Source organism: Telopea speciosissima, unplaced genomic scaffold (assembly GCF_018873765.1).
Source record: "Telopea speciosissima isolate NSW1024214 ecotype Mountain lineage unplaced genomic scaffold, Tspe_v1 Tspe_v1.0100, whole genome shotgun sequence".
NCBI classification, from domain to species: Eukaryota; Viridiplantae; Streptophyta; class Magnoliopsida; order Proteales; family Proteaceae; genus Telopea; species Telopea speciosissima.
This window is the reverse complement of record NW_025317436.1, coordinates 547-72635: the sequence shown is the minus strand read 5'-3', so window position 1 is coordinate 72635 and position 72089 is coordinate 547. Positions and strand designations below refer to the sequence as shown.

Sequence of the window (72089 nt, the reverse complement as noted above, 5' to 3'; positions counted from 1 at the left end):
CTAAAAGATACCCGATTTGATATCTAACGACTTTGCCTCAGTTTACGTGCCTAAAAATGCCTAAGTCGATGTTTTAGGATTTCACCTCAATTTATGCACCAAAGATACCCGGTTTGGTATCTGATGGCTTTACATCGATTTGCATGCCGAAAGATGCCCGATTTGGTATCTGACTGCTTTGTCTTGATTTGCGTGCCTAAAATGCCTAAGTTAGTGTTTTAGGGTTTTGCCTCGATTTATGAGCCAAAAGACACCTGGTTTGGTATCAGATGGCTTCGCCTCGATTTATACGCTGAAAGATGTCAGGTTTGGTATCGAATGGCTTTGCTTAATTTTGCGTGCCTAAAATGCCTAAGCCGATGTTTTAGGATTTTACCTCGATTTGCATGCAAAAAATGCTCGGTTTGGTATCTGATGGCTTTATTTCGACTTACGCGCTAAAAGATACCTGGTTTGGTATCTGATGATTTTACCTCGATTTATGTGCCAAAAGATGCTTAAGTTGGTGTTTTAGGGCCTCTCCTCGATTTACATGCAGAAAGATACCCAGTTTTGTATCTGACAGCTTTACCTCGATTTGCATACCAAAAGATACCCGATTTGGTATCTGATGGCTTCGCCTCGATTTACATGCCAAAAGGTACTCAGTTTGGTATCCGACGGCTTTACCTCGATTTGCATGCCTAAAATGCCTAAGTTGGTGTTTTAGGGTTTCACCTAGATTTGTGCGCCAAAAGATGCTCAATTTGGTATCTGACGGCTTTATCTTGATTTACGTGCCTAAAAATGTTTAAGTCGATATTTTATGGTTTTGCCTCGATTTGTGCATCAAAAGATACCCGATTTGATATCCGACGGCTTTACCTCGATTTGTGCACCAAAAGATACCCGATTTGGTATTTGATAGCTTTGCCTCGATTTGTGCATCAATAGATACCCGGTTTGGTATCCAACAACTTTACCTCGATTTGCATGCCTAAAATGCCTAAGTTGGTGTTTTAGGGTTTTGCCTTGATTTGTGCGTCAAAAGATACCCGGTTTGGTATCCATTAGCTTTACCTCAATTTGCATGCCGGAAGATGCCCGGTTTGATATCATACGGCTTTGCTTAGTTTTGCAAGCTTAAAAATGCCTAAGTTGGTTTTGCCTCGATTTATGTGCCTAAAAATGCCTAAATTACGATATTAGGGCTTTGCCTCGGTTTATGAGCCTTAGGGGATCATGACAGTAATAAATTAATCCTACGATGGCATTAATCAACAGAAAAGATAGGGTAAGTGTGCTTACTGCCTGTGACTGCCCCTAGATGGCGCAGCAAATGTGGTGCGAAGTATCCCTCAGCGTCGTCCCTGATGGGAACTAGCCCGCCCGATCGTCCGCCTCTGTCGTGCCCAAAAGAGGACCGTGTGAAGACTGACGAGGATGTCTACAGAAGGCCATCTCACTCAGAACTAGCAAAGAAAGGCAAAAAGAACAAATAGTGGGTCCAAAAGGATAAAAGTTATCAAGAGAGCCCCCTATATATAGATAGGGGTGACCGGAGCCATGGCGCCGTGAGACCCACACGGCGCCGTGAAAAAAAATAAATTTTTGTGTAAAAAAAATAAACACACCCGTAGGCGCCCTTAGCCAGCATTTTAGGGTTTTGTCCCGACCAATATGTTTAAAATACTGAGCCAGCATTTTAGAATTTTGCCAATATGTTTAAAATGTTGAGCCAGCGTTTTAGGGTTCTATCCCAATCTATGTGTTTAAAATGCTAAGCCAGCATTTTAGAATTTCGCCAATATGTTTAAAAAGCCAGCATTTTAGGGTTCTATCCCGATCCATGTGTTTAAAATGCTAGGCCAGCATTTTAGAGTTTCACCAATGTGTTTGAAATGCTGAGCCAGCATTCTAGGGTTATGTCCCGATCTATGTGTATCAATCCATCGGTTGAGCGGTGCCATATCACCCTTAAAACTTGATTCTCGATTGAGCAGTGCTGTATTACCCTCAAAACTTGATTCTTAGTTGAACGGTGCCGCATCACCCTCAAATTTTAATTCTCGGACAAGCGGTGCCATATCACCTTCATGCATTCTCTATCTATTAAGTGGAGACATTTCCGCATTAACTTCTTGCTCGTCTAAATCTTTTTTTAACGAATGATTCCAACTCGTCTGAATCTTTTTCAACATTTAATGGATGATTCTTCAAAATTTAGCAAGAGAATCCTGACCGTCAGAGTCTTTGATTTCTGACCATTCGGGTCACCTGTCACTCTCAGGACCAGAAGGTCACTTGCCAGAAGAGTACAGAATGAAGACCGTTACCCTTAGACGTGTGACCGAATGGGTCACCCAATAAAGGAGTGCGAAATAACAGAATGAAGACCGTTACCCTTAGACGTGTGATCGGATGAGTCACCCGATAAAAGAGTATGGAATAACAGAATGAAGACCGGTACCCTTAGACGTGTGGCCGAATGGGTCACCTGATAAAAGAGTGCAGAATAACAGAATGAAGACTGTTACCCTTAGACGTGTGACCGAATGGGTCACCCGATAAAAGAGTGTAGAATAACAGAATGAAGACCGTTACCCTTAGATGTGTGACCGGATGAGTCACCCGATAAAAGAGTACGGAATAACAGAATGAAGACCGTTACCCTTAGAAGTGTGACCGGAAGGGTCACCCGATAAAAGAGCGCGGAATAACAGAACAAAGACCGTTACTCTTAGACGTGTGACCGGATGGGTCACTCGATAAAAGAGTGCGGAATGACAGAATAAAGACTGTTACCCTTAGACGTGTGACAGGATGGGTCAGCCGATAAAAGAGTGCGGAATGACAGAATGAAGATTGTTAATCTTAGACATGTGACCGGATGGGTCACCCGATAAAAGAGTGCGGAATGGAATTACTTTGAGTTACCGAGTGATCGGTGTTGTCATTTGACCCATGAAGATTTGGTTATTCCCGAATTTTTTATTTTGAGGTTTATTGAAAGATTTCATCGCGATTAACCGCCTGTTTGGCCACTCTGGTTGAGTGGTACCATATTACCCTCACATAATAAAGATTTGGTTTTTCCCAAGTTTTCTTTTGAGGTTTATCGAAGGATTTCATCTTGATTAACTGCCTGTTTTGGCAACTCTGCCGCCTTTGAGCAAAGCGTTAGCAGTACATGCTCTTGGTGACAAAATTAGTTGGTCTTTTGTCTTTAGCCTTCGGCTATTGGCACAACCCTCGGCCAAAGAGGGACAAACTGTCGACACTGAATTTTGTCACCCCCCTGGCGATGATGCCGATGGGACACGGACGATGGACATTGCATCCCTTTCCCTTTCCTAAGACCAAAAAGACAGAGCCCATGGGCCTAGACACATTCTAAACACCAAAAAAAGCCCATTTAGGCTAAAAAAAAGTGGAAAGAGGGGGACCATATTGTCCACGGCGCTGTGGACAGTGCCCCACGACCCTGTGGAGGCGTCCTACGGCAATAGGGTACGGAACCACGCCACCACGGAGAGCTACGACGTCAGTAGGATGACATCATCCACGGCGCCATGGAAAAGTCCTCTACGGCGCCATGAGTGCAGGACACCCCCTATAAATAAGAGGGTCCCCCTCCCCTCATTTGAAACAATTCCAAGCCTAGGGAGTCCCTCCCAATCTGATTTTTGCCCTCTTTCAGGCCTTTGTGAGCGAATTTTTAGCGGTGTTTCTAGTTGTGGGTAGATCCGTCGATTACCCACACATCCAAAGAGCGATCCCATCCCAGTCACGTCGTTATTCTGTCTGCTTATAGATAACAAAACTTTCTTCTTATAGCCGTTATTCTGTCTGCTTACAGATAACAGAACTTTCTTTTTTATTAGCCATTATTTTGTTCGTTTACAGATAACGAAAGACACATCCAGAGAGCCGTTACCTTGTTCAAAGAGCCGTGTTGGTCCAATCGCCTGTCTTCCCCTGAGCCAGGGGATCGTTAAGATCTGAGGTATACCCCTATGAAGGTATAATCATTGCACTTTTGTCATTACAATGTAGTCTTTTGTGTTTTCCCATTTTAATGTATATAGTGTAAATAGAATATACATTATGTAGTCATACGTTATGAAGAGAGAATATTCGCCCTTTCAGCATCTATAATAGAAAGACCAGTTTTTTCCGGGCAAGATGGGTGCCTAACACCTTCCCATGCTTGTAACCTGACCCCTTACCTGAATCTCTGACCAGACCAATGGAATCATGTAGCCCGTTTCCGTTCATAACGGATAGGGCTACACCCATCGGGTCCTAGGCCCTAACCCTACGTGGCGACTCCTCATTTTCTTTTTAATCTTTTATGAAGTATGACCCTTACCCCATGATAATGTATCAAAATGATACGCCCATAAATACCAGACTGATAGTCTATCGCCAATAAGGCTAAGGAAACCCCGTCACCGGGGACTGCGATACTTATAGGCAGGATTGTAGAAAATCATAGTTAAACATCACCAACGATATTAAACATGACCAGATATGTTAACAAAACATATGTGAGGTATTCTAAACACTAAAAATGTAATCCAGTATGACATGACAATAATTGCCAAAATGTCCTTGGAGGGCAAGATTGTAGAAAAATCATATTTAAACATCATCAATGATATTAAACATGACTAGATACATTGATAACATGTATATGAGATATTTCAAATATCTAAAGTGCAATCCAGCATGAAATGACCATAATTAATAAAATGTCCTTAGATGGCAAGATTGCAGAACACCATATTTAAACATGGGAAAATTACATGATTAGCTACTTTTGGGTTTTCATTTACAAAACTGTCCACCCTATGTTTGAATTAACAAAAATAGATAAAAACAAGTTTAGTTTTACAAACCTAGACAAAATAGTGACTCTCCTTCCTTCCTCGACAGTTCCCCTCTGAAAAAATCTCTTTTTTTTTCCTCTGTTACTTGGGGTAGCAGAGAATGGCAATGGTTGGGACAAGGGTAGGGTTGCAGGGAACGGAGGATGCCTGGGCGAGAAGGCAATGACAGGGGTAAAAATGTCTAAAAAAGTAAGTGTGGGACGGAGAGACACTGTTTTGTCCAGTTTTGTAAACCATAACTGTTTTTGTCTTTTTTTGTTAACTCAAACATAGGGTGGACAGTTTTGTAAATGAAAACCCAAAAGTAGCTAATCATGTAATTTTTCCTTTAAACATCACCAATGATATTAAACATGACTAGTTATGTTGATGACATGTATATGATATATTCCAAATATATATAGTACAATCCAGCATTAAATGACCATAATTACCAAAATGCCCCTAGAGGAAAAAATTATAAAAAAATGCATGGAAATGATTCCTTATATCCCAAAACATTTTTATTGTCAAAACATGTGTTACAATTATTAGGAGTCCTTCTGGGGTCCGAAACAAATTTTGGCTACAAAATGACCAAAATGACTCCAAGAGCAGAATGGTAAAAGGGTGCCTAAAAAGACACTCTTGGGGGGTTGCAAAGTTCCAAAGTGATATTGATCAATTTAAGATGGTCAGACATACTAAATAGTATTACTGGAATGGGATTTCGGGCCTGTAATTGATAAATTATCAAAATGCCCCTGAAGGGTATAAATGCAATGAGTGCGAATAAAATCATATTTGTGCATCACAATTGATTAAAAACATGATTAGAATGCATTAATATGCATGGAATAACGTTATGAGCCTAGTGGGGGATCGAACCTATTTTAGCAAAAGTCGATACCGTGATGATACGGAGATCAACAGGTCTTTTAAGAAAACGTGATGGCGTAAGGGCCGAAAAACTAAAATTCTAGAATGACCAGAATAAAGCAGTAAGATTCTATTAATGCCAGAGTCATTATTCTATAAAGCAATAATGACCGATGGTGGGTACAACCTCATGGCATCGATCAGATCATTAGTAAAATAAATGCACGCATACATCACTAAAACCCCAGAAAATTTAAATTTTGGAATGACCAGAATGAAGCAGTAAGATTCTATCAATGCCAGAGTCATTTATACTACAGAGCAATAATGACCAATGATTGGTACAACCACACGGGATCGATCAGATCATTAGTAAAATAACGCATACACACATCACTAAAACTCTGGAAAGCAATTAATGATTGAGGGTAGGTGTATACAAATGCCGTCAATCAGATTGTTAGCGAAAATAACGCACACACACATCACTAAAACTCTGAAAAGCAAATAATGACTGAAGGTGAACAAAGCCTCATGACATCCAGTCAGATCATTAGTAAAAGTAACACACGCATACATCACTAAAATGGCAGAAAGCAATTAATGTGAACAACCATAAAAAAAAATTACATCACATGTAAATAAACAACCATATCCTACTCAAAAAAATAATTTCAATCAAAAGAGAGTGAAGAAACACTTTCTTCACCCATCTTCTTCAAACCAATTACAATTAAAACACCTTTTAATTTGATAGTTACAGGTGATAGATGGATGTTATTATAAGATGGTTGATGACAACAAGTTTTCTAGATGATAATAGAAATGCTTATGGTTTATCCGTTTCAGTATTCTGGTGTCTCTGTTACAATTAAAACATCTTTTAATTTGATGTAATTACATAGTTACAGGTAATAGATGGATGTTATTATAAGATGGTTGATGGCAACAAGTTTTCCAAATGATAATATAAATGCCTATGGTTTATCCATTTCAATATTCTAGTGTCTTTGTTATTATTTGAAATAGATTTATAGCTTCCGCATCTACAAGTAATAGGAAAAAGAAAAAAGGAATTTTTTTTACTGTTATTTAATAGTCGGTTGTGAGGGTCTGCACCCATATCTTACTCGAATTTGGGATACAACATTTTATCACATCGTGTTGTTGTCCAATCAGTGTTTAGGATGCTCTATAATAGTTGATCAGTGGGGTAGTGACAATAATTTAATTTCATGCCTTGAGGTCCATTGTAAAATAAGTAGAGGGATCCACACGTAATGTTTTCTATCATTATGTGTTTTATAACTATTAGCAAACTAACGTGTACTTCTGTGCAATTAACTTAATTAGTTGATTGAGTATGACCAAATGTAGGCTGCTTTGGTGTACGACCCAACAACATGCACCACTTACACTAACAATCCTAAGGAAGAAAGGAATCAGACTAAGGCTATAGATAACCTTAATAGGCCCAAAGAGAATATACAACACATAGCTCACGATTTTGATTGCAGACACACACTCTCTCTCTCTCTCCAACTATTGGAGGTTGCCATTGTTCTAGGGAGGATTTCGTTGCATTCTTCTTCATCAAAGTGTTGAATGGAGATTGATTCCTACTTCTACAGATTCAGTATTCAAGTGTCGTGAACTGTTGGATGTGCTTCGCTTGTGCCACTACAGAGTTAAACCTTAACCCGTATCGTAATGGTTGATCTGAATACCCTATAGTGCATGGGGTTCAATCCATTATTTGGAATCAGAAAATTTTGATTTTGTGCCATTTCCGTCTACAATTATTGATCAGATCTAAATGTTGTCCTGAGTCGAATTAATCTCGCGTGGGATGAATCCCTTCCTAAGTCGCTCCTCCCATGGGTGAATGAAAACTGTTGGGCTCAGAATAGGAAGAAGAACATAGCTAGTAGAAGGGTTATAATTTATAATAGCCACGGAGGATTTGAGAATTTTTAGGCTGATAAAGCTACAACTAGTCCGCTCTCCTCTACAGGGATTTAGTAATTGGTATTAGGAAGCCGATACTGATCCAATACCGATCCAGGTCGATGGACAGCCTATATGATAATGACACGTGGTTTAGGGCATTAAAAAGATAATAAAAAATGATGAAAATCAGTATCGGTGTCGACCGATACCGATTCCTCAAAACCAAGGAGTTCTGATATCTGAAGCTCTATCTCTCTAAGAAGGGAGGGAGTCCTTCTAGCTGTAGTATAAATTATTTCCAAGTGTTGTGGTAGTCGGATTCTCTATCTATCATCCACGCTATTAATGGGTCGATCTAGCCTTCACCAAAAAAGCAAAAAAAAAAAAAAAAACGTCCTTCTAGTGATGACATAATTATTTTCATGTGTTGTGGAGGTCAGATTGATTATCTCAATAGGGAGGCTCCGGACCTCCGGTGAATGCTGAAATGCTAATCTTCAAGAATAATCTGAAAGGGTTTATCTGCCTTGCTCAGAACTTGCATTTCCCAATATTGCCATACATCGGCTAATAAAGTAGCTCACAAATTGATGAGGTCAGTTTCTCTCTTACAATTTGATGGCCGAGATGATTGATTGAAACATATATACTGTTGCGGCAAGAAATTGTCGAGCGGTCCTGCGAGTGTCGTCACCTGCAAGTGGACCAAGGGGTCAACAGAGAGAACCGGTGTGGTTCCGACCTGGGGCTCTCCGATGCCAAAGTTAGATCTCCTGAGCAAATAGATGAATAGTAATTATTCAATATGAGTTTTCATGTCCCCTATGGGGTTGTATACCTTGCCTTTTATAGTAGTGTATGGTGGTGTGGAGAGTCCCAGTTTGATGGCAATTGTGCCGTTGAGTGGATAGAGGCCCTGGGTAACGGGGCTCTATCCTGATTGGCCATCTCCCCGCGGGAGGGAGTGTCCTGGTGGTATCAAGATCCTTGTTGGATAGATACCCGCGGGTGGTGATAACGTTATTGGTGCTTGAATCCGCCTGGGTGACGTGACTTCTAAGCAGTGGCCTAGAGTCCTGGTGGTGACATGAGTCTGCAGTGACACGATTGGGTCATAGACGAGTGGCCCCGATGTCCGTGTACATCACGTTCGCGTCCACGATGCCGCACCTGGGTGCAGGCCCACCTGGGTGAGGCCGCGCCTGGGTGAGGCCGCGCCTGGATGCAGGCCGCCTGGGTGTAGGCCGCGCCCAGGTGGGACCCCCGATTTGTTCTCCTTGGCTCTGAGGCGGGTCACCCTGTGACACGTGGCGGCCGCTGATTGGTCCGTGAATCTTGGATGTATCATATACATATTTTTTCTATCTTCTATTTGTATCTCTTTAGATTCCTACAGAGATGCAAGAACGAGAAATCAGCCATAAAAGAGGGAATAAAGTTTTTCTTTCAACCGAATTTACAATACGAATTAATTGGAATCCCCCCTCCCCTCTTGCTTTCTCCTCCATGTGGCTAATTTGACAGCGGATTGAAAACCTCAAGCTAACCCTAGGGAAAAACCATGGCAAGATCATCCTTCCTTGAAAAGTTGGAGCCAGAAAATAAATCTTCTGTTGGTAATTAGTGTACGATCCAGTGGAAGCATAATAGGATCAATAGCTATCAATGGGAGATGTCATTTAATAAACAAGAACAACAGGGGGATCGATCGTTACCTAGAGTTTCACAGATGCTACACCTCCAACTAATGATAACCCTTTTTTAGTTGTTCCATGCACCATGCAAAGCTTTGCGTTCCCACATGATCAAGACAACTCCTCCTCACTCTAGGGTTTTCAAAATCTTGGACAATCTCCAAGATCAAACACCAAGAGAGGGAAGGGAAGAGAGAACGGTTTTCAATAGAGGGGAGTGCTCCATGTTTTTGGATATGAGAGTGTTGGTAGGTTTTTGGCAATCAAATATTATCATATATTATTGCCCTCTCTTATCCCTAATTAGATAGAACACATAAGCAAGGAGATTGAGTTTCCTAAAGGGACTCAATCACTAAGCAACTAAATCTTTTCAGCCAAGGAAAGACTCCTATTGCTAGAGGAATCTAATATTGATTCCAATATCCAATATTGAACCCAATACATTTCCTTTTCTAACAATATCCTCCATCCTTCTATAAGATCCAATCTTACAAAGGGATCACGAAAAGGAAATCATGATCAATTGTGTTGCGTAAATGAATGGAACCAAAAGGAAAGGAGTAGGATCACAATGGGATTCTACTCAGCTTCTAAAGTGCCCAACACCGAAGATGCCAAGTAGGTGTAACAATCAACACCCAAGGTAAGTAGTTAAGACACGCATTAGTCACCCACAAAAACAATGATACATGGTTCAATATAAAGCATGTGTCAAAAACTGTCAATCCTCAATGAACCGATATTCTATACGAGAGATTCTATTACTTGATTGAACTGAGAAAAAATATTTCAAACCAAATGTTCAAGAAAATAGATAATGGTTTTATAAATATATATCTCAAAATATTTCAAAAACATTAGAAAATGCTACTAGAACTGGATTTGTGTATAGAATGCTCTCCTCAACATACTCCCAACGTATGGGCTGTGGGTTCCATGTTGGGCATCTGTTTTGAATACAGTCAGACATTGTAAATCCAGTGTACCGATATATAGTCAGGGAGACATCAATCGTTGGTGCACTAAAACTCACAGCATATGAATGCAACGATAAGGACCCCTCAAATCAAGGGATCACTCGTGAACTACTTAAGAGAATTTCATTTTCTTTATAAACTGACAGTACACCACATGTGAAGTTCTCAAGTGATCTAGTCCAATGCATACACTGTATGTTCACTCACACTTGTGTCTTGGAAAAATAAGCTTCCTAAGCACACACAGTGTGACCACCATGTCGGATAGGATGTCCAGTCCCATCCCTATTAGTGAACAATTTAGGTATTAATACCTATGGACAACAACTGAGCTTAACAATTGTTCGTGCTAATCAAAAATTAAAATTATTAATTCAACAAAGGTTTGTACATCAATGCCAATTACCCATGAACTTTATGCCCATATTCCTAACATGTTTTTCAAAAATACTAGAAGGTAAGCCTTTAGTCATAGGGTCAGATAAATTATCTGTAGTGTCAACCTTAGCTATGGCTATGTCACAACGTTGAATGATTATTTCGCTCCACATGATTATTTCTCTGATGAGCTCTTGGTTCCTTCGCTTGTGCTATAGCTCCCCTGTTGTCACATAACAATGGAATGGGTTGCTCCACTAGCTCAGGCACCACCCCTAAGTCAGTCAAGAACTTCTTGAGCTATACACCTTCCTTGGTTGCTTTACTAGCTACCAAGTACTCAGCTTCAGTTGTGGAATCGGCCGTTGACTTCTATTTGGCACTCCTCCAAATCACTGCACCACCACCAATCATAAAGACCATCCCAGAGATGGACTTTCTATCATCCTTGTTAGTTTGCAAATTCGAATCTGTATATCCAACTACCGACAACAGATCACAACCATTCACAAGAAAGTAATCTTTGGTCCTCCTTAGATACTTGAGGATCTCCTTGATAGTTGTCCAATGTTCTTGTCCCAGATTGGATTGATATTAACTCACAATCCCTACAGCATGATAAATATATGGTCTGATACACAACATGACATACACTAGACTTCCTACTGCCGAAGCAAAAGGAACTCTCTTTATAGCCTTAACATGCTCAGAAGTTTGAGGCCATTGTGATTTGGAAAGACTGATTCTATGTCTAAGAGGCACATTACCTCTCTTTGAATCTTGCATGTTGAACCTATTAAGCACTTTGTCAATGTAGATGGATTGTGATAAGCCCAAAATCTTATTCTTACGATCTCTCACAAGCTTAATCCCTAGGACGTAGTTGGCCTCTCCCAGATCTTTCATTGAGAATGTTTTAGATAGCCACATCTTTACAAATGAGAGTAGTTCCACATCATTCCCAGTTAATAGTATATCATCCACATATAGGACAAGGAAACAAATGGCATCCCCACCGACTTTCTTATACACGCATGGTTCATCAATGTTTTGCTCAAATTCAAAATCCTTGATAGTTTGATCAAAACGGATGTTCTAGCTTCTGGAAGCTTGTTTTAGCTCATAAATGAACCTCAACAACCTACATACCTTGTTTTCTTCCCCTGAGAAAGCATAACCCTCTGGCTGATCCATGTATATGACCTCATCAAGATATCCATTAAGGAAAGCAGTCTGTACATCTATCTGCCAGATCTCATAATCATGTATCAATCGATAATAGAATCCTAATGGATTTAGTCATCGTTACCGGTGAGAAGGTTTCATTATAGTCGATACCTTCCTTCTGAGTGTATCCCTTAGTCACCAGTCTTACCTTGAAACGTTCCACCTATCCATCCACAGCTCTCTTCCCTCTTGTAGATCCATTTATAGCCAATGGGTTCTACCCCTTGATGTATATCTTTAAAAGTCCAAACGTGTTTAGAATCCATAGAATCTATCTCACTATGCATATCTTCCTGCCATTTCACAGAGTCAACATCCTTAAGAGCCTCAGCATAAGTATAAGGCTTTGTGTCAGAATAATCAGACACCATGTGGAATTCTTCCACCTTTTGATCTTCCTCTATAAGAAGATTCAAACGAGTTGGTGGTCGGATAGACCTCTCACTCCGTCTAGCCTCTTGAGGTTGTTGCTCCTCAGTGGGTATGTCAACTGGAACTTCTGTGGGTGCAGAGGGTACTTGGTCATCAATTATTTCTTTTATGACCACTGGAACTGATCTCGGTGAGATCATGTCCTCCTCAAGAAACGTCGCATGCTTACTAACTATAACCTTTTGATTAACAGGGTCATAAAAATAGTAGCCTATGGTAATCTTGGGGTATCCTAGGAAATATCATTTATCTGTACGAGATTCTAACTTATCCGCCTATTGCTTCCGCACATGTGCTACGCATCCCCACACCTTTATACGTTGGAGACTGGGCTTGCACCCATACCATAATTCAAAACGTGTTTTGGATACAGATTTTATTTGTACCTTGTTCAAAATATAGATTGCAGTTTTTAGCGCAAAACCCCAAAAACTTAATGGTAATTCTGAATAACTCAACATGGATCGAACCATGTCCAACAAGGTTCGATTCCACCTCTATGAGACTCCATTATGTTGAGGCGTCCTTGGGTCCGTCAACTGAGATACTATCCCAGCATTTTCAGATAGTCCCTGAACTCATCCGATAAATACTCTCCTCGATCAAATTGGAGGCACTTGATGCAATTATCTAACTGTTTTTCAACTTCTGCTCGAAACTCCTTGAATTTATCAAAAGTTTTCGATTTGCGGTGCATCAAGTAAATGTAACCATAATGAGAGTAGTCATCAGTGAAGGTTACGAAATCATACCTCGCTTGAACACACATCGGAGTATATCAATTCTAACACAGCTTCGGCTCTTCTTTCATTATTTGAAAAGGGTTTTGTAGATACCTGATTTTTGTCACCCGCCTTGGCGATGATGACACGCAGAGGACCGACAACTTCTGTCTCAAACACACATAAAAAGAGAGAATGTGTGAACTTGGCCCATGGAAAAGCCCATTGGTGCCAAGTCCATAAGGGGAAAAATTGAGAAATAATAAAATCTAAACCTAAAGGGGGTAAATTGGAAAATTAATAAAATCTAAACAAACCCTAAGTGGAGGGGTAAATTGGGAAGCTAATTAATAAAATCTAGAACAAACCCTAAAAGTAAGAGGGTAAAATGGAAAAGCTTTTTAAGAGGATAAAATAGGAAAAATCAAAATAAAGGTAGGGGTAGAATTGGAAAAATGAATTAAACTTTTAAAACCCTAAAAGGAGGGAGGGTTAAAAAGGGAAACTACAAAAACCTAACAAACCCTATCTAAAGGTGGTGGGGGCAGAATTGGAAAAACAAATTAAATATTTTAAAACCCTAAAAGAGGGGGAAGGTGAGATGGATAAAAAAGACAAAAAGGATTAAAAATTGGAGGAGCCGTCATTCTCGAGGGAGGGAATTATCCAAGAAGAGAAAAACCAGAAAGTGAGGAGAGTTAGGGAGGCAGAGAGAATAAAAAAGAAAAAACACAGAAAAACAGAAGGAACAGTGAGAGAAAAGGAGAGACAGAGGGGAGGGAAGGAAAGAAAAAACCAGAGAAGGGTCTTCGTCTTTCTAGTAGGAAACCAGAGAGAGAAAAAATGCAGAGAGCAAAGGAGACAGAGAGAGAAAAGAGAGAGGATTGAAGAAAACGAAAATGGAGTCTGGAACTGAGATAGCTAGCCGAGAACTCCTCTGAGTCAGGGAAGAAAGACCCACCGGTGGCGGCAGCACCGTGGATTCTCTCTTCTTCTTGTCCTATTTCTTGATTTCTCTTCATTAATTTTATCTCTTCTTTTATTTCTGGAATCCACCGAGCCATTTTTCTTTTATTTTGATTTGTTGTTTTTAAAATCCAAAATACCCCCACCATCCCATCTCCATCTCCCATTCTTCATTTTGATTTCAAAAGGTTCATCCGGATCTTCCTCCCTTATTTTGATTTTCTTCCAAAATTACCTCTACGCTCCATCTCAACCGACCTACTACCTTCTTCTATTTTTCTTATCATCCTGTTTAGTTTTTTCTTTAAATCAGACAATCCATATCTGATTTACCCATCACCACCGATTCCATTTTAGTGCTCTTACGGTCTCTGTTTTCTGCACTTTGCAATTTTCTGAAACCCATCTTCGAGAGTGGCAGTGATGCTGATGCGATGACAATGAACTACAGCACCAAATAAGCTCGGTGAGCCTGGTCTGCAACGTCCATGGAGTGAAAGGAGATACTGTTGCTGTGGTGATTCATGCTGCTTTCTTCTTTTCATTTCATTTCGTTCATTTTGTTTGTCATGTTTGTTTCTCTTTGAGAGATTTGTAAATAACTCCCTTCCCCCATTTTATTTCCCCAACTTGTAATAATCCCAACCCTCTGGTTCGTGACCATCACAAGCTGCTGATTGCATTGGGAGCTCCAAGAAGACCCCTCAGGTGAAATTCTGCCGATATTCATTTTGCTTTATTTCATTTTAATTCATATATGCTGTTTTGCTCCAATCTCTGCTATTTTGTCTATTCATGTCAAGTGCATATTGTGATTATTGTTTGATTGAATATAAGATGTCGCCATGTCCCGATCTTAGTTAGTAAGTACGCGTATAATACGCGTATTATATGCGTACCCGAATTTTTGAACGCATAATACTCCCGTCCCCGCACTTTCCCGTATTTTTATAAAAAACGCGTTTTTTAATCGATCGCGTATTATACTCGTATAATTCGGGTATTATACGTTTATACTTTTTAAATTTTACTCTAATGTTTTAAAAAAAAAAAAAAAAAAAAACCCCCAAAGATTAGAATTTTTCACGATTTCACTTTCTCTTCTTTTGTGATTTGCGTTTTCACTCCAAGTCCAACCTAGAAGGCAACAACAGCGGCAGCCCCCTCCATCTCCGTTCAACACCGCTGTCGTCAAAGCTTCGACGGAACAACATCGGCGACGCGGCCGGCGGCAAGAATGATTAAGAGGTACGGCGTTGCTGACGGCGGCCAAGCGGCAGCGCAATGCGATAAGCGGCGATGGCAAGCATGATGGCGCGTGGCATTCTCTTTCCTTGTTTATTTCTTCTTCCACCGTTGTTCTTCTAAGAACTTCTTCCACTGTGGTTAGTATCCCTTTCTCTATTTCGTATTGTTTGCTAATCAAACGAAAAATCACAAGTTCCAACTGCATCTCCATGGAAAATAGAAACGGAAACCTTTTTATTTTCGTTTCTCACCACAATCCACGCTCACCTATCCTCTGTTTCACTCTTATCTACAAGGATTAATTAATTTGGTAAACAAAGTTTCCTATTTTTTCCCTATTCTCATTTGTAGTTAATCACATAATTTTTCCTTTTTTTTTTAGCTTCAGTTGTTGTGTTCTCGTTTTAAGATGCCTTGCAGGTCTCCTTATTTCTGTTTTATTCTTATTCTCATTGTCTGAAATTGGAATTTTGTGGAAATCTAACCTCAACTTCACTTTTGGTTGAAAATTCTCACATTTTCCACTATGGTTCAACAAAAAAAAAAAACCTTCTCCACTATGGGGTGTGGGTCTCTCTCGTTTAGAGACTACTTTATTGATATTTTGATATTTTAAGTGCTAATCTTAGAGATGTAATATAAGATATTATATTATTGTGTTTATTTTAGTTTATAAAATCATGATATTATTTTGTTTATTAGGTGGTGAATGCATGTTATATAATGAATATATGCCCGTTTTTTAAAAGTATTATTGCCGTCTATGCCGTATTATACACGTATTAAACGCGTATCGTATTATTACCGTGATCGTTTTATGAAGCCGAATTTTTAAAAAGTATTATTACCGTCTAGTCCGTTTAATTGCCGTACGTATCCGTTCCCGTTCAATTGCCGTTCCCGAACTTACTAACTAAGGTCCTGATCCCTCTACCATTCTGCCCATTCTGAATGCTATGGTTCCATATCATTTCTTTGCAATGTTTGATGTCGGATCCCCTACTCTTTGTTTTTTATTATTTTTGTGTTTTCGGTACAAGCGAAATAGCATGAACCTTGGGTGTGAAAGTCTTGGAAATTCTGCCATTAGTTTTTGATATTTGAATCAGGGTTGGGTATTGCTTAATATTGGCCTTTGGGCTAAACCAATCCGGTTTTAAATTCGGTTAGAAAATGTGAGTTTCAGATTCCAAAATGGGCATGTCTTGATTTTGGCTAAATTTGGGTCCATTTTGATGCCCATTTATTAAAGATTAATTTCAGATTTGAACCGGCCCGTTAGAAATGGGCATGGATTTTTGGACAATGGCCCGTGTGTTATAAATTGGGCTTGGGCTTGAAATTATGAGACTTGGATTTGATTTAGTTGGGATTTTGGGTATGGGCTGTATTTCCAATTTGGACCCATTTGGCTTTGGCTTTAGCTTTGGCTTTAGTTTGGGCATCGGCCAATCAGCCAAGATTGGGCCGTGAGTGGAGAGGCTATAATCCACACTTGGGTTTGAGTGCATGTTACCGTCTACAGTGGGATCTGGGGGTTGTATCACTCGATGCCTTTTGGTCGGCCTTAGAATTGGAACGTGTGAGAAGGGGTGATAACACCCCTCTAGTGGCCCGAGTTGAAATGTTACATGTTGGGATCTCGGGGACGTAGATATACGCTCTTTGAGACGGGAGTTGGGCTAGCCCGTCATCTAGCCCTTGGATGATTAGTAATTCTTTTGCCGTTTACTTGACATGATTAGGATAAGCAGATTTGCATGTTTTAGTTGTGTGAATTCCATGCATGTCATGTCTAGCCAAATTAGAGTAATTTAGCTATGTATTGCATGTGCTAATGTGATTAGATTGTATATATTTACCTTGTTTTATCAGTTTAACTGCTTGTTATGTCGATTTAATTATTTTTACACCCTAAGATAGAATAACATTGAAATTTGGTGTAGGATTGCAAGTGTCATGCCTAGATGCCTAGTATAGGACCAGTGGCTTGAAACTAGGACTGTATTAGTGAGCAACAATGGTCAAAGTAAAGGATGACCGGCTCCAGCCGGGCGGACTGGGTGCCTAACACCTTCCTAGTCTGTAACCTGACACTTACCCAATGATCTGGGTAGACCCCCGGCCTTATCCATGAGTCAGTAATCTCTCCCCATTCTCGGGAAATCTGTGGGTCCTAGACCCTTTCTAGGTGGCGGCTTCCTATTGACCCGTTTGCCCTCTTAGGAGGAATTGGGGTCCTTGGTTTAGGGTTCACCGGCGAGATCTGGTTCGCATCGATTGAGAACCTACCTCCCTGTCGGGCTGAAATTTGGATTTTTCGGAATCTATGGTTCTTACAGGTTTCTTAGTCATCTTTCCTTGCAGACATGACTTACAGGTTGAAAAAGGTTCTACCATCAAAGAATCCAAAGGTCCATCATTTACCAACCTTTTTATCCTTTCTATTCCAATATGGCCTAACCTTAAGTGCTAAAGATAAGTTGAATTATCTTGAGCTGATTTTCTTTTTATAGATGCATTGGAGACTTCATTCACATAAAATACCAATTTTAAGAGACATAATCCATTATCCAGCAAGCCAGTAATAATAAAAGAATTATTAAACAAAATAGTCAACTTAACACCAAATTGAAAAGTATAACCATCCAAAATTAGCTTACTAACAGAAATAATGTTCCTCCTGAAAGAGATGACATAAAAACAATCTCTCAAAACTAAAGTAACTTTATTAAAATGTAAAGTAAAATCTCCAACGACCTCAGCTCCTGTACCCATTCTCAGATGAATTTCATCTTTACTCAGCCTTCTTGTCAGCTTGAACCCCTGCAACATATTGCAAATATGGGCAGTGGACTCAGAGTCCACCAACCATGAATTAGTAGGTTCCTCTGACAAATTAGACTCATAAAGGACTAAGGTTTCAGAAATACCTTCTTTCGACTTCTTTTTTTGAGATGCCAAGAAAGCTCGACATTCTTTCTTCCAATGCCCATCCTTTTTGCAATAAAAACAAATACCCTTCTTCTTGTTCTTCAGAATTCCATTTGACTCGACCTTAGGGTTTTTACCTTTGTCAATCTTCTTCTTCTTCTTCTTCTTGCCCTTAGGCTTAGAGGAAGAAGACTTGTCCTCTGTGGTCAATACTTGCAACATGCTGCCCACCTCAGGAAGTTCAACTGAGAGTTTATTTATCTTATAATTAACAATAAACAATCCGTAGATATCCTAAAGCAAAGAGTAGAACATAACATTCGTTTTATAATTCAGCTTAAAAGACGTCCCAAAGTTCTCCAGATCATGGAACAAGTTTTGCATTTTCATCACATGATCAATAACTAGAGTTCCTTGGGCCATCTTCGTGCCATAGAGAAGTATCACTAGTTGATGATGGGCATGTCTTTCTTCTCTCCCAAACATTTCTTTCAACTCCTCCATCATGTCTTTTGTCAAGTACAAATCCTTAACAGAATCAGCGATGGTCTTTTCCAGATAACTTAACATGAGGTGTCACACCCCAATCCGTTAATAAGAGCATAGTGTGATCGGATGCCAACAGATATCCAAACAACCACCAGGATTGCTAGTACAGTACTCCTATTCACAATTTATTACAATACAGTTATCAAATGCAGTGGAAAAGAACAATTAATAATAATAACAGTAATATGAAGAAATCTAAGTGATAAACATGTTATATTGATAGGAGAGCTTGTAATTACACTGTACATCTTCAAAAGTAAATACAAGTATTAGATCTTACCAAAACTACTACATGCCTATCTATAACAAAAGTAATATATAAACACAAAAAGAAGTCCAGCCTAGTTAATTAGGCCCGATCATAGAAACGCGCACTGATCGTATATGCATGAAACACCATGCACTTCGAGCTCCTGTACCGCATAGCCATTATCGATGTGGAAGCCCAAAGCAGCAACAACTCCCAATTCTGATTCTTTACAACCAGCCATACCATCTGAAAAGGGAAGATATCTGTGGGAATGAGCTCCACTGAACCCAATGAGGGGAAACATGCAAATAACCCATGATGCATGTCTCAATTCTAATCATACAAACTAACAATAGATCTAGGTCTCATGAGGTTAAATGCTACTGTAATAGGTATGATATTCTCAGTTCCAGAATCATGCATCGGACCCCAAGAATACCACTTTGCTACAGTGGAGACCTGCCAGTACTGAAATTACACATCGTTCCCCTACAAACCCCTAATGTTAACCCTATTGTACATCCCATTCCAGAAGTACACATCGGACCTAGGAGACAACAAATGGCATTTTGGAATCATCCCTTAGGACCTACCACGGGTTATTCAACACCTTACCCATGTTGGCAAGGGTCGTAGCATTTGGTTTATGATATCCTAGCCATGTGCACCTTCTAACATGTATGTCATGAAGTTCCAGAGTATATAAAATAAATAACAGTTCCATCATCATCTCACAATCTTATAAATCATACTATCTCATCATATCATTCATAATATTATGCATATGCATTATGGAATGCAACCTATAATCATGCATACATCTAATGCATACAAGATAAACTAAAAACTACATGATCATAACTCTGATATGGTGAATGTAAAATGTAACAAGCATAATATAGGAAAAACAGATAAGAAACACACTAAAATTAAGTCAATTCCCACTCACCTTGAGTTGGATGCTTTGCCAAGTTAGAAGAAGATCCAACACCAAAATAATCCTCACAAATATGAAGGTTACACCCAATTTTAATAGTACATAACATTAGATAGGTTGTAAAACAAACCAAAACAAAGCCCCAAAACATTTAGAGCAAAAATAGAGTCAGTAGAGGGGGATCGGATGGAGGCTGTCCTAGGGACCGGTTGACTGGTTGGATGGCTATACCTCTATCCAGTGGGTGTTACAGTATAGTGGTTTGGGTTGCTCTTTCATGGATCTTGCGATGCACAAACCCCAAATCCCAAATTGGCTTGGGGGAGTGAAATATTACACCATTTGTGTTGAATCAACCCAAATGCATGTAGGATTTAGAGCTTTTAGAATCATTTCCCCAAATTTTTAGGTTTTGGGTTTGATTGGGTTACAAAACCAGCTAAAACTAAAAGAAGAGAAGGATAGGGTAGATTAGAATGGTTTGCAGCGTACCTAAATGGAATTCAACAGGAGAAGGTAGCAGTAGCCCAATCGATCGGTTGTTCTCCAAATCTTCTCTTTCTAAAGCCAAATTCTCCAAGTTTTCTCACTTTTCCCTTCTTCTTCTCCAGAGCAGAAATCAAATTCTGATTTGAAGTAGAAATGAAGTCTAAGGCTTGGTTTACTTATATAGGCTAAACCCACTAAGCTCCTTTTGGTTAGGCTCATAGAATTAGTTTGGTAAATTACATTCTCATAACTATTTAAAAGGTAATTAACTCATGATTAACTTATAGTTGAGTCTCGAGAATAATATGCCGCAATATAAATGAGAGCCCGACCGTGATGGCATATGGGTAGCTCAATTGGGCCAAGGTGTGTTGATCCCACAGGAAAAATTTAGGGGTGGGTTTTACATGAGGAGCTTGGCATTAGAGTTTTTCTGACGGAATAACTCATAGACTACTTTGGTTTTAGAGTTTTTCTCATTGGGGAATTCAGGTTCTTCTTCATCCTTGATAGACATTAGACCTTCTGCAGATAGGAGTAACTTTATGTTCCTCCTCTAGTCAACATAGTGTGGGTCGGTCAAAATATGGTCTTTAATGAGGACAGCGTAGTTGATTTGGGTCGACATAGTATTAAATCTACATGATGTACAAAATTAACAATTAGCATGCTCGGCAACCATTGAAAAATGGGATAAATCAATCAATGGTCAGTCATATCCTAAGCTTCCCTCTTGTTTATGAGGTATGTATTGGAACTTATAAACCCTTATGCTCCTGACTTAGGCTATCGGAGTTCTTTATTTGCATGTGGTTGAGTGGACTATTATGTCCGTCTCTTAGACTTATAAAATGTGATTTAGCTACTTGAGTGTCATGCCCATTCCTATCGGCTGACATACACTCAAGTGAAGTGTATACCTTTAATTTTGGAGGGAATTATGGTGTTTGCGAGTTAATGCCTACTGTCGTAGTACACGTACCACTGACCACATTCTCTTCCTATCACATGTGATGGGTTCTCATCAACCTATCCAAGTATTATCCTATCGGCATCTACAATAATAGATCGATAAAATTTTTATACTCACCAACTAAGGGAGGCCATAGGAATCCCACCGACCAGGGTTTCCCATATCACACTTGTTTTGATCAAAGAGGGATAACTGGAACGTATAAAATCACAATCATACATCCAATGTATAAGTACATAAACATATCCATCATAGGAAAAATAAATACCAATGGTTATGGGATATCATCTTTAATCAACATGAGTTCACATCCAATATAAACTCACTTTGACTATAAGATAGATGGGAATAATCAGAGCCTCATATGTCACTCCCACACATAGCAATAATAATGTGATAATGCAAATGCAACTAGCTATTACAGGAAAATAAATTACAAAACTGTAAACAACTTGAACACTGCAAGTGAGCAAGTCCCTCCTCTAATATTTTCACCAACAAACTGCCAAGAGCATTGATCCACGATCACAATCACGATCACGAACACATCACGATCTTGAACGATTACATCAAATAAATTGAACTAATATAAAAAATATTACAATTCCTTTAAATAAGAATAAAAAAAACTCAGGAAACCATTCCACCAATTTGAACTGCCCGAGGGGAATTACATAACCTTTACATCAAGAGATAGGGAGGGGAATGGAAGGATTAAAATTACATCCAAAATCACATCCATGCCATGCCTAGCACACACATCCATCTAATGCATATATATTTTAAATCCCATAACCAAGATCAACATTACATACATGATGCCCAAAAACAAATATTCCATATTTTATGTGAAAATTACCAAAAACACATAAAAAATACCATTACCATAACAACTCATGTCACAATGGTCATGTGCATCCAATGCTCCCATGACATAAACACATACATGCTTAAAATAAGTCATTATGCAAATTGGAGAAGGTGGGTGAAGGCAAGAATCTCTCCACCCATCTTCTCCAAGTGATCTCTCTTTAAAAAACCTAACCAGTAGCAGCACGTAAATATATATATATATATACCCTATATGGCAAAAGGTAGCAACAGGAAAACAAAAGGAAGATCGTAGGTTGTCAGCGCGCGCAAACAACACCAGTACCAACACGCAAAAGGCGCGGCAGGGGCCATCACACAAGGGGAGCGCATGGCAAAGGGTTGCACACGGCAGGCAGGGCGTGTGGCAGGCAGGGGTTGGGTGCGGCTAGCGGGGCGTACGACGGGCAAGGGCAGCAGGCCGTGGCCTCTGGCGCACGGCGCATGCACACCCACGATAGAAACCACCTAGTGCACATGCTTGCGTCCAGTCCACGTAGCCGGCAGCAAGCCCGTGGCATTCCTCGCATGCATCCCTTCCCCAATATTTCTTTTTAATACTGAATAAAAAATTTAAGAGCATCACATATGATAATGGAAAAAATTGAAAACATTCTCATAGATAGCAAGGCTCTGATGCCACTGTTGGTAATCAGTGTGTGATCCAGCAGAAGCATAGTAGGATCAATAGCTATCAATGGGAGATGTCATTCAATAAACAAGAACAACAAGGGGATCGATCGTTACCTAAAATTTCACAAATGCAAAACCTCCAACCGATGATAACCCTTGCTCAGTCGTTCCACGCACCACGCAAAGCTTTGCGTTCCCACACGATCAAGCCAACTCCTCCTCACTCTAGGGTTTTCAAAACCCTAGACAATCTCCAAGATCAAACACCAAGAGACGGAAGGAAAGACAAAATGGTTTTCAATAGAGGGGAGTGCTCCACGTTTTTGGATATGAGAGTATTGCTAGGTTTTTGGCAATCCAATGTTATTATATATTACTGCCCTCTCTTATCCCTAATTGGATGGAATACATAAGCAAGGAGATTGAGTTTCCTAAAGGGACTCAACCTCCAAACAACCAAATCTTTCCAGCCAAGGAAAGACTCCTATTGCTAGAGGAATCTAATATTAATTCCAATAACCATTATTGGACCCAATGCGTTTCCTTTTCTAACACCCTTGAGTTGAGATGGTTTCGATCTCTTCAATATTGAAGAGGTGGGAGTGCAATACCCAATAGTCCAATCACATGGTCACTTCACTTGTGCAGAAAGTGAAGGAAACTTTTGTCTTCACAATGTTGGGATGACAAAAGGTTTTTTTTTTGTTTGGTTGAAGGATGACAAAAGTTAGTTGTGGGTAACTCATGTCGCAGTTGTTGGATTTATGTGTGCATCTAACCCAGTTTAGTTTGTGGTGGACTGTTTATACATTTTGGTTTAATATTATTACATGCGATATAAATTTTTTTGAGCATTATGTGTCCTTAAGTTTAACTTAAAACGGTAGTCACAACTAGGGTTTGGGTTGGGCACCCTTATCATATGGTCGTAGCGTTGGATACACTTAGGCATGTTGATATTAGGGTACGAAAGCGAGTACACATATACTGATGTGTATTGGTGAAGAATCTATTTATGTCGCTTCCCTCCTGTGTTACTGCCTAATGTAAGTAAGGGATAGACATGTGCCACCGAGACTCAGTACCTGAGAGGATCTTGTAGCTGCAAAATGTGAACGCATTTTTTGGTTTATCAATAATTGAGGTTCTTGATAATCTTACTCGTAATTCTGTTAAATCCATGATCCCCGCTAGCATGCACCTTATGATTTTTAATTTCAATTTAAATAATTCGAATGATAGCTGGTGGTGCTCCTTGGCCAAAAATGGCACTTTTAGTACTAAACTTGCTGCTAACTTTCTTCTTTTCTCTCCCGTTGCCGCATATCTTTGTTTTTCCTCATGGTGGAACTTCTTTTAGAAACTGATGATTCATCCCAAATTTAAAATTTTCTTCTGGCGTGTGATACATGCAGGATTACCGGTCAAGGCTTCCGTTTCCAAATGGTGTCAGATCAACCCATCCTATGCCTTCTGTGGAAATTGTATTGAATCCTACTGGCATCTATTCCTTTCATGCGATTGGGTCAAACATATTTGGGTGGCTGGACCTCTTGGTCTACGTACTGAATCTCTGGTCTACTACTCCTTGAGTGGTTTTTGTTTTAAATTTTTCTCTTCAAAACAATTAGATAAGGCCTCTTCCATTTGATTTTTTGAGGTTTTTATCATTACTTGTTACTTTATTTGGTTTGCCAGGAACAAAGTCTATTTTGGTTCTGAGAAACCAAATGCTTTATGGGTAATAAATCAAGTAGCTCGTTGGATAGCGGATTTACATCTACAACCCCCCCCCCTTATCTTCCAATGAAGTAATGAAGATGCACGACAATATTTACAATTTGGTTCCATGGTCATCTATTCCGCAGTTTAAATATCCTATTTTAATGTGTGCAGGAACCCAGACTCCAGGAGTTAGACTGGGAGGCTGGTCGTACATTTTTTTGTTGGATGGAAGGTTTTTGTGTTTTGGTGCAGGAAATATTCTATCCTCTTCGGCCTTGGAATCAAAATTGTACTGTATCAAAGCTGGTCTAGATCATGCAGCGCATTTAGGCTTGGAGATAAAGGAGATTTGGTGCTCAAATCAAACCATTGCCAATGCTCTTCCATCCCCTACTAACAATCCATGGCCGTATCTTTATATTAAAGACTTAATGTATTTAAGTGATGGATTTCTAAACATTACCTTTACTAAGTTTAAAGATAACTTCTGTAGGCCTTATTCTTGCTACCTATGCGCAAGATAAACAACATGTATTCTATCAGGTTCCTTAAGTAAAATCCTTTTCTGTTCTCATAAAAAAATAAATAAATAAAAATAACTAAGGTTCTAAGAACCAAAGCGGATATTCTGGGAATGTACGAAACATTTTGTGAGCAAAAAATCACTCAACATGGTCTCCACTGTCCGATTGGGGAACATGAAGTGAGAGGTTGTTTGTGGATGGTCGAATGAAAATCAGGGTCCTGTACTATTTTGGAAATGGTTTTGCAAAACTTATTTTCACATAAAATGATAGATTATATATATATTTTTTGATTTAAATGTTTGATCGTGTTTTGCAGATTTCGATCACGTAAACAGACGCTCTGATAAAGACATGTACTATGGAATAAGATTTGACAGTGCTTGTATACATGTTATAGATTCCATAATGATGATTTTGATTAGTGGAGGGTTGGTACATAATAAGATGCTATTATGTAAGGGTAATTTTGAAATTTGCTAATTAATTAATTAATTTATTTAATTTAATGGATGTGGTGCTATTATTTTTATTAACCATTAAATAGAAATAAATAATTAATTATTATTCCCTTTAAGATTCTACTTCTTAGCCAATTAGAAACACACTAGGATTAAACAGATTCAAGTCAAGGAGGTGAGAGAGAGAGAGAGTCAGACTCTCACTAGAAATCAAGAAGGGGCTCTTTAGAGTCCTATTTGTATAAAGCAAGGGAGGGTGGATCTACCAAGAACTCTTGGCCGATTTTTCTCTCCCCTCCCCTTGGCCGAACTCCTCTCTCTCTTTTCCTTCTTCTTGCTCTCTTGTTTTGAGAGTGTGGGTTTGTTGAAACCTTGATTATTTTTGAAGCTTTGAAGAGACATTGTATTGGCTTGGAGAACCTTGGCTGCACCCAGAAGGCTAAAGATTGTTTTACCTGGTGTGCTCATTAGAAACAAAACCATTATTTGGAGGAGCAACACTTGAGGCTCTTCAGGTTAACAAATCTAACTCTTTAGTGGTTATTCTTGTATTATTTGTTATTCATAGGATGCGAAAAAAAACTCAAATCAATCTCTTTCTTCTGCGCATTCAGTTTCTTTTTTCCAAGGTGATGGAAAGAGATGTTCTTTTCTCTTCTTGCCTTTTTCTTAATTCTTATGGGACAAATGAAGAGATCGGTCTGATAAATTTTTATCTAACCATAAATCCAATTTTAATTGATTTCCTGAACTATTGGGAAGAACCAAGAGATGATCCCATGACTACCAAGAGTAGTGCCTCTATGCCGTTTATTTTGCATTCCAATTTCAGTTGGATTAAAAAACTAGTCAAGTCTGGCCAATTTTGACCGATTCCTAATTGATCCTGATAGAGTCATAATCAAAATCAGAATCAGAATCGCAGGCTTGGTGCATGGCTTCTCAACCAACTCACTATGGTGCGCATAAATATCAAGTAACTGTTCCACAACACCGCATTTTGTTCCATAACACCGCAATTTTCTTCTCCACATTGGGGACGGATCAACATTCTTGATGCCCAAAACACCCTGTTAAAGCTTCCATTGCCCAAACAATTTTCTTTAAGCCAAATCGTTTGAATCCTTGCTACAAAGAAACTCTTCTGGCAATTAAAGCTCCAAAAGATGATTCAGTAAGGCCAGTCTGTCCTCAACATCAACAAGGCCATCCATAAATGGTCTAGAACAAATATTTAAGTGCCCATGAAATTGACAATTGCTGGACTTTCATTTGAAGTAACTTCTCTTTGAAATATCACCAACAAACACTACCTTTTTGAATTTCCATGGTGACCTCAGTTTTATTGATGATGATGCAAGGATGAGACAAGCTGTTTGTAACTTTGTATTTCTCAATTCATCTGTTATCCATGTTAATACTTTTTCTTCCCAACACAAGAATGCATAAATCAGATGGTATCAACTGGCCATTTTGGCTAAGGATACAACGTACAGACTACAGAGGAAGATCCAAGCCCTTCAATAAAAACATTTAAGAAGTTCAAGAAGTTGTTCTATACTTCAAAGTATAATTGACCAAAAATAATACAATTACCCATTTCATAGCCATTTGAGCGAGTAAATATACACACTTAGGTGCACCACACAATGTAGAAACTTCTCAAGGTCATAAAATACAGGAAGAAAAAATTGGAGATAAAAGTCAAGAGATAATCAGAGCTCACCGTCACTGTAGTTTGGGAAAGTAACACACTTGAAAACTTTGCACTTTGAACACAACACATATCCAATCTGCATTCATAGAGGTCTGATGGTGAGTTCAAGAACTGAAATAATACATAGACACTACAGGTGACTTCAAAAATGAAACAAACTGAATAGGACATATAATTAACCAACAACCCATGCCCATGGATTCCTATTCATAATATTCCTCAATAAACATTTCAACTATTGTTGGAAATCCATAAGCATCAGAGCAACATCCAGGAACAGAATATTAGTTGAACCGAAATCCATACAATTCATAATTATTATATAAGGCAGTCAATGGTTAAGCTTCACAATAATTACAATAGATCTAACCAACATTTGATTCACAAACTGCACCAAAACAAGGTTTACAAGAACTGCATGAGTGGGGCCCTGCGTGAGCATGGGGGCCAATGAGAGAGCATGCAGAAACATCTTGGGGGGCAGGATTTCCACCTTTCATAGGAGGAAGGGTGGTCATTTTGCCCCCCACTGTGCCTGGGCATGGGCGGTACACTCCCCCACAGAGAACTTTTCTCCTATGTATTAAAAAATATCTTAGAATCCCATCAATAAAGAGAGGTAATATCTGAAAAATATCTTAGAATCCCATCAATAAAGAGAGAGAATATCTAAGTAACTCCATTGTGCAACTTTCATTTCAACCGAATCATATCTATCCATCTATATATATGCATGTGCACACACACACACACACACATACATGGAACACCCATGTGATGTACAGGGAGAGATATAGCAATTCTAACTGTTGAATAGATAAGGGGCTATGTGGATTGGCCTAGCATCAAATTTCCATCCTAGACATCAATCACACAGTCCACTACCTATTAAACATTATTCTTAGCCATCCAATATTTGACCAAAATTCACTTGCTGAATATGCTACATGGTGCAGTGCTATTGAGACTAAACAACAGCACGAAAGTCTAAGAAAACATAGACAAATTATCCACAAAATTTGAGCACAAACTATGCTATCACAGGACAGCTAAAAGTGACGGTCAAGAGAAAATAACACAATCTTCAGGAGATACCTTTCTAGATTGACAGGGAAAAAAATTTTGAGAGCACATAATAAGTGGGTGATGTGCGTGCTGGGGGAGGGGTAAGAATACGGGGTTTTAAGGGAAGACAGATTTGAAAGAAGATTTGGAATTTAAATATTAAAATATAGAATGATAGAATAAACCTAAAAATAGATAAGATATAAAAATCAGAAATTAAGGAAAAACAATAAAAAATGACAGAACCAGGTAAGGTAGTGATCAGAACCACACCAAACTCAGACGGTGTTCAGTACAATGACCTAGTCTATCAAATAAGACAGATTTACAGCCATCAAAAAATAAAAAAGAATATTGAGAAGGTAAAGAGAGATTTGTTTCTTAGGGTGGGTGCAAGGGATTTAAAGAAGAGAGACAGTGACACACCAACACCCACACCCACCCACCCACCCACACAAAGGGAAAGAGAGGATGATGAAAGTATGAGTCGGAGAGAGCTGTGGGGGAAGGGGTTGGGGCCTTGGGGAGGAGAAATTTTGAGAAGGTAGAGAGAGAGAGATGAATAGAAGAAGACAGATCTTAGTAGAGAAAGGAGGGAAAGAGAAATGGGTGGGTGAGAAGGAGATGTGAGGGTGAGAATGTGAGATGAGAGGGCAAACGAGGCAAAGAGATTGATAAGATTTAGTTTAGGAGAGTTCTAGGCAAAACAAAATTTAAAAATTAAACAACCAATGATTAAGTATAAAGCATAACCTTGTGAGTTCTTAAGAATAAAACACAACAAAAATTGTGGAGTTAAAGGCCTCACCCCCAAGGATTGCTGCCACCAATCCTTTCCACCTAACCACATGGAACACGTCACACACACACTCTCTCTCCAACCCCCTCCCCCCCTAAAATTTCTCCTCCACCAAAGCCCAACCCCCTTGCCAACCCTTTTTTCTCTCTCTCTCTCATCCATCCACCTAAATCCTCCCCAAGCCCCCAATGTAGTTCAAAAGAACAAAGAGGCCAGCAGCAAACCAGGCCATCAAACTGGACCAAGAATGGATTAATGCATAATTTGAGTGCCCAATGGATTGTATGGGCCATGGGATTTATATTTTTGGGTTTACTATTGTAATGGGCCAATTCTATAAGCCCAAATTTTAAGTATTTAAGTGGTATATGGAATTAATTAGTTAGTTTCTTCTCATAAAAAAAAATGTAGTTAGTTTCTATTTCGTAATGTTCTAAAATTGCTTTTATTTTGAAGAGACTTAAGTTGTTTCCATGAAGTTATAAATAAAGTGTAGGGGATCATACATTCATATCCACTACCATTGATTTGAGAAATAATTTAGCCTTGAGCTTGTGCATACTTTGAGAATCCGAGCATGGTTTAGTGGGATTCAAAACTGCTCTACTGTGGGATTCCTTCTCCACAGTTAGGTGAGAGGCCTAACATATCCTTTCTTTTTTTCTTTAATTCCTCAATCTTCCTCTAATTTGTTTTAATTTCCTGCAATGACCTACTACTACTTTCTGGAGTTCCAACTAAGTTGTTAATTTCCGACCAGTTCCTAAGATCTGTTAGCTTTCAATTCCCTGTTAATTTATAATTTTAGTCAAGTTTTACTAATTCTGTATCTCAGTATCCAGCACTTAGTTTTTACTGTTATTTTGACCACTGATAAAGGCGATTGGACTGAGTATTCGACCAGCAGATCTTGCAGATCTGGTCCTTGGATCTGAAGATATCTGGTTTCTTAAAATTTAGGATCTTGATTTCCATTTTCTGCAGTCTGTCACAGGTCAGAATCCATCCGTTGTTTTTCCTTGAATGTTTGAGACTTTCTTCTGTTGCTTGAATACTTCCTACGACCAGAAACTCAGAGAAATCAGAGTCTTCGATTGAGTGTTCTTAGATTTCTCCTAAATCTGGTTTCTTTGACTGTTCCTGCAATTCTATCCTGTGGTTAGCATCTGAAACCTGTTACCAGGTTAAAATCCATCTCAGGATATACATCACACACTTTCTCATCCCTTTCCCAAAACTCCCCCTTTCTCACATCTACTTAACACACTACACCTGCTACGTATCCTCTAGAAACATCCCCTTGCTCATATTTACTTTACCAATTATTTGCTTTTTTCTGTTGGTGGTGGGAATTCAGCAAGTATCTCCCAAAAAAGGCTAATATTTAGTAAGTTGAAGGAAAACCATGGCTCTAGATTCTCTCCCCTATTGGACCCTTGATGATCTCGCCTCTCCTATTGTTCCACTTACTAAGACAGGGTGCCCATTTAAAATGGTAAAACGAGCTTGAAATCCTCTGTTATCTATTCTTTTAGTTCCAATGTTGGAAAAAGTCAAATACGGGAAAAACTTTTCTATTTGTCTCCTTCTCCCACTCCCCTCCACTGCTGCCTCTAGCAACAGTATGAGGTAAAAAAGAAAATAAAAACAAAAACAAAGAGCTAAATTCCTAAACCAATCCTTCCATCCCCCTTCGGTCCCAGCACTCTTACCCCAACCTGCTCTACCTCCCATCTCCTCTGTGACTGCCAGTTCCAAGCCATCGACTATGCCAAGAGGGTTAAGCAGATTTATCACCAAACTAGGCTTCTTTTATTAGGAATAAGTCTAGGATTTGGCTATATACATGTTGGACCTTTGATCCCATGGGTTTCAATGTAATAGGCCACTTTTATGGGCCTAAAATATGGATAATAATGTCACACCCCGGCCCGGTTAGTAATGGCATAGTGTGACCAGATGCCATCTGACATCCAAACAACCAGTTGGATTGCAAGTACAGTACTCCTATTCACAATTTATCACAATACAGGAATCAAAATGCAGTGGAAGAGAACAATAATAATAACAACAGTAATAAGAGGAATCTAAGTGATAAACCTGATATATATATATATTGATTAAGACTTGCATTTACACTATACAACTTCTCAAAAGTAAATACAAGCTCAAAGGTTCGTAGAAGCCACTATATGCTTTCTATAACAAAAATAATGTATAAACACAAAAGAAACATAGCCTAGTCCGTCAAGCCACATCACGGAAATGCGCACGCATCGCACACGCACGAAGCATCATGTACTTCGAGCTCCTGCACCGCACAACTATCATCGGTGTGGAAGTCCAAAGCAGCAACAGCTCCCATCCCTGGTTCCTCACAACTAGTCATACTATCTGGAAAAAAAATATCCGTGGGGATGAGCTCCACTGAGCCCAACAAGGGAAAGGCATGCAAACAGTTGCAAATAGTCTATGATGCATATCTTAAATATAAGCATGTAACTCGCAACAGATCTAAGTCTCATGCGGTTAAATGCTACTGTAACAGGTATGATATTCTTAGTTCCGGAATCACACATCGGACCCAGAGAATACCACTTTGTTACGGTAGAGACCTGCCAATATTGGAATTACACATCGGTCCCTAACAAACTCCTAATGTTAACCCTACTGTACATCCCATTCCGAAAGTACACATCGGACCTAGGAGACAGATAAATGGCATTCTGGAATCATCCCTTCGGACCTACCACGGGTTATCCAACACCTTACCCTTGTTGATAAGGGTCGTAGCATTGGGTTTATGAAAGCCTGACCATATGCATCTTCTAACATGAATGTCATATGATTTAATAGAAAGTAGCAAGGCAAATCAGTTTCATTATCATCTCTCAATCACATCATTCATAGATCACAATAAAGATATTCAATGCATTATGAATGAGACCTACAATCATACATTTAACTAATATAAAAGAAAAACTATAAACTATATGAACACAATTCTGTTATAATGTATGATTAGGTGCAGCAAACATAAATACAAAATAATAACAAACACTCTTAAATTAAGGTCAAATCCACTCACCTTGAGTTAGAGAGTGAGCCAAACTAAAAGAAGATCCAACTCACAATAAACCTCACCATAAAAAGATTTACAGCCTAACATAAATAGTACATAACATAGATTAGGTCATGGAATAAACCCAAGCCAAAGCCCCAACATTTAGGACAAAATCAGAGGCAGCAGGGAAGGACCTGATGGAGGTTGTCTCTTGGGAGTTGGGACCGGTTGACCGATTGGATGGCTATAACTCCATCCGATGGGTATTACAGTGTAGTGGTTTAGGTTGCTCTTTTATGGATCTTGCCATGCACAGCCTTAAAACATAAAATTGGTTTGAAGGGGGCAGAGAACATAGCATTTGGATCAAATTAACCCAATTGCATGTTGAATTTAGGGTCTTTAACATAAAAAAACCCTAATTTTCAAGGTCTGGGTTGCTTGAGTTAAGAACTCAGCAGAAAAATAAAGAAGAGGAATTAGGTCAGCTTCAAAGGATTTGGAGCCTACCTAATTGAGATTACAAGGAGGGAAATAGTTGTAATTGGCCAATTAGCCCTTTTTCCAAGCTTAACTTCCTCCAAGATCCAAGAGCCAAGCCTCCTCTATCTCTAACACCCAAAACCTTCAAGTTTCCCCTTCTCTATTTCTTCCTTCTTCTCCCAAGCAAAACCAATTCTGATTTAGGATAGAAAATAAATTCCTAAGGCTAAGTCCCTCTTATATAGGTAGTCATACTAAGGCCCATTTGGTTTGGTCAAGTTAGAATTGGTTTAGTTAACTGATTCTTTAAACCAATTAAAAGACAATTAGCCCCATAAGGACTAATAGTTAAGTCCCGGGAATGATGTCCCGCGACATAATTGAGAACTCGGTCATAACGGAACACGGGCAGCTCGATCCACATGGGGATGTAGGTCTCACAGGAGAAAATTTAGTTTTCAGCCAATACTACACAAGTAAAACATTAGTTCTATATATATATATATATATTAAGAGTTCCTTACCTATGACCCGGCCTAAGAGATTGACAAGTTTTGCATATGCTCTATCCAACATGTCTCACAAACAAAACTTATGTGCTGGCTTCCGTTAGGTTCCTTTGATTCAATAATGGCCATTTAGGTTTGCTCTTTGATATCCTCCATGGGTGATCGAGGGATTGGTCCAAATCTGTAAATGATACAACCCACAACATAGAGGCATACATGGTTGCTGAACCTGAACCTAGAAGTATACAAGTTTAGTGAGACCGAATTTAGAGGTGGGTCTCACAAATAAGGTTACATACGGGATTAGTTAGTAGATTTCTTTTTATTTGGTTAAGTGGTCATGTGATCACTTAAGTGATCATGTGACTTGGTTAAGTGGTCATGTAACTATTTAATTGTTATTTAAGTTGGGCTAGATTATGACTCTATAAGTCTAACCATGTTTTAAGTCTATTGCCTTTAGTACTTTAGTTTCCTAATTAGTTTAAGTTACCTAATAGGTTAAGGATTGAGTTAGGCCGTTCCTTTTTAGAGTAAGAGTCTATTTTTGAGTCTTTTATATAAGGTTGTTATGCAAATTCATCAGCAAAATAGACTTGTTTTATTAGGAATAAGTCTAGGTTTGGTTTCTATACATGTTGGGCCTTTGATCCTATGGGTTTTCCATGTAATAGGCCACTTTTATGGGCCTCAAATATGGGTAGTTAGGTTGCATACGGGATTAGCTGTTTTAATTCCTTAGTTTTTATTTTTATGTAATTAGTGGTCATGTGATCACTTAAGTGAACATGTGACTTGGTTAAGTAGTCATATGATGTAAGTTGGGCTAGATTAGGACTCTATAAGTCCAACCATGTTTTGAGTCTATTTCCTTTAGTATTTTAGTTTCCTAGTCAGTTTAAGTTACTTAATAGGTTAAGGATTGGTTTAGGCTTTCCTTTTTAGTGTAGGAGTCTATTTTTGAGTCTTTTATATAAGGTTGTAAAAGGGGCAAGTATTGAACACGAATTTGATTAATGAAAAAGCTTTTGTTGCTCTTCTCTTCTTCGCCATTAAAGATTTGTCTTGTGTTTGATCAAGGCTGGTGGAATTCATAGTTATCACGGCGTCACAGCGATCCAAGTCGGTGGAGGGGTGTCATGTCGATATATCAACATGTCGCCCGCCATGGTGTTGCCATGGCGAGCATGTCGACCATGTTTTATTTTTTATTTTCTCCATTTTTAATGTCATTTAGTATGCTATAATATATGTCCTATAACATCAAAAATCAACATGAAAGTGTACTACTAATATACTATGGTTTAATTCATGAAAGTGTAATATCCATTAGTAAAAATCAAATGATAGGCTAAGTGGCTAACCTTCTTTGTGACTGTGCAACCCTGCAACTGCAAGGCAAGAAGAAGGAAAAAAAAAAAAAAAAAAAAAAAAAAACAGAGATAGTTCGGCTATAATAAATCCCTCCCCCCTTCTGTCTCTCGACTCTCTCCCTGTCTCTGTGTGTGACACTGTGTGTATGTGTGCACTGTGCGGGCAAGAAGAAAAAAAAAATACATTCTCTGTCTATGTGGAAGCACATGCAGGCAAGAAGTCCCAGGTTTGCGTCATGTAAGCAAGCTAGTTGCGAAGGCAAGAAGAAGAAAAAGAAAAAAAAAACCGAGAGGACTATGGTTCTGATCTTGATGAATAAATCCCTCCCCCTGTCTCTCGACTATGTCCCCTGTCTCTGTGATGTACAAGCAAAGAAGAAAAAAGAAAAAAGAAAAAAAACCGAAAGGAGTCGAGGACTACTAACTGAAATAAATCCCCCCCTCTGTCTCTCGACTCTCTCCCTGTCTTTGTGTGTGTAAATGTGGCTGTGCAAGGCAAGAGAAAAAAAAAAAAAAAAAAAAAAAAAACTATACTACTGGCTGTAATCACTATCGGAGGCTGGGAGTAGAAGAACTGAAGAAGAAGACGTTAAGAAGAAGAAGAAGAGGTCTGCCTGGGAGGAGGAAGAAGAACCAAATTAAAAAAAATAAATAAATATTTACTTACTTGAAGAGTTGGAGTCCTGGAGGTTACCGGAGAAGTTCGAACTTCAAAGGCTGCCGAGAGTTGCAGGAAGCGAGGAAGTTACCGTTGTCGGAGTCACGATCCCTCTCCTCTCGATTTTCCCTTTTGCGATTTCTATTTCCCCCCATTAGGGTATAATTATTATGTTTAATATTTTTAAGTTTTATGATAATGTGTATTGCAGGTGTAACTTTTCAAGTTACACCTCCAATACACATTAACGAAAAAGCATCTAAGTTATTAAATCGTTTTTAAAAAAAATATATATAAACCTGACTTTTATACATTAAATGTTCAAATATCGGTCGACATACCCATATATCGTGGTATGGCGTCCATGGCGACGCCATGGAAGCCATATCGCTCGATATTTATACATATATCATGGCGGACCTCGATATGCCCTTTCCCCTAGCGCCAGGACGCCATGGCGGCTCCATGGCGACGCCATGACAACTATGGTGGAATTGGTGTTTGATCCAATCGACACCTTGCTGTGTGAAACCAGAGTGGATCATTTGAAGGAATTGGTGTTTGATCTGATTGACACCTTGCGGTGGGAAGCCCAGGTGGTTCGAATTAATTATTTGTTTTCTTCATTGTTGTTACATTCAAGTTCTACATTCAAGTTCTGATTTCAAGAGTAATTCTACATCATCAAGCGCTTTTCAAGTCTACAACAATATCACCCCAAGTCTGATTTAATCTGTGCTTCATCCACAAGTCTAAAACTGAAAACCTGCAACTATTCTTCTTCCCTTCTAGGGTCACATGCAAGGTGATATTCGCGAGAATTCTGCCCAGCCAAATCTAACCGTTAAAACTTGCTAAAATTTTAATCAAATCTTCCTCAAACCCTAAGAGAGACCCGATCCAAATTTCATTACCATCCACCTAGCCGATTGTCTAAAATTACACTTTTACCCTTCTCTCCTATCTCTACTAGGAAACCTCCATAACTCCAGATTTAACCATCTGATTTAGCCGTAACTTTCAGCATAAATTACCTTCCACCCTACCCACATTCAACCTAAATATTAAGCCCATGCAACCACTAGATTTCATGTTATTATAAACCCTAGATTCCATCATCTTCTACCTTTCAAAACCCGAAACCTAACTTGCTGCCAATTCATTCCAGCACACATACCTCCATCAAAACTAAACGTAACCTTCACTGATACTCCCGTACACTTTCCAGGCATTACCAGCACCTCAAACCCTAACCCTAATTTCGACCTAAAATCATATTCTGCCCCAATCGGACTACCAGTTCATATTAGATCCTAGTGTACTGGCTCCTAGTTGGTCTCCTACCAATCTAAGACTACATTAGGTTGTAAGGTGGGTAAGCAGGGAAAACGAATTTTGACATTAATGAAAGCTTTTGCTGCTCTTCTTCTCCATTGGAGATTTTTGTCTTGTATTTGATCTAGGCTGGTGGGATCGGTGTTTGATCCGATTGACACCTTGTGGTGGGAAGCCTGGGTGGTTTGTTGGTGGCATTTGTGTTTGATCCAATCGACACCTTGCGGTGTGAAGCCCGGGTGGTTCTTTTGAAGCTGTTCTTCAAGTTCTTTGAAGATCTCCTTCAAGTTCTAGTCCAAGACTCAATTTTTGTTCAAGTTTCAACTTCCAACAAGCTGCTGCCACAGAGTTTCTACAACAACAGTAAGTTAGAAGTGATCCCCATCCCCTCCATTCTTCTTCTAATCCTTTATAGCCCCAACCCTAGTTTTTCCCCTTCTGTTTTTAATTTTCCCATAAGCTAAAACCTGCAACTATTCTTCTTCCCTTCTAGAAGGTCACTTGCAAGGTAATTTTCGCAATAATTCTGTCCAGCCAAATCTAATTGTTAGAACCTGCTAAAATTTTGATTGAATCTTCCTCAAACCCCAAGAGAGACTCAATCCAAATTTCATTATCATCTACCCAGCCAATTTTCTGAAATTACACTTTTACCCCTCTCTCCTATCTCTACTAGGAAACATCCATAACTCCAGATTTAACCATCTGATTTAGCTGTAACTTTTAGCATATATTCCCCTCTACCCTACCTGCACTCAACCTAAATATTAAGCCCATTCCAAGCACCTGATTTCCTGTTATTATAAATCCTAGATTCCATCATCTTCCACCTTTCAAAACCCAAAACCTCTAACTTGTTGTCAATTCATTCAAGCACACATTCCTCAATCAGAACTTAACGTAACCTTTACTCATGGACTCCCTTACACCTGCCTAGCATAACCAGCACCTCAAACCCTAACCCTAACCCTAATTTTGACCTAAAATCATATTTTGCCCCAATCAGACTACCAGTTCATATTAGATCCTGGTGTATTGGCTCCTAGTTGGTCTCCTACCAATCTAGGACTTACATTAAGTGGTATCAGAGCCATGGATGAACATGGTAGACTAGTGGTGTCAGCAGTACCCGATCCTATGGCTACAATACTTGAGATGCTTTAAACGTTCTTTGCTGAACAGAGGACTATAACTAGAGAAATGAGAGCTACGAACGAAAAATTACAGCAAATTGAGCAACGCCAGGTTACTCCAGTTAGGACAGCAATCTACCCATGGAGGAGGATAGATATCAAGTCCAATCCCAAGTTCACCAACCTCATAGAAGGCACATGGAAGACAGGAACAGAGAAGGCCGGGAAAGAAACAAAGAAGACAAAGACTACTGGGGACAGTCTAGACCTCCAGAAGCATTCAAGTTGAAGGAATATGATGGCAGCCATGATCCACAGGTATTTTATGATTGGTTAGCTACTTTAGATGATTATGTTGATTGGTATGATTCATCTGAGCCTAGGAAGACAGGAACAGAGAAGGCCGGGAAAGAAACAGAGGAGGCCGGGAAAGAAACAAAGAAGACAAAGACTACTGGGGACAATCTAGACCTCCAGAAGCATTCGAGTTGAAGGAATATGATGGCAGCCATGATCCACAGGTATTTTATGATTCTGTGGATCATGGCTGCACATGGAAGACAGGAACAGAGAAGGCCGAGAAAGAAACAGAGAAGACAAAGACTACTGGGGACAGTCTAGACCTCCAAAAGCATTCGAGTTGAAGGAATATGATGGCAGCCATGATCCACAGGTATTTTATGATTGGTTAGCTGCTTTAGATGATTATTTTGATTGGTATGATTCATCTGAGCCTAGGAAGATGAGATTAACTCGCACTAATCTAGTGGGGCCATCCCGTGAGTGGTGGAGAACTACTGAGAGAGATCTTCAGTATGAACGTAATGTTAGAGTTTATGCGTTAGGGGTACATTACTCATTGTTCTTATTATTAGTCATAGAGTTGTAATTTTATACCTTTATGTCTTTTTACCTTTTACCTCCCCAGGGAGGCCTTTGTAATTCCTACATAGTTGTTAATGAAGTAAATAGGTGTTGGGAGACTATTCTCCTAACACCCACGATTTCCCTCTCAACTCTTCTTCTTCTTCTTCCTTTCCAATCTTTCACATCTTCGTACTTGCTAGAATCAATCCATACATAATTTCTAACTTGGTATCAGAGCCAGGTTTGAGAGTCGACCAAGCTCATCTTCCTTTTCTACACCTCTTTGGAACCCTAGAAAGATAGAGGGTTCCACTAGAGGCTATACAATGTAAGATAATTTACATAGAAGATTCAATGGAGGTTTGGCTTCTAAACTAAGCCCTAATGGAGCAGTTTTCTGGGATTTTTTTGAAGAAGATTGAAGCTCTAACTGTTCTGCTACTATTTCCGCCAGCCCTGCCTGATTCACTTCGGTTCTCCCTCATCCCATCACCATTTAGAGTGGGACCAGCACTGTTAGAATCGCCCAGGGGTCTTCTTTCAAACCCCAAGGTCTCGGTTGGTGATGTTGAAGGGTTGAAGAGTGCAACTCATTTCTGTGCATCCTCCCTGGTACCCGCCAGCTTCTGGTTTGCTCCCTTGTTCCTTCCTTTGCAGCCTTGTAATGTGTTGAATAGCTGCTGTTTTTTGAAGAGTTTTATGGTCTGAAGTATTATTAGTGTTATGGAATGAAGCTAAAGTGTAGAAGGTGGCCCTTGACTTAGCTTTCTCTAAGAAACTATTGTTCATTTGCTTGCTGGTTTGTTGCCTGCCTTTGTTTTCTCCTTGTGGTTGGGTTGAGGTTACTCCCCATTTGTGCAAGACTCTATATTGAGTTTCTTTGAAGTGTTTGGCATTATGTCTACCACGTTTGGGAATGACTCTAGTATCAGTGGATCTTTGGGAGCTTCTAGTGGTGGCTTAAGTGGTACTCTTCCCACTATGACATTTTTTGATAACCCCAACACCCAACTTTCCATTGTGAAGCTTGACAATACCAACTACTTGGATTGGTTTCGTTCGGTGAAGTTGTCCCTGCGCAGTAGGGGAAAATTGGGGTATACAGCTGGCTCCGTCAAGGCACCTGCTCCTACTGATTCAGACTATCTAAAGTGGGAGACTGAGAATTCTGCTGTTATGACCTGGCTGATATTCTCCATGATACCTGAGATAGGTAGGAGATTTATGAGTAAGAAAAATGTGAAGGATATTTGGGACAGTGTCTCCAGAGTTTTCGATAGAGTTGGTGATTCAACAAAGGTGTATCAAATTCTCCAAAGAAATCATCCATATGAACCGGGGTGATCGGAGCATATTTGACTACTATAACACTGTTATTAGCTTGTGGGAGGAATATGATCACTACAGCAATCTCCAGCTGTCCAATTCCAAAGATTAGGCCAAGGATTACAGGAAACAAGAAAAGAAAAGAATCCTTATTCTGGTTGGTGGACTTAACCCGGAGTATGAACCTCTTCGTTTACAAATCTTAGGGAGGTCCCCTCTTCCATCTCTAGATGAAGTGTGTAGCTACTTGCAAAGTGAGGAAACTAGAAGAGGATCTATGGACACTGCACCCTCATTGGAGAGATCTGCTCTCATTTCTAGTTCCCACAGAGACCAGAGAGGTGGAGGGAGAGGCCAAGGGCCAAACCGTTGAGATCACCAAGACAGATTTAAATGTGACCATAGTTGTCAAGGCGTCGCCTAGGCGGGCGCCTTGGTCGCCTACTTGGTATCGCCTTGTTTTTTTACCCTCTCCAACGCCTTGGGTCGCCTAACCGCCATGACAACTATGAATGTGACCATTGTGGAAAGTTGGGGCACACTAAGGACAGGTGTTGGGCCTTCATGGGCAGCCTCCTAGTGTGCGTGGTGGATTGTACCTAAGGTGGTAGGACAGGGGGAGCTAGAGCTCACTCTGTGATAACTGATACTGAGCCACCTGGACTACAGCCTGATCCTGATTCCCTCTCCAGAGAGGATATTGCAGCACTACGTCGGATGATGTCCCGACTTGGCCATTCTTCTACTGCTCCTACAAAGTCAGATTCAGCCTCAGCCTCAGCCTTGCAAACCTCTACATCTGCCCCCTCTACTGCTCCTACTTCGGTCATTGACTCTGTTGCCACAGATTATATGACTAGTATGTCTTAGTGTTATGACTCTTATTCTATTTGCTCAGGTAGAGATAAGGTTAGAATTGCCGATGGTTCTCTTTCCTCTATCTCTGGTAAAGGAAATGTTCGGTCACTTCTTCTATTTCTCTTGATTCTGTCCTTCATGTTCCTAATTTTGCCACTAACCTACTATCTGTAAGTCATCTAACCAAATCCTTGAACTGTTGTGTCACCTTCTTTCCTTCTCATTGTCTCTTTCAGGATTTGGTGATGAAGAGGGTTATTGGCAATGGACGTGAGGAGAAAGGACTCTACCTGCTTGATCCCCAGATATCTGTTTTGCCCGTTTTGCCTGCTGCTGAGTCCTATGTTTGTGGCCAGACTGACAGGAGTACTATGAATTCTGTGCTGCTTTGGAATCAACGTTTAGGTCACCCATCTTTTGTTGTTATGAGGAAACAATTACCTCATTTTGTTTACTTCTTTTTCTTCTTCTCATGTTTTTCAGTGTGAACCACGTATTTTTGCTAAACAGTGTCGTAAATCTTATCCCTATTATGGTAATAGATCCACTGTTCCTTTTAATATTGTGCATTCTGATGTTTGGGGACCAGCTCTCACTACCTCTTTGTCTGGATATTGCTATTTTGTTTCATTTGTTGATGACTATTCCCGGACTACTGGACCTTTTTAATGAAACAAAAGAGTGATGTTTATGATGCTTCCAAGAACTTCTATCAGTTAATTTTTACTCAATTTGGTACCCGCATCCAGATAGTTCATTCAGATAAAGAGGGGTAGTACATGTATGGGGGGCTCCAACAGTTTTTCATTGATAATGGTATTAGCCATCAAGTTGCATGTGTTGATACACCTCAACATAATGGAGTGGCTGAGAGGAAAAACTACCATCTGTTAGAGGTCACTAAGAATCTTTTTTTTGGCATGCATGTTCGAAGACCTTTTGGTCTGATGCTCTTTTTGTTGTTGCCTTTCTTATCAATCAGATGCTAACTCTACTTCTTGGCTCCAAATCCCCTCTGGGAACTCTTCTTCCTCAGACATTTGCCTTCCCTCTTCCTCCCAAGGTATTTGGGTGTGTCTGCTATGTCCATGTCAATAAATTTGCTAGGACTAAGCTTGACCCCAAGGCACTCAAATGACTTTTCCTTGGTTATTCTTCCTCCACCAAGGGATATAAGTGGTACCATCCCTCTTCCTGAAGGCGCTTTCTCCCAAGATATCACCTTCATTGAGTCTATACCCTTCTTCACTCCTTCTCATCACCATCCTCTTCAGGGGGAGAATAGTTGGAATGAAGAGGATGTTGATATCCCTTTCCTCCCACCTTTGCCTACTTCCCCATTTTTGTTTGATATTGGGAAACCTAAAGAAGGGGCTGTTGTTGATATGGGCTCTTGTTGAAAGTGGTTCTGGTAATGGGAAAGATTACCACATTAGGTACAAAAGAGGTGAATGCTTGAACAGTAAAGGGAAGAAGACCTGCCAAAAGCCCTCTTTGGAGCCACATCCTGAGCTCCATCCTCCTCAGTCAGGTGATCTTCCTTCTGATTTAGATCTCCCAATTGCTACTAGAAAGGGAAAAAGAGCTTGTACTAATCTTATTGCCCAGTTTGTTTCCTATGATGCTATCTCCCCTACAGGTCTTGCCTTTACCACTGCTCTCTCATCTACCACTATTCCCAAGAACCTTACTGAGGCTATATCTGACCCAAAATGGAAGGCGGCCATGTCAGAGGAAATGATGGCTCTTGAGAAGAATGGTACATGGACTCTTGTTGATCTCCCAAAGGGGAGAGTTCCAATTGGATGTAGGTGGGTCTATACAATCAAGTACTGATCAGATGGTACAGTAGATAGATATAAGGCTCGGTTGGTAGCCAAAGGGTACAGTCAAGTTTATGGCATTGATTATCAAGAGACTTTTGCCCCTGTGGCCAAGCACAACTCAATTAGAGTCCTCCTATCAGTGGTAGGCAACAAAGAATGGCCATTATATCAATTAGATGTGAAGAATGTTTTTCTTCATGGTGATCTGGAAGAGGTGTATATACAACCTCCACCTGGCTTCAAGTCTCCTTCAGTAGAAGGGAAAGTGTGCCGCCTCAAGAAGGCACTTTATGGTCTCAAATAGTCTCCTAAGGCTTGGTTTGAGCAGTATCGATAGGCCATTCTAAAGAATGGATACTCCCAGAGTCAGACTGATCACACCTTGTTTATCCGGAGAGGAAATGGTACAGTCACTACTCTTATTGTATATGTTGATGATATTGTTGTAACTGGGAATGACAAAGATGAGATAGCGGGATTAAAATCTTACCTGGCCGAACAGTTTGAAATTAAGGATCTCAGACTTTTTTAAGTATTTCTTGGGGATTGAAGTATCAAGGTCAAAGAAGGGTATCAATATTTGCTAGTGGAAGTTTGCTTTAGACCTATTGAAAGAGACAGGAATGTTGGGATGTAAACCAACCAACTCCCCAATTGATCAGAATCACAAACTTAGTGAAGATTGTGGTTCTCCTCTTGTAGATGCAGGGAAATACCAAAGGTTGGTTGGGAAATTGATCTATTTCTCCTTGACTCGGCAGTTGGAGTGGTGAGTCAGTTCATGCATGCTCCCAAAAGTGGACACTTAGATGCTGTCTATCGCATCATCAGGTACTTGAAATCCTCTCCAAGAAAAGGCCTTCTATATGCCAGACATAGTCATTTGAGGATAGAGGGCTACACTGATGTAGATTGGGCTGGTTCTATTTCTGACAAACGATCTACATCTAGTTACTGTATCCTTGTGGGTGGTAATCTTGTTACATAAAGAAGTAAGAAACAACCAGTTGTTGCTAGATCCAACGCGGAGGCTGAATTTAGAGTCATGGCTCATGGGGTGTGAACTCATATGGTTGAAGCAATTGGTTCAAGAATTGGGGTTTGACCATGAGGCACATATGCGGCTCTACAGTGATAACAAAGCGGCTATAAGCATTGCTCATAACCCTGTGCAACATGACCGAACAAAACATATTGAAGTTGATAGACACTTCATCAAAGAGAAGTTGGATTCAAGTTGCATTTGTACTCCATTTGTGAAGACCGGTGATCAACTGGCAGACATTTTCACCAAGGCTCTCATTCCAAACCAATTCAATACTCTTCTTTGCAAGCTGGGAATGTATGACATTTATTCTCCAGCTTAAGGGGGAGTATTAGAGTTTATGTGTTAGGGGTACATTTGTCATTGTTCTTATTTTTTTTTTTTGGATGAATAAATAAGTCAATTATTAAAGGAGGAAGGAAAAAAAAGAGGGGGGGGGAGGATGCAAGCAAAAGCCAAGACCTACCAAAGGCTAAGCCAGACAAAAGGGACAAGGCCCTAACAAAAGCGTAAACTAAAAGGGGAGCCACACGCTCGCAAAAGGAAAAACACCTAGCTATCCAAAACTAGGCCAGGCGCAAGAGAGACTAGCCTGGGTAAATGGGCTTACCACCAGTAGCACTATTCCTGTAATCCAAAAAGTTAGGCGAAAACAACTCCAGACCGTGCATGGAGTAAGTAATGTAGGGCTGCTTCTTGGGGAAAGGAGGGGAACTAGGATTACGGCGACGAAAGACATGGAGAGTTTGAGGAGAAGAGGAAGCTGGCCCATTAGGACAAGATGGGCCAGGCAAAGAAGGGGTGAAAATGGGTTGGATCGGGGGAGGAATGGGCCCAGAAGCATCTGAAATAACGGTCAAAGAGGGGACTGGCCCATTAGAGCCAGATGGGCCAGCCAAAGAGAAGGGGAGAGTGGGCTGAAGCAGAGGGGGAAGGGGCAAAAGAGAGGGAGCCAAAGGGGGGACTATCGAGGTCAGGGAAGGTCTAGGGGTTAAAAAACTCTTGACCTGCTTTTGGAGAAAAGAGGAAATCCCAATGTTCGAGGGGAGCTTTGGGGAAGCCACCAGAGGGATGCTAGGCTCGGTAGGCGAAAGAGCAGAGGGGGCTTGCGCAGGAAAGGGACCGGTCGAGCAGGAGAGTAGAGAAGGGTTTGTGGTATTCAACTCCTCGGGGGGAGAGAGGTCACCATCGTCACTGAGGGAGGCAGACTGAAGGACAGAGAAACGATTAGGACCAGTAGTAGCAGGATGGGGGACCATCGGTCCGGAGGGAGAAGGGCAACGAGGGGAAATTCACACCCGAAGGACCTTCGGGCGAGACTTACGAGTACGGCTTCTTCCCTGGCCACGGCTGGGATCACGTTGAGCAGAAGATGCCGGAAAAAGCGAGGCTACAGGCTTAGACATCCCTAGGGGGTTAACTTTGCACACAGAGGGACTTCTACAAGCCCCGGTGCAGTAGTCTTCACACACAGTAGCAGCAACAGCAGCAGGGGTCTTGCGAGGAGAAGCTACATCACAACCAGCAGTGGACGATGACTTGCACACAAGGGAGGAGTGACCAAAAGACTTGCAAAATTTGCAGTGGGGCGGCAGCCTTTCGTAGAGGATCTTCTATTGGAAGGAAAAGCCATCATCGTCTAAGATAGTGACAGAAGATGGAGGAGGACCATCGGCAGAGACGAGGACACAAATCATAGCAAAAGATAACCTGTCCATCTTCTTTGTGCGTTTGTCGGAGAAAAGAGGCTTTCCGATCACTGATCCAATAAAGCTCAGACCCTTTTCACACCAGAAATGGAGCGGAAGACCAGGCAAAGTAATCCATAAAGGGATGGAGAGGAAATCAACCTTGTTTAGTTGCAGATGTTGATCCCACTGTCGAAGGAAGATAGTGTTTTTCCCCACCAGCCAAGGGCCTCCCTTAAGGGCTTTCAATTTGTCTTCTTCATCAGAGAAATTGAAGATAAAGACTCTGGATTCAAGAAGGAAGGTATCCATCGATCCAAGAGATAGCCATTGCTTGGAAAGAGAAGACTTAACGATATTGAAGGATGGTCTGCTCCCTAGGAAGTGACCAACAAGGCATTTCGACCATTTGGAGATTTCAGAGTCAAGAAGCCCTGATGGACAGAGGCCAACAAGAGTTGTAATTTTATACCTTTATGTCTTTTTACCTTTTACCTCCCCAGGGAGGCCTTTGTAATTCCCAAATAGTTGTTAATGAAGTAAATAGGTGTTAGGAGACTATTCTCCTAACACCCACAATTTCCCTCTCAACTCTTCTCCTTCCTTTCCAATCCTTCACATCTTCTTACTTATTAGAATCAATCCATACATAATTTCTAACTCGTAAAGCGCCTACTACATGGGCTGAGATGAAGCATGAGTTGAGTAAGGAATATTTACCACGGGCATTCAGAACTCGACAGCAAGGTCAAATAAATTCCCTTCGACAACATCACCACCAAAAGGCCTTCAAATATGATGACAACTTGAAGCCTCCAGGAATGAGATTCACTTTGCAAGTTGAACAGTGCTGGAAATCTGACATTACCAGTGTTAAATCAATACCTGAATACAAATTTACATTGCCAAAGGAAATTGAGAGAGTACAAGTTGAAGATGAAGCTGAAGTGATCACAGTGAATTGTGATGAAAAGAAAGAGACAATCCCTGAAGCTTCAAAGACGGAAAGTTAACAAGCAGAAGAATCTACTGAAGAGGTCAATGTCGAAGAGAACAAAGACGACAAAGCTGGAACAGCGGAAGATGAAGATGTGGTTAAGAGCACTCTACAAGAAATCATTGGCATTCAAGATGCTGTTCTTGAAGAGGTACAATTTGTGCCTCAAGTCTTAGATGAAAAGGTTACCACTGTTGAAGACTCTATGAACACAACATACACAATTGATATTGATTCAGAAGTCGAGCACATAGAGTTTGTCATGTCACCATAGTTCTTTGAAGAGAAAGTTCAAGCCTTGAAGACTACATTCATAAAGTCTACAAGCAACCGGAATCCTGTTTGGGAACGGTCAAGTCTGCAACCCACGTGTTGATTCCCCCTCATCACTACAAAATTCGAGGACGAATTTTTTCAAGCTGGGGAGAGTTGATGCAGATTTATCACCAAACCAGGCTTCTTTTATTAGGAATAAGTCTAGGGTTGGGTTATATACATGTTGGGCCTTTGATCCCATAGGTTTTCAATGTAATAGGCCACTTTTATGGACCTAAAATATGGGTAATAAGGTTACATACGGGATTAGTTAGTAGATTTCTTTTTATTTGGTTAAGTGGACATGTGATCACTTAAGTGATCATGCGACTTAGTTAAGTGGTCATGTGACTATTTAATTATTATTTAAGTTGGGTTGGATTAGGACTCTATAAGTCCAACCATGTTTTGAGCTTATTTCTTTTAGTATTTCAGTTTCCTAATTAGTTTAAGTTACCTAATAGGTTAAGGATTGGGTTAGGCCTTTCCTTTTTAGAGTAAGAGTCTATTTTTGAGTCTTTTATATAAGGTTGTAAGGTGGGCAAACAGGGAACACTAATTTCGATATAAAAGAAAGCTTTTGCTGCTCTTCTTCTCCATTGAAGATTTTTGTCTTGTATTTGATCAAGGCTGGTGGGATCGGTGTTTGATCCGATTGACACCGTACGGTGGGAAGCCTGGGTGGTTCATTGGTGGGATTGGTGTTTGATCCAATCGACACCTTGCGGTGTAAAGCCTGGGTGGTTCGTTGGTGGGATTGGTGTTTGATCCAATCGACACCTTGTGGTGTGAAGCCCGGGTGGTTCTTTTGAAGCTCTCCTTCAAGTTCTTTGAAGATCTCATTCAAGTTCTAGTTCAAGACTCAAATTTTATTCAAGTCTCAACTTCCAACAAGCTGCTACCATAGTTGTCAAGGCGGCAAAGCGACCTAAGGCGTTAGAGGGGTGTCTAAGCGTTTAGGCGACAAGGCGCCCGCCTAGGCGTCGCCATAGTTCGAGAACTCGCGAGATATCGCCGAGATCTCGGCGAGTTTCTCGGTTTTTTGAGAAACCGAGACGAGTTGGCATACGAGTTGCAAAAGTGCAACAACTCAACCGAGATCTCGAGAATCTCGACCTAAACTCCTTTATATGAGTGCCAGATCTCGAGATCTTGGTGGAAAATCTTGGTGTACAAACACCTATCTATGCAAACCTTGGTATACAAACACTTATTTAGGCCAGGAACTAAGACAGACACTTATTTATGCCTAATATCATTTAAGAGTATTTCATTTACTTAAGATATTATTCATACATAAGCAAATACCTCCCTATTTGAATCCAATAAAAATAGTTAAGAAATCAAATTCCAAAAAGAAAAAAGTCAACCCCCCAGTTCAAGAACAAAAACTGGATTTTCGGTGGAAGGTGCAATTTTCAACTTTCTAATGCTGGGGTTTTTCTCAAATCTAAAAATTCCATAAATCTTAATATGGTAAAACATTGCTAAAAACCAAAAATGCGGTAAAATATACAATTGTCTTGATGTCCAAGAAAATATTTTCATTCAGAGCGATTTTGACAGCCTTCGTGCACACCAAATTAAGTTTGACAGGTACATAACTCCTATTTGGACTTTGTTTTTGCAAAATCTGATATTGCCATTGTGTTTAAATGGCCTAAAATAGGCTGAATACCAAGTTTCATACCCAAACTAGGTCTAAAACACACCGAGTTGAGGCTTCGAGTCAAAAAAAAAAAAAAAAATGCACCAACCCGGCGAGATCTAGACTCGACTCGATTTTTCAAGGGACCGAGTTGGTACCGAGTTCCGAGTTTTAGTACCTTGGGCATCGCCTAGGCGACCAAGGCACGCCAAAGTGCTATTTTTATATTTCCCCCTTTTCTAACAATATTTAATATGCTACAATATATACCTTATATCATCAAAAATCAACATCAAGCCTTCTCAAGTCATAAAAAATCAACATTAAGCCACATTATGTCACATCAAGTCATCAAAAATTAATATTAAGCCACATCAATTCATCAAAAATCAACATAGAACTAGATGACAACAGAACTGAAGAAGCAAGCTATTGGAAGTTTGCAACAATCAAACATACATTTGGTTTATATTGTTCTTAGAAAATATGATCTTATCTATAAGTAATTAAATTGTTCTCGATTTAGAGAAATGTTCTTGTTCTCTAAGAAGTTTGTCTAGTCAAATGATTTTATTTTTACATGACACTTTTAGTATTAAGTAAAGCACAAAACCAGATTTCCAACAAATCCAAAATTGCTTAAATCTGATTTATATTGAAGAAATTATGTTCCGGTCAAACTTTATTTGATATGCGTGAGTGCTGTCAAAATCGCTCTGAATGAAAATATTTTTTTAGATATCAAAACAAATGAATATTTTACCGCACTTTTGGTTTTTAGCAATGTTTTACCATATTAAGATTTATAGAATTTTTCGATTTGAGAAAAGCCCCAGCATTAGAAAGTTGAAAATTTTACCTACCGACGAAAATCCAGTTTTTGTTCTTGAACTGGGGGGTTGACTTTTTATCCTTTTGGAATTTGATTTTTTAACTATTTTTATTGGATTCAAACAAGGCGCCTTGCAATAAGGCGGAGGTCACCTAGGCCCCAACAAAACCGCCTAGACGCCTAGGCAGCGCCTTGATAACTATGGCTACTACCAGAGAGTTTCTGCAACAACAGTAAGTTAGAAGTGATTCCCATCCCCTCCATTCTTCTTCTAATCCTCTACAGCCCCAACCCTAGTTTTTCCCCATCTTTTTTTATTTTTCCCATATCCTAAAACCTGCAACTATTCTTTTTCCCTTCCAGAAGGTCACATGCAAGGTGATTTTCGCGATAATTATGCCCAGCCAAATCTAACTGTTAGAACCTGCTAAAATTTTGATCGAATCTTCCTCAAACCCTAAGAGAGACCCGATCCAAATTTCATTATCATCTACCCAGATTGTCTGAAATTACACTTTTACCCCTCTCTCCTATCTCTACTAGGAAACCTCCATAACTCCAGATTTAACCATCTGATTTAGTTGTAACTTTCAACATATATTACCCTCCACCCTACCCACACTTAACCTAAATATTAAGCCCATTCTACCACCTGATTTCCTATTATTATAAACCCTAGGTTCCATCATCTTCCACCTTTTAAAACCGTAAACCTAACTTGCTGCCAATTCATTCCAGCATACATTCCTCCATCAAAACTTAACGTAACCTTCACTAATGGACTACACCTGCCTGGCATAACCAGCACCTCAAACCCTAACCTTCACCAAACCCTATCCTTAATTTTGACCTAAAATCATATTCTACCCCAATTGGACTACCAGTTCATATTAGATCCTGGTGTACTGGCTCCTAATTGGTCTCCCACCAATCTAGGGCTACATTAGAGGGGATGCAAAAAAAGAAGCAAAAGCTCCTCCTCCTTCATCTGCAAACCTTGTATTTATAATCTAGAAGGAAAATAATTCATTTGGGAATAAGACAGAGTATATGGCAGAGTGCAGGATAGTACTTTGTCAATGCAACAATCAACTGACAAGCCCCATAACAACTATGGAAGTACGAGTTCTTCAGAACAATGGTTGAGACGTTGAACGATTTGAGAAACAAAAGACAAACCTGACTGTGAGGGTATTGACCTTGAGAAGATATTGGTTTGATGGCATTTTAAGTACTTTCTGCCTTAAATTATGGACTATTTCTTCATCATTATCAAACATTAAAGCAACAAACAAAACAATTAATAAGTACAGTAATGAGTTCTTCAAGACAAGGAAGCAAGACAGTTCAAACTCTGAATAAAAAAAATGGTTAGTCCAACAATATGCCAGTTCATGTGGCTACTGGTATGGAATATTACTGTTGGATTGTATGGGCTAGAATACTGTGGGGGTATTCTGGACTTTTTCCCTCTTTATTGCTGTTTATTATGCTTTCTAGTATGTAAGGGCAATTCTGTCCATGTAATGTTTTTGATCATTATAAAAATAAAGCTTGGGGTCAACCTTAGACTATCCAAGCATTATTGTTCTCTAATTCTGATCTGTCAACATGGTATCAGAGCAGGTTATGAATTAGGGACCTTCCCTTCTTCCATTCTCGATTTCTTCTTCCCCTCCCTTTCACTCTCGATTTCTTCTTCCCTCCTCCTTCTGTCTTGATCTCCTTTGTTCTTTATTCTCCCACTAGGGCAGCACTGATGAGGTGATCTATAGATCCAGTTGCTGCCCTCTATTACCTCATTCCATGCTAAGGAGTTTTTGATCGATAGGGACAAGCAACCTGCCTGCGATATTTGGAGCTTCAAGTTTTTTGGATTGCTTCTATCTCAACTACAAGGAACCAATCTCCCTCATTGAAGACCAACAACTGCAGCAGGGTTTCTTTTCTGAATAAGTTCCTATCTCCAATCATATTGAAGACCTACTTTGATCGATTTTTTCCAACAAAACAGGGTTTTGAGAAAACCTTGACAACTATCGATCTTGGAGTTGCTGATTTCTATTGGTTCTGCTTTTTTGAAGGGTGCTTCACTACTTATAAAGGCACACTCAACTACAGTTGCAGCCTCCTCCATTCAGTTTTTTGGGCCATTCTCTCCTATATTGATTTCAGCAAAACAAGGTTTTTTTCAAAACCCTGGCAATATCGATCTAAGGGTTTCACTTGTCTACTGCTGCTGATTTTTGGAGGCATATCCTCATCCTAGAAGGACTCTCTACTTCAATTTCTAAAGTTTATCTTGGACTTTTTATTGGGTTTCTCATCCCCATAGCTTCTCTGCACTTATGGGTGACTCGGTCACTTCCACTGCTACTTCTGATCATGATGGCCATGGCAATTCAGAATACCACAATTTTCCTCCTAATCCCATCAAAATGGATGGCTCAAACTACCTGTTGTGGTCTTGGTCTGCCTCCTTTGCCATTGCTGGCCGTGGCCTTACTGGCCAGATTGATGGCACCAGTGTTATGCCACTTGAACCTGGTCCTCTTCAAACTAGATGGCTTGCCAACAATGGGGTTCTCATGTCCTACCTGATTGATTCTATGACTTCAGACCTTGCACATGGGTTTCTTCTCCTTGATACAGCTTCTTAGATCTGGTCGGCTTGCAAGAAAACATACGGGCAGCTTGGCAATGATGCCCAAGTTTGTGAACTCAAAAAAAAGGTCCTTCATACTACTCAGGGAGATTTGTCAGTCTCTAAATACTATGCTACTCTGCGCAGCCTCTGGCAACAATTGGACCACTTTTCTGATTTCCACCCTACTACAGCTGCTGACATTGCTGCCTATAAGAAACATGTGGATAAGATCAGGGTCTATGACTTCTTGGCAGGGTTGAGTGTTGAGTATGACCAGATTCGTGTTCAAGTGTTGGGCCATTCTCCTTTTCCCACACTTGAGCAGTCCTATGCCTTGGTCTCCTCTGAAGAAAACCGTCGGGCTGCTATGTTACACCCTCCTATTACTGATAGATCAGCCCTACAGACTGCTGCCCCGGCTCCCACTGCCCCTGTTGTCAATCTATCTCTTGGTAATTCTACCACAGGATCTGTTACTTGTGAGCACTGTCACAAACCTTACCACAACAAAGAAAAATGTTGGAAACTTCATGGGAAACCAGCTGACTTTGAAGCTAAACGGGCTGCCAAGAAGAAGACAAAAAACAAGGCCAATCACTCTGAATCTATTACTACAGCCCTATCTACTGGCATTGGTCTATCCCAGGATGATCTATAGGCATTCCTACGTGTGCTAAGGTCTTCCGCTTCCGCTACTACTACCTCTACTACATCCACTATTGCCAATTCTTCTGCTCCTTCAGGTTCAAACTTTGCCTGGTCAGGTATTTCATTTGGTGGTCATAGTGCTTCCCTAGCTTCCCATCCTTGGATCATAGATTCTGGAGCTACGGATCACATGACTGGTTCCTCTAGCCTTTTCCATCGCTATTCTCCCACTTCTGGGAAAGATAAGGTCAAGGTAGTTAATGGTTCCCTTTACTCCATCTCTAGCAAGGGAATCATCAACTGCACGTCCTCTCTTACTTTGTCTTCTGTTTTGCACATTCCTAATTTTACTACTAACCTCCTTTCTATTAGTAATCTTACTCGTGATCTTAATTGCAAAGTAATTTTTTCCCCTTCCCACTGTGTTTTTCAGGATCTGGTGATAGGGAAGACGATTGGATGTGGTAAATTGCAAGGTGGATTGTACTTGCTTGATGATGGTTGTCTTTCTCCACCAATGGCACCTCCACCACCAGAACTCCTTTGTCTCTTCAGAAGTTTACCAATGGCACTCTAGATTAGGTCACCCCCATTAGGAACGTTATCTTATTTATTTCTTGCTTTATTCAAAGATTGTGATAAATCTGATTACTTTTGTGAGGCTTGTGTCCTGGCCAAACAGACACGTTTAACTTATTCTATATCAAATAAAAAGAGTTCTTGTTTTCATTTGATCAATTCTGATGTTTGGGGCCCTAGTCGTTAAACTTCTCTTTCTGGTCATTGTTGGTTTGTGTCTTTTATTGACCGTCATTTTAGGAACACTTGGGTATATCTTATGCACACAAAAAATCAGGTTTTTTATGTTTCAGCATTTTCATAAGAAGGTCCAAACTCAGTTCCAGGCTACTCTCAAAATTTTGAGAAGTGATAATGGAACCAAGTATAAAGAATCTCAATTTCAAAAATACTTGGCTAACCATGGCATTATTCGCCAGACTAGTTGTGTCGATACCCCAGCCCAGAATGATGCGGCTGAAAGGAAGAATCGCCACTTATTAGAAGTTGCTAGGGCCTTGATGTTTGCTTGACATTTTCCCTCCCAATATTGGGGGGATGCTATTCTCACTGCCGCCTATCTCATTAATAGGTTACCTTCTAGAGTTCTTGACTCCCGTACTCTGGCTGAAATTTTACTTCAGAATTCATCCTTTGTGGTTTCTCCCAAAGTGTTTGGTTGTGTGTTATGCTAGAGATACAAAATCTCCAAGCAAACTTGAACCTCATGGCTTACGGTGTATTTTTTTGGGTTATTCTACAACCCAGAAAGGTTATAAGTGTTTCCATCCCCCTTCCCGTCGTACGCTAGTCAGTATGGATGTTGTTTTTCATGAAAGTTTTTCATATTATTCTTCACCACCTCTTCAAGGGGAGATTTCTAGTGAAGATGTGGTGTCCTTTGAGGTTCCTCCTCTTAAGATTCCCCCTCTTTTATCTAATGCCCAGCCTCCTGTGGCTGCTGTCCAGCCTCCTTTAACTGCTGCCCCTTCATCCGAGGGGAATCCTTTACAGGGGGAGACCATAAAAAATAGTAGTGGTGATGTTCCTATTCAGGGGGAGCTGACTCCAGTCCAGAGAACCATTGGTGAATTTTAGAAGAGAATAGACAACTCGAATATTATCACCTATACAAGATGTTCCAAAAAAGGGCAGCTTCGATCCAGTGTAGCACCAATACCCATTCAGTTGCCGACTCAAGATCCAGATCCTTCTTCTCCTGGTAAGACCTCTTCTTCCGACCTACCTATTGCTCATCGCAAAGGTACTAGGACTTGTACTCAACATCTCAGATCTCGTTTTGTTTCTTATAGTTCTCTTTCTCCTTCCTTTCATGCATTCGTATCTTCTCTTTCTTTTGTTTCCATTCCTAAAAATTGGCAGGAAGCATCTACAGATGAAAAGTGGAAGGCAGCAATGTTGGAAGAAATGAGAGCATTGACAAAAAAATAATACATGGGATCTTGTGGCTCTTCCTCCAGGGAAAAAACCAGTGGGATGTAAATGGGTGTTTGTGATCAAACAGAAGGCAGATGGAACAGTGGATTGACACAAGGCACGTTTGGTTGCACAGGGCTTTACTCAGACATATGGAGTTGACTACCTTGTGTTGTGAATCTTGGATGGGATCTTCAGCAGTTGGATGTGAAGAATGCCTTCCTCCATAAAGAACTAGAGGAAGAGGTATATATGGACATTCCACCAGGCTTCTCTGATGGTACTACTAGGGGCAAGATTTGTAAATTGAAGTGGGCTCTCTATGGGTTGAAACAGACGCCTAGAGCTTGGTTCGGTAGCTTTCACAAGGCTATGGTTTCTGTGGGATACAAGCAAAAATGTTGATCATACCTTGTTCATCAAAAGAATTGGTGATAAGGTAACTATCCTCATAGTCAATGTTGATGATATTGTAGTAACCGGAAATGATGGTGATGAGATCAACAAATTGAAGCTCTTCCTTAGCCGTGAGTTTGAAATAAAGGATCTGGGAACCCTAAAATATTTTCTAGGGATAAAGGTTGCTCGATCTTCAAAGGGCATCTTTCTTTCTCGAAGAAAATATATCCTAGATCTATTGTCTGAAACTAGACTGTTAGGGTGTCATCCTTCAGATACTCCCATGGAAGCTACTACAAGACTTAAGGAGAAAGAACGTGAACCTGTTGACAAAGGTCGTTATCAGCAATTAGTGGGCTAGCGGATCTATCTCTCTCATACACGACCGGACATAGCCATTGCGGCGAGTTTGGTAAGCCAGTTTATGCATGATCCTTATTCCTCTCATATGGAGGCAGTTCTTCGCATCTTGCGATATTTGAAGTCTGCTCCAGGAAAATGGATACTTTTATCTCCCAGTAGTCATCTAAAAGTTAAAGCTTATACTGATGCCGATTAGGTTGGCTCTACTAACAGAAAATCCATTTTTGGATATTGTTTTTTGTGGGTGGAAACCTTATCACATGGCGTAGCAAGAAGCAAAATATTGTGGCAAAGTCCAGTGCTGAAGCAGAGTTCCATGCCTTAGTACAAGGAATCTGTGAACTTTTGTGGCTTAGAGGATTATTGCAGGATATTGGTGATGCTGTCCATCTTCCCATGATGTTATATTGTGATAATAAACCTGCCATTAGCATTGCTCATAATCCTGTCCAGCAAGATCATACTAAGCATGTGGAGGTTAATCGACATTTCATCAAGGAGAAGCTCAAAGCCGGACTTATCTGTGTTCCTTTTGTGAAGTCTACCGATCAGATAGCCGATGTGTTCACTAAAGGGTTGAGTAACAAGATGTTTCATCCTATTCTAGTCAAGTTGGGCATGTATGACATTTATGCACCAACTTGAGGGGGAGTATTGGATTGTATGGGCCAGAATATTGTGGGGGTATTTTGGACTTTTTACCTCTTTATTGCTCTTTATTATGCTTTCTAGTATGTAAGGGCAATTCTGTCCATGTAATGTTTTTTATCATTATAAATATAAAGCTTGGGGTCAGTCTTAGACTATCCAAGCATGATTGTTCTCTAATTCTGATCTGTCAACAATTACAAACATCAGGTTACTAGACTATCAGAGGAGCAGGACACAAAGACCAAAAGGAGGGGAGGGGAGGGGAATAGGAGAAAGTGGGGGTGAGAGTGCAGGAGGCAAAACATGGATGGAAGAGTCAAGTTGAAGTCTATTTTGTTCTTTTTGCTTCTCTTACATCTTTTAGTATTTTTAACAATTAGGGAATCGCCACATAAAAAGAGTAGTGTAAAAGAGGAAGGTCGGGAAAGGGTTAACCATGAACAATTTCATTACCCAGTTAAAATTTTTAACTTACAAATTAAGAAAAAAATATCATTCAATAAAAAAAAGATAATGAAGGATTTCTTCCTCTTTTCATTTTGAATGGACCCCTTCCCTTAATATGTCAACCAATGGGAGAGCAGTAACCAACGTGGGTCAAAAGAGAAGTGTTCAGAGGACCTTGAAGGCTAGAACCCTACATTATGTGGCATAATCAACAGGCAGATTTTGGTCAAATTTGGATGGCCAAGTGAATGGTCCAATACATGGTGGCCCATGTGACCGAGTTTAGGATTGAAATTTGACAAATGGACAATACACATCGTCCCTAATCCATCTAATTGCCAAAGTTGCCAAATCATCCACATATTTAATGGCCAACAGTATAACAAGAGAAAAAAATACAAGATGGTTGGATATATATTTAAGACTGCCATGAAATTTGACATGTAGACCATCCACAAACAGTGCCTATATCTATCCCACAATTGGATTGACCATATTAGCCTTTCACATGGCAGAACAGCATCGCATATCAAGAGATTCCAATTTAGACATGTCAGACTAGAAAATTATTGTCCCCCATATATAGTTTTCGTTTTTCATCTTCTATCTTTACTCTTCTACACTAACCTGATTCCCTGACGCAAAGCATGGTTATTCCGCTTGTACAACACAAAAATCTACCTCTTTATCATTTCCTTATACATTTTAGATGATAGAAATTATAATTATAAAATGACAAACATTACCCTCATGAAAATCACTATCCAACCACTACAAATACTTCTAAATGTCAAGTTCTAATGTCTTTGTATAATTTCTTGTTTATATAGGGCATCACTGACAATATTAGATAAAAGTATATCCATTTTTGGAGGGATTTCTTTATTGGCCCATTTTTTTAAGAATTAAAATGCAAAATCAAGGGAGGAACAGAGAGAGGATCTTGTCTTTTCTCGGATTTGACGAATATATAAATTAAACAATAGGTTTTTTAGTTAAGAAAATTTCTTTAAGGAGTCTTATAGATAATTTCTCTATTTCACCCGCCCCCCTACGCACAATCTTTGATTCTTAATCCAGTTTACGAATGTAATGTCCAGTTAGTGACATTTGATTTTGTCACAAGGTCAGTTTTTTGGCCATCTGAAAACTGCTGGATGACCATGGGGGAATTAATGTGAGAGAGGATGCGACATCTATTTCCCAGTTCAAAATTTGACTTGAAACAAGCAGTGGAAATGGTTAACTAGTGAGTTCAAGCTTAATAAAATTACAAGAACGTCATTTCAAATGGAATTTAATGGTGTCTTTATAATTCTCTGTTATTTTTAGCTCACTATTAAGACACTTTTCCTATCGTGGACCCACCATTTATGCTGATATGGCAAGTAATGATGGACTCCAACTATCACAAACATTTCGTAACAAATATGATGACCACTTTCCTAGTAACAAAAATGGGAAATGTACATATCCACCACAATCCCAAATCCTGATACAGGAATACTATGTTAATGAAAGTTTGGTGAAGTTTCCTTAACATCTTCCATTGTCCATTCTATAAACAGAAAAGTCATTAGCCTCAACTGTTTAATTCTTTCTGTATGGTTCCAACCATGGTTGCAAGAATCGGATCGGCCGATTCCTGGTCATTTACTTTGTATTTCAAGTAAAATCGGACCGATTCTGTTTTAAATCCAAAATAGCTTAGACTCAGTTGGAGCGGACCAATTCAGACAGATTCCAATCCGATTCAGATCGGAATTGGCTCTGAACGATTTGGACCCCGATTCCAGTTATTAAAACCCTGGTACCAACAGTAGAAGAGACCACTTACAGCTCGGCATGATGGACAGCGACGGTAGATTCGGTTGTTTTCTGCTTGCACGTTGGTTTTTTGTCCATTGCAAAAACCACAAAGCAGCCATCCTTTGCCTTTGCAAGGTTCACACATAATTCCGGCATCCTCCTTCGGAGTAGAAAGCACAAGGTTGGTTGTAGGTTGAGAATTATAAAAAAAGAAGTGTGTAAGAAATGCTGTCAAAGATAAGCAGCAGATCACATACGTAAGCTTGTGATGATCACAGACACCAATATTCCTTTGATCAACGGTCAAAGCTAGCAACCAACAACATACCATTGAAAGAAGAACTAAAGCACTTTATCTAACAGATTTCAGCAAAGAAAACACCAAATTTCACAACATATTGTGTAGTGAACAATCAAATTTCTCAACCAACTATAATTCCTGAATATGCTCCAGATATTAGCAAATTTTTTTTTTTTTGGCTTAAAGGCCGTATATATTAGAAGAGAAAGAAAGAATGTACAAGCAGAAGAAAAACCAGAAACAAAAAACGAAACACCCAACTGAGAACAATCACCCACCTACGGCAACATCATCAGAGGGTGATCGAACAGAGGGCAAACAACCAGCAAGCAAAATTAAAACAAACGAAATCTAGGTCCCCTTTGTGACATCAATCCTAAGATCCTCAACAACAGAACCAGCCCAAGAGACTAAACATGAAGAGACTTCAAACTTAGCCACCGATTTAGCAAGGTAGTCCGCAACCGGATTCGCTTCTCTAAAGCAATGAGATATCTTCCACTCGATCGTATGCAAAAAATTCTGAAGAGCAGATGATTAGCAGATGTCATAGAACTGGCCAGCCTTAAGGCCTTATCTATTGCATGGAAAGTAACTAGTCTCATAAAGTGTTGCCCAACAAGATTTGCCAACATCTTCAAGGTTTTCTTCATTTTCTTTTTTTCCCTCCTTCTTTTGGTTGGCACATGTGGGAAGGGAAGGATTGGGTAATGGGTATTTTAATTTATCTCCAGATTTATCTCTTTTTCAGAGCAAACACCATTGGAGGTAGTTAACACCTTAGTATTTCTATCCCCCACCTGGGCTGGCACTCTCTCTTTCAATCCTAAAACTCACAATTTGAGAGAAAGAATGCTTAAAATCCTCGAAAATCAAGTCCTTGGAAGTACACTTTGAGGTAACCAATCCGAAGATTAGAAGTCATTGGATGGTAAGGTGATTGTATGATTTAATTGTACATCTTTAAGCTTAAACTCTGTAAAGGGACAGACATTGAAGGTGTTTCCCCTTGTTCTCCATATTTTATTTTGAGCTTTGCTGGAACTTAAAATCCTTATATATTCATACCTAAAACATGAGTACGAGTACATGATGATATCCTAAGTGATTTCTCTAGACTATTCAAAAAACATTTAATTTGGTGCTACCAAGCACTTGCGCTGACACTGCACTGGCATTTAGGTTAAAATGGCAGGCATCTAGAAAATTGTGTCAAAATATATTCTCCCAGTACACCCAGTAGATAATGGGATCTCCCCCCCCCCCCCCCACGCCCAAACCCCCATCTGAATTGGCAGGGATGGGAATTTGGAAAGGCTATCATAGGTCCACAGATGGAAAACAAAAATGTTACTGGCCTATATGGGAGACAAGGGCTAAAACCTTACATGTAGTATGCAGTAAAAGAAAGCAAAACTTGTGAAGACAAGGAACTAGCCTTTAGATCTGAAATTTTAAAGTCATAGTCCATCTTGGAACAAAGCAATTTTTTTTTCTTGCTTTTCAATCACTCCGTGAAGAATTATTACTACCCAAGTCATAAACAGCATATACGTAACTGTCCCCGTATGGGTCTCTCTATCTATGTGTAAACTGTAAAGCATTACCACCTAAATTTAATTATATGTTTATTAGATTTCTTAGAACCAGTATGACACCAAAAGGCTTCTAGATTCAGACTTTCCATCATAAAAATAAGGCTGGACTATTTGAACAAGGACACCATGAAATTGATGCCAACCCATCTCCAGAACAGATGCACCTCTTTTGCATATGTGTAACACATATAGATGAACCCTAGGGTCAGACATAAACCATATTACCATTTTAATGGATAAACCAACAATGAGATCACCGCATGGGTTTCAAATAGTACTATTCATTATCCTTCGAATCCTTATAGATGCTACCGAGTTTGAGCTAACAATCTGGGGTTTCAGCTACTTCTGACAAGATATCTTTTGCAGTATACCTTTTCCTTGAAACCAGGACTCCTGTATGTCAAATGATTCACTGTGGATATTCTTTCCATTAATATTAACATTCATAAGGTCACAAAACCAATTCTAGATTTTCTTTCTAATCCAATCTGGTTTTAGAACTGATTGCAATAAAATGCGACGATTCCTCCCAAGCCAATTCAGTGAATGCTACACATCAGGAAATCCAGTTACTTCACCATAAGTTTTTGGATTGACTTGGTTCTGATAAGCATGAAAATAAGCCTAGTTTTGTCTCATTGAACTATTTGATGGGTAACTAGATCAATAAACTGAATCTTTTTTGCCAAGTTGAAATATTTTTGAGAAGTTGCCCCAAAACAGAACCAAGAGACAAAGGTTACTGGGCGGAAAAAATGCCACAGCAAGGACATAATCTCCAAATTTTAATGACTACTCCCAAACAAAGAAAATTGGAAAGCATGAACCCAATTTCCAAAACGGACCTTCACCTTATCTCCCCCATTCCCAAATGCAAGCACCTAAACCTCACCCACCTGGCCTTTGCGGACGCTCTTATGATCTTCTCCAAAGCTTCCCCCTCCTCCATCTCTGCCATCATGTCTTCCCTTCACCTTTTCGAAAGTCTCTCTGGCCTCCTTATTAACCACCTTAAATCCAAACTCTTCCTCTCTGGTGTCTCGGATTCTGATAGAGACACCTTCCTCCGCCTAACGGGCTTTTCCTTGGGCTCCCTCCCAGTGAAATACCTGGGTCTTTCCCTTATCCCTGCTAGGTTCTCCAATCATCATTGCACACCCATACTCGACAATATCCGCAAGTGTCTTCAACTCTGGAAAGGTAGACTTCTTTCCTACGCGGGTAGGCTCGAATGCATTAGATCAGTTCTCCAATCTTCTTACATTTATTGGTGTGGCATCTTTGGCCTACCCAAAGCCACCATCAAAGCAATGGAAACCCTCTTTTGTTCTTTTCTTTGGAAAGGGAAGGAAACCTCCAAATTCCTCCATCCAGTCAACTGGAAATCCATCTGCCTTCCCAAATCTGAAGGAGGCCTTGGCATTCGCCGTATCCGCGACTCCAATACTGCGGGAATTCTGAAGCTTATTTGGAAAATATCCTCTAAGCATGACTCCATTTGGGTTCATTGGGTTTACTCCCATCTCCTAAAAAATGACTCCATTTGGACCGTCTCCATCCCTTTGGATTCCTCATGGGTCTGGTGCAAGATCCTCCTCCTTCGCCCATTGGCCCTTAGAGCCACCTCCTCTACTATTGCTGATGGGTCATCCATCTCCCTCTGGCTCGACCCATGGCACCCCAATGGAGTCCTCTATAACTTCTTTGGGGCTAGAGCAATTTACTCCTCTGGCATTCCCAAGTCAGCCCCCCTTTCTACCATCATCTCTCATGGATCTTGGACCCCCCCCCTTTCCCTTCTTCCCCTTACCCTCTCCCTGATCTGAAACTCCCTTCCCCTGTTCCCCTATCCCCCCCCCCCCAACTCATGCGGACAAGGTTATTTGGCTCCCCTCCTCAAACGGCCTTTTTAGCTTTAGATCTGTTTGGAACCTAGTTAGGACCCAAGCCCCTACTGTCCAATAGCACAAGCTAGTTTGGTTTAAAGGTCACATCCCTCGCCATAGCTTCATAGCCTGGAGAACCCTTAACCTTTGCCTTCCAACCCAAGCCTTCCTTCTTCACCGAAGAATCCCTATTCCCCCCTTCTTGCATCTTCTGTTGAAGCGGTTCCAAAGACATTGACCACCTCTTCTTTGATTGCCCATTCACCTCTACCATATGGAAAAATGCCCATTTGTTTATTTGGCCTCGCAGCAGGAGACCCCTTCCTTTCGCTCGAGAGTGGCTCCGGATAGTCATGACTTTCCTTGGCTGCTCTATCTGTGACACTATTGGCAAGCTTGTGTTTGTCGCAACTCTTTATCACATTTGGATGGAGAGGAACCTTAGGAGATGGACCTCCAACTCCCGTTCCTTTAATCTGATTTGGAAAGCCATCTTTTCGGATGTCTCCTCTAAGCTTAGTTTTTTGCCTCATAAGACTTTTTTGGATTTCCCAAGGAGGCATATTGTTGTATCCTGGTGATTAGATAGTGCTCTTTTACGGTCCCCTTAGTTGGGTCTGTTTCTCCCCCCCCCCTCCCCTCTCTCCCTCCTTTGTATATTCCCCCCCCCTTTTTCCTTCTCGCCCCCCTCGGACTTTGGTAATATAATTTTTTTTATTCATCAAAAAAAAATCTCCACCTCATATCAGGTGACAGGCAAAATGATGCAACTTGAAAGAACAACCATGCTCTTCCATACTGAAGATTGAAGGAGAATAAAAAGTATACAAGGAGTAAGGTAACATGGTGCATCATGATAGAACACACAAGGTTGTTTGATACTGGCAAGAAATCTTCTCCAATCAATCTGTGCTTCCAAATATGGACATCCCCCATTCTGAATCACAGAGAGAGTCCACAAGGAAAAGCAACTCCAACTCTCCTAAGTTTTTTATCTAACAATTATAATGATTAAGCAAAGAAAAGGGAAATTTTCAGTTTTTTTTCGGATAAACTTCTATTACCACAGAAATAAAGCCTATTGTGAAACACCACCTGAAGTACTAGGAGCCTGGAGTTTAGGGTGAGTGAGGGAATTGAAAAGCATCAACAAATTCATTTATTCTTGGAAGGTAACAGATACAACTATGAAAATACGATCATCTTATATGAATTTGTAAATAAATATAACAAAACAAACAAAACAAGAACCAGTAATTCAGCCGTTTGTACACGTGTTACATCCATTATCCATTGGAGCAACTAATAAATGTATCTATGCAAGCACCACAAATCATGATAGATTGACTCTTGTAAATTTAATGGTCGGCTTCGGAGACAGAAAAAGCATAGTTCACTGAATGTGGGCTGTTGGTTTATTTCTTTTTGAACAAAAATAAGGGAAAATATAGCCAGAACGCCCAGAACAATTAAGTAATCTCACCGAATTTTTGCAATTTTTACCTGTTCTTGGCTCTGTTGGAGCGGCATGCAATGCGCTGGCTTTAATGAATGACTCTTTACTGAATTTAAGAATGGAAATACATTTGAAAAATTGAGCTTTGAGGATACAATCGAGATCGCCATTAAAGCTGCAAAAAGAAAGAAACCAATATCTCTAACTACACCTCCATGAGTGGATTATGGATATGCTAAAGAGGAAATATGATACAAAATGCACTTCGCCGTCGTTTAAATAACGAAAATGCCATTAATGAACCATACCCACTGGCTCACTAGCCCATTAATTACCTGGGCCATACCCTCTATTGGCGTAACTTAGCACCACACCCCAACCTTTCTGTGGAGCGCAGTACAGTAGTACACACAGGCATACAGCATGAGCAAGCTAATGTTATGTTCCCACAGCGCATGTTAGCCTTCTACGAGCTTGCAGTCTAGCAGAAATCTCTCTTAAACTTCCGTCCCCCTCTCTCTCTCTCCTCTTTCTGAAACCGGAATCTGACACAATAATGAGAAAATTTTCGGTGATTCTCCTCTTCTTCTCCATTCCACTCGTAGCTTTCTCTCTCCGACCTCTCTCCTCCAATCCATGCCACAGTAAACCAAACCCCAAAACCCTCAGATCAGATCAGCTCACCGTTCTGATCAACGGCTACTCCGAGTCACGCTTCCATCTCCTCCGTTCGATTGCAGCCAAGTACTCATCCTGTCCGTTCGTCGCAGCAGTCTTCATCCTCTGGGGTAACCCAACCACCCCAACCGAAACCCTAACCCAATTAAACATCAACATCACCGGTTCCTACTACGTTGGCGCACCGATTTCCATCCTTCGACAATCCTCAGACAGTCTCAACTCCCGATTCCTCCCCAGACCTTCTTTGATCACAACCCGAGCCGTTGCGATCTGCGACGACGACATCGAGATCGACACCAAATCTGTCGAATTCGCATTTAAGATCTGGAGTTCTCATCAAGACAACTTGATCGGATTCTTTGCGAGATCGCACGATTTCGATCTTTCGCGGCGGACTTGGATGTATACTGTGCATCCAGACAAGTACTCGATAGTGCTCACGAAATTCATGATCTTGAAAACTGATTATCTCTACAGGTACAGCTGCGAGTCCGAAATGGATGAGATGAGAAATGAGGTCGATCGAATGCGGAATTGCGAGGACATTTTGATGAATTTTGTTGTTGCTGATAGGACGAATTCTGGGCCGATTTTGATCGGAGCGGAGAAAGTGAGAGATTGGGGAGATGCGAGGAACGAAGAGAGAGAATCATCCGAGAAAGAGGAGGAGAAGTTGGTGCGAGAGGTAGGGTTGAGTAGTAGAAGAGGAGATCACAGGAAGAGAAGAGGGGGCTGTATAAGAGAGTTTCATAAGATTTGGGGTAGAATGCCTTTGAGATACAGTTCTGGAAAGGTAGTTAATTCAGTTGGAGAACAAGCGCTCTGTGAAAAAGGAGGGAAGTTGGTGTTTTGTGATGAGTAAGTTCTGGTTTGAACGCTTGACTCAAATGTTTTGTTAGTATAATGTAACATACCAAACTGCAGCTAACTTCAGGGTTGGATTTTTACTATGATGTAACGTATCAAATTACACATAAAGTCACTATTTTGTTATTTGTAACCCACCTTGTTACATAAATAACAACCTTTTTATTGGAAATTTCATGAAGTAATCAAAACTAGATTTCTGACTTTTTCCTTCGTACATTGTCAAGGTTGACAAAATTACCTGTATCATTGGAGCTTCATGATATGATTATCGTTGGGGGAAAATTATCTCCTCTAGTTTTCTGTCCGGCCCAGTTCCTCTAATAGGGGATGGTGGATCCCACTCGGGCAGAGTGTTTGGGCAGGGGTAGGGTGGTCATTCCAGTCCCCCCCCCCTTGTTAGAGGAACTGGGGAACTTGGTCGGGCAGGGAACTGGAGGTGATAAAGATTGGGGGAGGAACGCTAACCAGTGTTGTGTGTGCACGTGTACTTGTGCCCAGACACAGCCCGACACGATTGACCATTACACCCCTTAGAAAGGTGGAAAGGTCTAGGGGTGCGGTGGTCTTTTCATGCTAGGCTGTGTCTGGACACAAGTACACGCCCACACACAGAACTAATTAGCATTCCTTTTCCCTTTTTTTTTTGACACATCTTTTGGGATCTCTTGCCAACGTGCGTGATATCACCTTTTGCTCTATACTGTAAGATCCACCCCTGAGGACCAACCTCCGGTTGATGATGATACCTTGATAGTTGATGATATTTTCTATGAGCAGCCTCCTCTCTTTGGGGAGAATACTCTTGTTGGATTTGTTATGGCTGATAAGTCATATCGTAAGCAAGCAATATCAAAGGCATATTAGTGTTAGTCTGGAACCTGCATGAAGGTGTGGACGTCTCTCCTTTGAAAAACCATTACATTTTCCACTTCCATCTTGTCTACGATCTCCTTAATGTTCTTGAGGAAGGACCTTGGGGGATTGGTGGTAATCCACTTAATCTATAGGGAGGGTGTAAGAACAAAGATTGAGACTTTACATATCTGGAGATTTAGGTACAATTAAGATGTCCCGCAGAAGCTTCTATACTTAGAACTAGCTTTTTGTCTTCCACAGAAAATAGGGCTATAGTAAGACGATGTAGATTTAAGAATGATATATGGAGAGTGAAATCACTTCGTTCCTCTGGGTTGTAGGGGAAGATCAAGGTAGATATGTATGTGTCTGACTATAGTATGCTACCATTGTGGTTTGCTTGGCCATGGAAAATAAAATGTATGATTTGTTATTCAACTCTTCCACTCAACCATCCCCAGAATTACACCCACTGAAAATAAAGCCCTTTCCTTCGCGAGATAGCTCCTAACCCCAAGAGTTTGGAATGTGCTACTATAGATGCAATGGAGACCCAATTTCAAGCTATTTTGGTTGTTTTCCACTTTTATGATGATAGGGAGTGAGAAAAAAATGATGAGGAGTTGCTACCTAGGATAAGGGCCTAGAACCCATAAAGGGGAGGCTTGATCCTTGGTTAAGGGAAGGAGTCGGATTTGATTCCAAAGATCTGGTTAGAGATACAAGCAAGGGTCAAGTTATGATGGTGGGAAAGTGTTACCCACTCCGCCCGGCAAAAACTGGTATTTCTACTAGATGTTGAAGTCTGAACACTTTCCCAAAGTATGTACATCTTAGACCAACCTGTATATGATATCAAATAGCATACACTACTGCATCAAAAAGGAAACTACATGATGTCCCTATACATGCTTGGTAATTACATTTTATCGTATCCTACATTACCACATATCATGTCGTATTGTCCTACATTGAGCCAAAATGACTAGCGGAGAAGAAATTATACCTGAGGGAGACTTTGGATTAAGGTCAGAGGGGAGGGCCCCTTCGCTCCAAACACGAAATTTTGTTGCTTCCTGGGTTAAAGGGAGGGGACCGACTATTTCTTTCTCTCTCTTGAGGGCTCAACTCTTTGGGATTTTTTCGACTCTGGGGACCTTTGAACGACTTTCAATGCCTCTAGAACGGGTTCGAGGTGAGCTTGTGATGCTTTGAGAATTGTAATGCCACGCATCCTAGGATAAGGGAAAGGTGTAGCCCTCACGGGTGGAGATCTTAAGATCTTAAAATTTGAAACAATTATAAACATGTAACCACTGTGTAAATAATAAACCTCTCTCGCGATACCAATAGTAAGACTACGCCCAATGGCAACGAAAATAAATTAAACCAACTCAAGCTCCCCATCTGATGGCTTTCGAAATATAGCGTATAATCCACAAATATTGATAATTAATCATTACAACCATTTGTATACATTGCCATAACGAATATACCAAATCTCGTAATAAATTTCACAATACGTAATTTTTCATCCGCTCCCAGTCAGTGAACTCTCCACTTTCCTACCTTGAAAACACTGAAAAAAGATGTCCATAGAGGGGTGAGCTACAACGACCCTGTGAGTAAACTCTACTCTAAAACATCCTTTCCAATACACACATCATTATATGATTAATTCCCAATTATCACGTTACATAAATATGCTCATGCTCATTATTATGCCCAAAAATCTCAATTATATCATGTCACAATTCACATACCATAATTAAATGCCATATCCACACACAGGTGAAATGGACTCACACAGATCAATACCAAACTCACACGAGGTGGAATGTACTCACATAGATCAAAACCATACCCACGCTCAAGTGCAATTAACTCACATACTTCTCATATTCGGCTCCCTTCGTAATCAATGTCATACCCACACGATGGTGGGATGACCTCCAATCTTATCACTTCTCATATTGTTTGTCAAAACCACACACATACACAGAAATGAACTTCATGTTGAATCTCCAATCCTCCTCGCTGCTAAGTGAGATCAACTCCTATACCCTCACTCATCCTTCCCCCGCTAAGTGAGGTACACCATAAACTCATTACTCATCTAGTACCCTCCACTCTTCCTCCCCCCCAGCTAAGTGAGGTACACCATAACCAATCATACCCTCCACTCCTCTTCTCCACGTGAAGTGAGGTACACCACTCACGTACACTCACTCCTCTCCTCACGTACACTCACTCCTCTCCTGCTAAGTGTAGTACACCAAGTCCATTACGTACATTCACTCCTTCCCCCACTAAGTGAAGTACACCACCCGTACCATTTCACACATGCAAGTGCACATGATGCATGAAGTTCAACAAATACAATTCATGCAAAATATCACAAAAATCATTATTTCTCAATTTTTCCAATGTCATACCATTCCACACATTAGCATTCATATTCATATTTTCTTTCTTACCATCTCACATGTACAGTATTCTAATACACAAAACCATGGTTTCAATCATATCAATACAATCATTAAAATAAACATCCACTACATAATGGAGAGAAGTTCCAAAGTAAATCCCACTCACATTCCATTTCATGTGATTTCACCCATTCATAAATTTACTCATATACTATGTTCAAATATTGTAGATTTTAGTCATTCTAGAATCATATTTAAATAAACATGTCATCACCCAAGTGGGGAAGAAGTCTTAAAGTAGGTCTCACTCACAGAAATACGCAATCAAGGATTGATTGCCCACACTTGAACGTTCGGGGTTTTCAAACTACTCATCACCTGCCATCAAACAATCATCAAACATGTTTTGTAACACTTAAAGGAGTCAATAATTCCATCCTCATTAGGTCCATCTTGCCAAAATAGGAAAAAAAAGAAGCAAACAAGGGTTATCCGGACTCAGGTGCTTACCAACCGGATTCACTATTAGACTCGTCGGTTACCAATTGGATTCACCGCCAAACTCGCCAAAGATACTCACCGGTTGTCTCTCGCCAAGCAAACTTAAAATAGGTATAAAAATACAAAAGCAACCGAGCCCTTCGGTTATTCCGTCGAGTCACCGGTTGTCTCTGCCGGTGAGCTGGTTACGACCCAAAACTTACTCGAGAGAGCAGTTCAACATAGGGTTTTAGGAATTTTCAAGGGGTTTTCACCCAAATTCAAATACACCCAGATTCTACACTTTTAACATATAAATCCTTCATGCAAAAAGTTCTAAGACTCAAATCATACAAGAAATCAAATCCTATTTTGAGATTTGAGACATTTACCTTGATTTCCCCTTTCTTCCAAGATCTAATTCGAAAATCTACAACCCCCTTTGTTTTCTTCAAAAGCAAGGCTGAAACATGATGCATTGCTAACTAAATCACTCCATACAAACATCAACTCATCATCTAACGCCTAGGTTAGAAACCAATTAGGTTCTAAGGTAGTTTTACCTCTAAATCTCCTTCAAACTTGAAACAGTTGAAGGTGTGTGGCTCAAATCACTCACCAAGACTTGGATTTCGTTTTTCCCCTTTTGAATCCCATCTCAAATCATCATTTTATCTATGATTCTTCACCTTGCAAGTGTAGTTTCCTCTCCTTTCTTCATCTCTCTCCTTTTCTCTTTCTCTTTTCTTCTTAGTGACTTGTTGAACAATCCTATTCTAACCCAACTCAAGCCCCTTTTATGAATCTCCTATTGAACCATGTTAAACCAACCCATGGTTCAACCCATGACTTAATTGAACCCCATTTAATTCCTTATATTTACCCTTCTAATGGACCATGTTAAGCAAATGACTAAACCCATGGTCCAACCCATACCTCTCATTTCATTCCTAACCTTATGACCTTTAATTAATTAGGTTTACTATTCACATAATGCTACAACCCCCAACTCCTATCAAGCCCCAACTTGACAGATTACAATGTGAATAAAAAATAAAGATTACAAGTCCAACCTCTTTTAGTTAATACCTTAGGTTATACAACATACAACAACCTAGGTCAACAAAAAGACTTGTAAAAATAAAAGATTACCTTCCCTTTAGTAATCACACTTTGGAGAGCTTCACTGTAGTCCACTAGAATCTTCAACTTACCCTCAAAGTAGGAGACTTGAATCTTCAAGTGCAATAGATGAGGTATGTTGTGTATTTGTCATGTCGAGAATGTGTTGTCATTGTTGGCAACCTTTTGGCAATGCCTTTTGAGGTGGTAGGGCTATAGAGTGGTTTGGAAATGTCTGAGGACATGTGACAGTACAATGTTTAGAGGCAAGCTTGGCTAAGAATGGAAATGGAAGCTTGGGACATCTAATCTACATGATTCAATGTTTTGTATGAGGTAGAAGGAGCAGGTGAAGGCCCCAGACAGTTTCAATTGTGGAAACATTCATTCAAGCATGGACACATGGTTGAGGGAATTTTTGAAATTGAAAATGTCATGTTTGGAAGGAGGTGAAAATTGGAGAAACATAGAGATCAAGTCATCTTTCCAATGTTGCTAGAGTCGAGTCAATCGAAATTTGGGTAAGGGAGCTATGGGAGTTTGAGTGGATACAAATTTATGGTTTCTGAGGACAAGTGGTCGACTGGTATGTGCAATCCTGATTCCAGAGAGCAACATGCATCAGTTGGTTGCCCAAGTGGTCGATTGGATCATCCATCCGAATAAAGTAGTGGTTGATCGGATATCCACCCAGACAAAGTAGCGATTGACCGGTATGCTACCGGATGTCCAACCCTATTGCGGATGCCTCACCGGTTGATCATATGCATATTAAGTCAACTTCCAGTTGATTTTAGGACCCATTGTAACAACACTCAAGAGCAAAAAGCAAAAAACCCTAGAGGAGAAAAAAGGAGAAGAAAAGGGAGAAGGGAGAGATCATTAATGGTGTTTTAAATCTCCATCAACCATCGCGCTTATTGCCTCACTTCGCCATTGAAGACCATGAAAGTTGCTCTTGCCCTTAATGCAAACATGAGAGTGTGTGTGGGGGTCCAAAAGAGGAAGAAGACCAAAAGGCATGTCCATGTGCAAGATTACTCAAAGATCAAGTTTCTCTACCCGTGAGGAGTCGATGAAGATTCCATGATACAATTGGGGACCATCATTGGGACATTATGAGTCATAATTACTCTTGTGAGGTAATCTTTTATTTTCGACAAGTCCATTTGTAACTTTGACTTAGGTAAGCTATTGTTGAAATACCTAAGGCATTGTTGTAAGGGTGGGACTTGTATTTTGATTTACACATTGTATATTGTCAAGTAGGGGCTTGATAGAAGTTAGGGTAGTAGTTCCGTTGGAGTTGTAGCTTGAATTGTAGCAAGTGTTATAGTATACGGACTGTTGTAGTAGTCATACTTGTGAAGAGTATTGGCAATATACGAGACCACTGTTAAGATATTGCTCAATATACGTAGGCATCTTGGCGAATGACATATATCTTGTATTGTATGGATGTGATTGTATCTATGGACATATAATTGATGTGGGTTGTGATTGATTGCGGGGGTGGGTGTGCATTGTCTAATAGGCACGGTTACTTGTTGGTTGCAAGGTAGACATGTAACAACCTCGATCCACACCAGACCTAGCGGGCCCACGAAAGACCGGCTAAGAAACCACACATGAACTTTCTATAACGTTCTTATGGCAACAAGTCGACGAACAGGTGTTAAAGCACAACAATTAAATCTCATACTTTAATGTAGAACTTAACTAGATTCTTGTATTAACAAAAATCAGCTCATCGACATGACATAGACTATCAAGAGTTAGATCTCTCATAAGGCTAAGAAGCCTATTGTAGTACTATTACAGTCATCCATCACAAGATATCCACATAAATATATACAAATTATGTACATTTTCAAAAAGATAAAATTCTTAAAATAGGGAAGTCATGGCTCCTCAATCATCATCCATTTGAAACAACACCCATGCCCTTATCGGTCTATCCTTCATTTGTGAAAAAATTTCAATAGCGAGTGATGAGCTAAAAAGCCTAGTAAGGAAACCATATTAACCATTCGCAACATAAATACATAAGCATTTGCTCACTCACATAATCATTAGTACATTCATCCTTATGAGAGTTCAATTCTTGTTAAAATTTTAGTTTCTTAAATAGATACAAGGTTTTGTCATACGTCACCACCAAATCATTTGCGGACCGTCTCATCTCAAATCCTCTAAGGGCCGAGGCATTCCACACCTAACGTGGAGAATATTTCATTCTT

The 72089-nt window shown here is 40.1% G+C and overlaps 2 protein-coding genes and 1 non-coding gene across 3 annotated transcripts; 1 reads left to right on the top strand and 2 right to left on the bottom strand.

Annotated features, from left to right (window-relative positions):
• Positions 1–27116: 27116 nt before the first annotated feature.
• LOC122647635 lies at positions 27117–63709 on the bottom strand. Its single transcript, XM_043840989.1, has 3 exons — positions 63460–63709; positions 58197–58328; positions 27117–27464 (listed from the first exon to the last, which is right to left on the bottom strand). The coding sequence occupies exons 1-3, from the start codon at positions 63580–63582 to the stop codon at positions 27387–27389; spliced, it is 333 nt and encodes a 110-aa protein (XP_043696924.1). The 5' UTR covers positions 63583–63709; the 3' UTR covers positions 27117–27386.
• Positions 62777–62928, bottom strand: LOC122647636. The gene has a single exon (XR_006330942.1). It is a non-coding gene; the product is annotated as a small nucleolar RNA snoR137 (small nucleolar RNA).
• A 165-nt stretch (positions 63710–63874) lies between the features above and the next one.
• On the top strand, positions 63875–65025 carry LOC122647634 (glycosyltransferase family protein 64 C3-like). The gene has a single exon (XM_043840988.1). The coding sequence runs from the start codon at positions 63969–63971 to the stop codon at positions 64953–64955; it is 987 nt and encodes a 328-aa protein (XP_043696923.1). The 5' UTR covers positions 63875–63968; the 3' UTR covers positions 64956–65025.
• The last annotated feature ends 7064 nt before the right edge of the window (positions 65026–72089 follow it).

Bases quoted from the DNA above. Each gene is read 5' to 3' on its own strand.
- LOC122647635 (XM_043840989.1), bottom strand. From the start codon at position 63,582: ATGGCGATCTCGATTGTATCCTCAAAGCTCAATTTTTCAAATGTATTT. The intron at 58,329-63,459 runs GTAAAAATTGCA...TCTACTCCGAAG, and splicing joins TCCAACAGAGCCAAGAACAG to GAGGATGCCGGAATTATGTG. The intron at 27,465-58,196 runs GTAAGTGGTCTC...CTATGAATGCAG, and splicing joins GCTGTCCATCATGCCGAGCT to ATTGGATATGTGTTGTGTTC.
- LOC122647634 (XM_043840988.1), top strand. From the start codon at position 63,969: ATGAGAAAATTTTCGGTGATTCTCCTCTTCTTCTCCATTCCACTCGTA.